Below are 72,089 nucleotides of genomic sequence, written 5' to 3' on the forward strand. Positions count from 1 at the left end.
AATTCTAACTTCTTTCTTATTTTTGAAATCCCTAAAATTATGCTGATTTTTTAGGATTTGATATAATCTTTAATATGGAAATTCAATAGATTTTAAAAGACCAATGGAATATTTGGTAGTTCACTTTGAGAGTTTCTAGATCGGAAAAACTTGGAAGGAGCTAAAAGATGTCACATATGAAGAAAAAGATGCCACATGTCAAGAAATTGACTCTTTTATTATTAGAACAGGGAATTAGAAGGATAAAGAAACCTTATAATTGGATACATTTGATGATTTGATTGTCTTTCTTTACAAGTCAAAAACTAGGAAAACCAAACTCTATTTTAGCGGTCGTTCGGAGCAAATTTCACATAATCTTTGTTAAGGATAATCGTGACGTTTCACTTTCGTTGTTCACTTGATTCTTTTCCATCAAAATTGCAACACCTATGAAAACTCTTTGTCATTATTATACACAGTTGCATAAGAATTTCAACTTCATGCTATACTGATATTAGCTTGAGTTATTTTTGTAACATTCTTAAAAGTTTAGTTCCTTAACTTATCATAACTTGAAGGGAAGAGTATTAATAAAAATTGAGGAGGATTATTACTAGATTGGAGAATAAATATTACTTATGTCGGGATTGTTTATTATTTAGGGAACGTAAAAATTTGTGAAGGATCACGATGATGTTGATGTTTTTATAGCCAAGGAAAATAGTTTAATGCAATCTTATGTCTTAACCAAATATTAACGACCACCAATGGCCAATAGGGTTGTTTTGTTTTATTTTGATCTTTAAAGGAAATCTATATAAATTCGGGATAAGTGTACACATGATATAAAAGTTTATAAAAACAAGTTGATTTAGGAATAGCATGAAATCAGGTCATGGATAGACCTGTCAATGGAGTGAGTTTTGACCCTGATTCCCATCCAAACCCATAAGAATTTTACGGGTTTGAATTTTAATTTTCGATTCGTTTACCCGTTTACGACTCATACCCATTTACCCTTTTATTAGATGAGTTGAGTATGGATCATTGTCGATTCACTCCACTTATAATCCGTCCCATTTAATTATATATATATATATATATATATATATATATATATATATATATATATATATATATATAATAGAAAAGTATGTAACTCTATGTCTAAGTAAAATGCAATTCTTATTGTATTGGACTTTGAGTATTAAGTAATGTATATTTGTTTATGTAGACATTGTATCTTTTTTGATAAACATTACTTGGTTGCACACATAGAAATTGTGAAATTTTAATATTGTAAAAGGGTCGGGTATTTGTTGATTCGGTGGATATGGGTATGAATTTGATTATTCAAAACCCTGAGGGTTATTGGAGCGGGGCGGGTCATGTTTTTAAATTTTTTAAAGGGCTTGGATCAAGTGTGATTCGCTCCAAACCCGCCCCATTGACATGTCTAGTTATGGATCGTGAAACGGGGAAAAATATGATGATGTGTCAAACATGTCATGTCAACAAAATTCACCACAAAACCAATAAAATGAATACTTAACTATCCAAATGAAACACTTTTTTTTCGAGTGACATGCAAAATATTCTAAATATATGATTCTCATTGAAATAATATGGAATGTGTCTAAACATTTCTAAAAAATATCATGAGGTATTTTAAGTTGGAAGAAATAAAAACAAACGGCTAAGTATGAAAATTAGTGAAGTTTCGAAGATGAGTAGCCATTCCTCAACAACATGATCTCCGTTTATATGAGAATGAGCAGTTGATGTACTAATGATGAACAACGTTCCTCAATGCGCTTCAAAAATAAGCAACGAACCAAGTCTATGATAAGTCTATGATGATTGTTGATATAAGGATAAGCAGCCGTTGGCCCGAGCATAAGCAGCATTGCTTGATGAGATACGACAATGAGCAGTCTTGTTCCATATGTATTAAGCATGTGCAGCCATAATGAGAAACCTTATACATGAGCAGTATTGACAAGCAACCTCAAACACAAGAATGAGCGGTCAACGACACTCAACCCTATAAGCAACCTCAACTTATATATCATATGAACAATCAACGAAAGTCAAGCATAGTAAGCAAGCCCTTCTTAACAGTTAACTTAATGGCACCGACAATAACCTAACGAATAGGGTTGTAAACGATCCAAACGAACACGAACGGGGCTTGTTCATGTTCGTTCGTTTAAGTTAGACGAACAAATAAACGAACACGAACGGATAAACGAACAAGTTTTCTTGTTCATGTTCGTTCGTTTAACAAATTACATTGTTCGTGTTCGTTCGTTTATGTTCATGAACATGCTAAACAAACATAAACAAACGAGCATAAATGACCAAAGATAAAAAAACATAATTGAAGATATATGATAATATTATATATTAATATAATCAAACACAATTAAGCATATATGAACATAAAAGGAAGTTAGGTGAACGAACATAAACGAACGTAAACAAAAAACATAAATAAACGTTCACGAACATAATTGAACGAATGAGACCATTGTTCATGTTCGTTCGTTTAACTAAACGAACGAGAATTTGTGTTCATGTTCGTTCATTTATTAAATAAACAAACATAAACGAACTTCCCGCCGAACGGTTCACGAACAGTTCTTTGAACGTTCAGTTCGTTTACAGCCCTACTAACAGAGATAAACACACATGGAGTTTCACATCATGTGGTTATTTTAAGGAAAATGATACCTATGGATTTTAGCAATGTAAAGGCTACTGTAAGATCAAATGCTCATATAAAAGATTCATTTTGCACATATAACTCTTCTAATGATTTTCCAATACACCTAATCTTATCCACTCCATCATAAAAGGAAATGATGTGTCATACCTTTAGGCAACCACTTCCTTATAAAATTTCATACATATTATCTCTCACCATTATCCTGTAACATCACCGTTGTGAAAGAATAATGCTTATCTTTTCTCTTATTTGTTCATTCTTAATCGGCAAACATTTATATTTATACAACAAAACGATCCTTATTGCTACCCTATAAAAATTTCCCTTCAATTTTGGTGGCACATTCTTGTTGCACAAAGCTCTTGTTGCTACATTCCTTTTTAACCGTCACACATTTATGTTATGTGTAATGACATTCCCATCACCCCCTTCTTTATGGATCATATACCCCAGTTACCTCAAACTCTCATTTGGGTGTAAAACATGTTCATCGACACATACTTATATAGGTCCTTATTTTTCTTGATATTTCTATATTAGACGTATGAATAGGTGAATCGCCTCAATAGTAGACCTCCCAAATATGTTATTAAGTACATTACATTAACTATTCTTATAATTACTCTAAGTACATCATAAAAAACTAAAATATATTAACTATTCTTGTACCATAAACCATTCCTTAAATATGCAACATAAAACATTCCAAAAATACATCTTAAAAAACTAAAACCGTGCCAAATATGTTATTAAGTAAATGATATAAACCATCCTTATAATTTACTCTAAATATTACATTAGTATAAGAATATGTTAGAGAATTTAAGTGAATTTAAATACATCAGTATAAGAATATGTTAGAGGATTTAAGTGAATTTAAGTAAATGAGATAAACTATTCCTATAATTTATTCTAAGTTTCTAATTATTATTTCCACTAGTTATGAGACTCATGTATTAAAAGGATTAATTTTAAAAAAAAAGTTAAGTATAAATGTCAAAATATTTGACAACTTTGAATTTATAAGAAAATAAGAAAAATAATGAATTATTATAATCGAAATGTTTTTTATTTTTTAAATCTAAACAAATAATTTAAATAAATAAAATAAACTAATGAGCTTTAATTTTGGGAATTTTGAAATTAAAAGGTAAGTTCATTAATGAAATTGATATCCATTTATTACTACATTTATTGCAATTATTACATTAAAATATTATGTGAAATTTAATAAAATAGAAAAACTCATAAAATGACACGTGCAAAAAAAAAAAATTCAAAATAACCACAAAATGACATTTGACAAATTAAATGAGAATGTGACAAGTGACAAAAAAAAGCATTCATTTATTAGAGAGGATCTATGATTTTTATTTTTTTATTCGGATAGTAAATAGGAACCATATAAGTAATCTATATTGGTCCGAATGGCTTCAAAATGATGTAAAAGCTATAAATCTGATGTAATTTTAATTGGATCAAGTAGCCGAGACTTATGAAAACAAGATGAGTTATTTTCTTGAGTTATATGTTTATAGATCGAGAAAAAGGAAAGGGGAAATAGATACAAATGTATTTTCGGGAAATGAGTTCTTAGTTTGTATCATTAATTTTCTTTTCACAATGATCACGGCAGATCCGGTCGAAGAAGATGGAAGAGGATGAGATTGGTGGTGGTTGGTAGTTTATGGGTGGGTCCTGTCCGTTTACTACTTAAATTGAATATAATAGAAAAAAAAAATAGAAAAAAAAAAAAAAACAAAGATATTTTATCCGGTAAATAGGGTATCGATTATATCAAAATATTTGCTGAAGATCAATAGTTTCAAAATATTAAAACTAAGACTAAACATGTAGAAATATGTATACCAAAAGAAGCAAAACTACAATTTACTCGTTAAATATACAAGTGGCATAAGTCCACTTGTTCAAGTTGTTCTCATGTGCTGCCGTTAAGAGAACGTTATTGTGACAGTGTAACTAGATACCTCAATAATTATACAAATCGATCCTAAAATCCAATGGTGAGAATTCGTTTTGATTAAATTGAGGGATATCAGTCGAGTTGTTGAACGTGATATTGCCTTCACCTAAAAAGAATTTATAATCTATAGGATTTTGGTTTTCTGGCATGAACAAGAAATGTGCATGTTGCAATCACTTGACCATATTAACGGCAATTGGCAAATACATTATAAAACTAGAGATAAAAAAATAGTCATGCGATTTTTTATACTATCCCGTTATTTTTTTTTCAAATAAAAAAATTATCTGCCGCAAGCTTATGAAAATATAAATATATGGTTAATAAATATTTGTGCTCATTTATGTAAACTAAGGGGAGACCCACCGCGCCATTGGCGCGGGTTTATGTAAATAGATTTTCAAGATATGGGTCTGAACTGGATTTATGTAAATAGATTTTCAAGATAAAATGATAGTAGATCTTTTATAGGTTCATTAAGGAGCATATGAACGTTTACAAAGCAGGTTTTTTGTTACGAAGTGTGTGAGATGTTTTTTTTTGTTGAATGGAAAAGGGTTGTATTTATGATCTCTTATGTATTCTCTTTTTGAGTATAGTCCTTTTAGAAAGTCCAAAATCCATGAACTTAATTAGCTTTATCATCGGTTAACACTCATTGGATATTTCTTTTTCTGAATGACAAATACTTTTAATATTAAAACAACAACAGGGAGCTAGAAAGAGAGTACATCATACAAAAATAGCAAAGTTTAATAATACAAAGAAATAGCGCCCGCAAAACTGTAAAACTTAATAAAATTAATCTACATATGTCAGGGGTAAAATGGTCAATGGAATCAAATATTAACCATATGAGCAAATATAAATTAAAAGTAACTTGAATTAGCCTAAGGATGAGCTGAAGCCTTCCTCATTTAACATCTAATAACATCAAAAGAAAACCATACTTTCATATTCAACCGAACCAATAGAACTGTACCATGTTTATGTTACAAAGCCATTATCCAAAACAGTTTGAACATCTCTCGAATCATGAGGTGGTAAAACTTTAGGTACTTTGATGAATACGAATGTACTTTGATGAATCATCAACAATTTAATAGACTCCCTTTGTAAATGATATTAATAAAAGGACCATTTTACCCTTACAATACAACAACTATTCTTTTACACAACATTCATAAATTTTAACATAAGTAATTTCGAGGAAAATATATGAATGAAAATGATATCTATAATCGTAATGAACTTGAACCCATATAGACACAAGAACTCCATTCCATTTCCCCCGAGGCACAAAGAAGCAAAAATTACATGTCATCAGACTCAATTAGATTTGACAAAACAATCTTTTTTCTCGTTTCATGTGTCTAGTAGTAAAAAAAAAAAGGGTTTCTAAAAAAATTGAGGGCTTTTTGTAAAAAAAAAGATAAAAAAATACAAGATCTTTTTCAAAATAAAAATAAAAATAAAAAGTTCAATATATAAACGAAAAGCAAGGACTTTTTGGTTGTAAAATTTAAATATAATGGTTTTTCGATTGGATTTTCTTGTATATAAAGTAACATAAACATACCACGGGTTTCACTTTTAACCCAATAATTACATGATTTATGGCTTTACCATATCCACTGGTCACACTTTCAGTTTCCGCTAGGAGATAGTGTAGTCACCTTAAACCATTTGTTCCCAAAAATATTACAAAAATTAAACATAATAACTACATAAAGAAGCTATTAAGGTGAATATAGTTTGTTCTTACTTCTCCCTTATAAAGCTCCTTGTTTTCCTTGATACGTAAACCATTAGCATTTCTGAAGTTTTCCATCAACACTTCAGTTTTCTTTACTTATGACGAGTAGACTTCTGATCCAACCATTGGACAAAATGAGACCTGTAGAAATAGATATGTGTAGATTCTTAGTCTTTTCTGTACAATAAGGGTATATATAATTACGTATATGATAGTAGATGATAGGGTGTAGATGTATCCACAAACCATCTTAAAATCTCATAAGAATTAGTTTTTAATAAGTACGCTGCTATAAATGAGCATAAAAGCAAACATTTTTCCAGAAACCATCTTAAAGTGTCATAAAAAATATTTTTTTAAAAGTACACTGCTATAAACGATCATAAATCAAATACTTTTCAAAAAAAAACATCTTGAAATATCATAAAAACTAATTTATAAAGCATGTTGCTATAAATTAGTATAAAATCAATCATTTTTCCAGAATCCATCTTTAAACGTCATAAAAACTAATTTTTATAAAGTACACTGCTATAAATGAGCATAAAATAAAACATTTTTCGAGAAACATCTTAAAATTTCATAAAAAAACTAATTTTTATAACGTACGCTACTATAAATGAGCATAAAATAAAACATTTTTCTAGAAACTATCTTAAAATGTCATAAAAATTTATTTTTATAAAGTACATTATTCTAAATGAGCATAAAATCAAACATTTTTCCAGAAACCATCTTAAAATGTCATAAAAACTAATTTATAAAGTATGCTGCTATAAATGAGCATAAAATCAAACATTTTCCCGATTCCATCTTTAAATGTCATAAAAACTTATTTTTATAAAGTACGTTGCTATAAATGAGCATAAAATAAAACATTCTCCAGAAAACCATCTTAAAATGTCATAAAAACTTATTTTTATAAAGTACACTGCTATAAATGAGCATAAAATCAAACATTTTTCTAGAATTAAGTAAAGGAGCACACATTACTTTAAAAAGGATTTAAACGCCCGGTGGAATTCATATAGTCAACTTATTGTTGGGAGGTGAAATTGCTATGGTCAAGTTATCATTTGTGAGGATCTCCGTGGGAAAGTCAAAATCAATCATCACAAAGTCTAAACGAACACCCTTGAGCACATAGGTGACCACATAGTAATAAAAAAGAGAGTATATCAATTAAATAATAATAAATAAAGATATATTGAAAAGAAGTTTAGAGAATATGCATGTTATATGAACAGTGTTGCATATAATTGCTTTATAAACTCCTTTTTTTATGTGTTCACAGTGGGAAATGAAAGTTTTTCATATATCAAAAATTTTCTTGTATACTTGTCATATATCAAAACTTTTGCATTATGCTTTTCGTTTATTTTTTTTTACTGTCATGGTTTCGGATTTATAGGATTTTTAGTGTATTATGATACCTATAAAGATCTTGTGTACTTTATCATAATATCATGATTGTGACATTCCCATTTTTCGGAACCAATTTAAAATTTTTCCCATTTTTCAGAACCAATTTAAAATTTTTCCTTACGCTTTTAAGTATTGAATTGCGGAAGTTCCCAGTTAAATAAACATTTTTGAAATAACGAAAGTTATTTTATTAAAACCTTCGAGATGCCATTCATTTATACATGAACATACATTACAACGTAAATAAAAAGGTCCTTAAATAACTAGTGCAAGCCTATCCTTTATTCCACTCAGCATCCTATCTAGGAAATTTCAACTTTGGCTCCACTATCTGTGATGCAATAATAAACTGAGTGAGTCAGATTTGGGAACCCTGGTGAGATACGTAGGGTTTTCAAGCCCATAAAATTTTAATGATAACATATATCATTCCTGCAAGACATATATCAGGTGTAAATATATAACTTATCCTAAGACCATCTACCCAATCCTCACAGGTCCTAATTTGACAATCATCTATAAGAATCGCCTTATTGGATGAACTATCTAAGCAACTGTTTGACTACACCTGCTAGGGGAGTACTTGACTAGTGTAAGTCATATATTGCCAACAATGTTTAGAGATTTTGATGAATATGGATTTCCATTTCATCTACGTCCATGGGTTATAAAGTCATGCTAGCAATGTAATTTACAAGACTGCCTAGAATAACCAAGTGTTGGTCATCTACTTTGGTGGATGACCCAGACATACTGTCCGATTGTCTAATCAGGACCCATCATTTCTGGTTATCCCATGACGGGGATGATTACACTCTGATCCGGTCCCACACTCTAACCCAACTATGATACCTAATTGATGTCAAGCCTATTCGACACTAAGCAATCTTTTATAAGTCTTATTCCTAATCTAAGGCAAGACCTATATCTAAAGGCAATTGATTTCTACAATAATTCCTAATCTAAATGTTACTATCTTATCTTTACAAATAACACATAACACATATAATACAAGCAACATTTATTATATAAATATTTTTAAGTTAAGATTATGTTCTTGATAATAACTACGCACTCACTTGACAAAGTGTCTGGTGATTGGTGAATCGAGCAGAGCTTCGCCTTACACCTTTTTCGAAAGATCTAGATGTACATAACACTACATCTTAGTCTAGTTTCATAATACGTGGAACTATTATCTTAAGATTTTAGATTACTCAATAATTCGAAAGTCTATTTCAAGATCAAACAAGTAAGGATCAGCTAGGAAGGACAGTCGGGAGGCAGGATCATTTTGACAAGTAGTCTTTCTGAAATCCAACAACCAAGACGACGTGACCATTCTAGACACCTCTCCCATAGTAGATCAATCAACATAACAACTTGGAATCATTGATTAAATCTTAATTATAAGATCCTAGTAACGAATTACAATTATAATTATAAATTACACAGGGGTAGAGTAAGTGTAGCTCACTTACAAAGTACAATAGACGAGAATCGGGATCTAAACGGGCATAGTACTAACTTAGGTCCTTCCTACACGAAGATTATGGCAAGATGGGCACTCGAGGGTGTCGCATGCTAGAATGAAGAAAAATGGGCTAAATATCGAATTTTTCAGAGAGATATCAACTGGAGGTTGTGGGGAGGAGTGAAAGAATCAGCTGGTATATATATATGTGAGTTTGGAGTCTTGTGTTCCGTGCAACAGGAGGCGTGTCGCGCATAAGGGTGATGTCGATCCACTAGGCTGCTGACACGTGGCACGCTCTGGGTGGGGCTACGCGGCTAACTTTGCGCGCAAGATACGCGCGACACGCGTACGCGTGTGACGTTTTTTAGATTTTCAAAATTGCTTAACTCCTTCATACGAGCTCCGTTTTTTACTTTCTTTATATCCACTGAAAGCTCTTGACGAGATCTACAACTTTCCTTTAGACTATGTCGGCTAATTTGAATTTATTTTATTTACACAGGCTTAGCCTATTAAAGCCCGTATAAAATGCATAACTCTCACATCTGGCGTCCGTTTTCGATGGTTTTTATATTTTTGGAATCTTAACAACGAGATCTTCAACTCTTGTTTATATTGTTTTGGCTAAAAATCTATCAATCTAAAATTCGATATCGTTGCGCACACTATTGTGCCAAATTTTAGAAAAATCATAACTTCCTCTAGTGAAGTCAGATTTAGGCAATACCTATACACAAGAATTTGCTTTTACGACATCTATGAATTCCGTTTAGACTTCCTAAGCTACAAAGAAATCTAACCCAGATTCACTTTCTACGTTATCTGTAGCCGTGTCGGTTTTATCACAAGACTTTGGCGCTTCCTAACTTCTTCGTTCTAAGTCGGATTGAGGCGTTCTAGATATGTACGGGATCCTAATTACAAATACTATAACTAGGTTGAGATTATTTTTCCTAAGTGATCTTTTTATTTTTGATGTGTGTTTTAAATCTTATTTATGTTATAATATATCTTAATAACACATAAGCACAAAATATATGAATAATCCTGTCTTGTTCATTCACAAAATGTCTACATGACTTGACCACAAAGGTTACATGTTAGATTACTAAGCCTAGCTGGAAACGCGGGCGTTACAATGATTCCTCTCAATCATTTAACCAAACAACTGCATAGTCAAATATTACTCATGAATTGTAACTATTTACATCTGATACTCGAGAAACACTACTGACCATATTTTTCGTTGAGGATTTTTGTCGAGCAGTTGGTGTTAAAAAAAGCACAAAGAGCGTAAAGTTATATTCCATAATTGAATTCGTATTTTAATAACAAAGGTCAAATCCAAATAAACAGTAAGTTACCACTTTATAGGAATTTCACATCTTTAAAATCAATAAGATTCAAAAACACTAAAAAAATTGTGGAATTGAGAAAGAAATAGTGGAATCAAGTATGAAAAACTCACATGTCTCTTAATCATGCCAGAATGAAAGGAATTACATCGATAGGTGTTGCTCTGATTAGTCAAAGAAGTATTCTTCATGCTTCATCTCCGTCTTAAAGCCCCGTCAATGGCTGAGTCAGCGTTCGGTGGCCACCTGTTTTCTTCTACATGCTTACAGTTAAATAAAACGATGAAATTTCTATTTAAATTGAGGAGAAATTAGAATCAGAGATAAAGGTACATGATTTGATTATAGAGAATGGGAGTGAAAGCGTATAGACGATGGTGGTCGTGGTTAATAGGGAAGGCAGAGAGGGGGTGGGGGTGGGGGTTCTTTGTCTGTCCCCTCCGATTGCTTCCCTATTCTCCATCTGCCACCGCCTTAGATTCACCAATCGAATGAAGTGCTTTCTTCTCCCTCTGATGAAAGCAGTCTATAGCTGAGGTAAGAAAACTGGTGACTGATGTGCAAATTTGGGTGGAACGAAATCGATGGAACCCTGCAAATATAGTGGAATTGTGGAAGTACTAACCCAACTTGAAGGAGAATCTGTTTTGCGATGGATGGGGGAGGCAGATTATAGCAGTGGCTAAAGGAGTGTTGATCGATGGCAGATTGTAGTGCTATACTGGTAGTCTGCGACCGAGTATTGGAAATTGGTGGTATGTTGCTCATCGACCGAGAACAATTATGGATTTGACAACATTTGAGAACAAATTTAGATACAGTGAAAAAAACACTATTCACGTAAGTTTTAATCGATAGAAAGGCATATGATTTAGTGATGACACCCTAAGCGCTTGGCCAAGCCTAAGAGGGATAAAAGCGATATATGTGGGCCCCTCGATGATTTAGTGATGACACCCTAAGCGCTTGGCCAAGCCTGGACTATGTTGATGTGTTCAATTGTAGTTTGAAGTCAGTCAACATAAATCGGAAATCGGGAAACAACACATGGACAGAGATAATGATTATAAATCCATGTCTCATGTCCATACGATATCTTGTAGAATGGAGGAATATTTGATCCCTTATCTAAAGGACGCGTTACTGATATGATCAGAGCTTGACAAAGGCTTTTGAAAGCTACAATTACTAATCAAATTCTGAACTCGTACTTACAATAATAGTTATTAGACTTATCCAAGTGGGAGACTGTTGGATTAGGTGTCTAAGCCCATAACTATTTTTGGTATGTACTTGATTTGATTATGAGCATGACCCTTTTGGGTTGCCTTCACTCATCCAACTTGATAGGATGACTGTAACACCCGAAAACTAGAAGGCTAATTAAGGAAAGATATTATGCAAATTGAAGGTCTACTCGTCGAGTCCTAGGGGGACAACTCGACGAGTAAAAATAAGCTTTTGGGACGCGGGTTGAGAAACCAACTCGACGAGTTGGGGAGGTCGAGTTGGTCTGGGTTTGGGAAACCCTAGATTCGGGGTTTTGCACCCTATTTAAGCATCTTAATCCCCACCTTATGGCCTCATTTCCAGCCTCCAAGTCCCAAACCCTAATCCACAAAACCCTAGAGCTTTGGGTGAGTTTGTGAGCCATTTTTGAGTGAACTTTGGGTATTTGAAGCTTGTGAGGAAGAGGAGAAGCTTGGAGATTCAAAAGGGAGTAGTAGATCCAGAAGCAACATCTTATCCTCTCCATTTTCTGGTATGCAAGTCTCAAACTTTCTTAATAGATCGATAGATCTCTCTATTTTCACTTTATGAGGGTTTTGATCTAATAAGCTTAGTCCTTGGGTAATAGACGTCCTAAGTGACTTATCTTTCAGATCTGGGATCTAGAAGGGGTTTCATGACATAAAGGTGCAAACTTTATGGCCATGGAAGCCCCATGCAAGCTTTAAAGTGTTGTTATGGACTTTTAAGCCCCAAAAGGCCATGCATGGAAGGAAAGCCTGAGACTTTACGTGTCCAAATGAGGTTTAAGGTATAGATCTATGTTAGTATGCTTTAGCTCGGAGTATTATGGATTTTTGGACAAGATCTAAGTCCTAAAGAACTAGGGTTTTAGCTAAACCCATTAATAAGGACTAGTAGCGGGTAAAGTTGGAAACTTTATCCTTGAGAAGGCATTTTCTGTATGTAGAAGAAGTATGGAGTCTTGATCTGGAGAATAGGGGCTTAATCTGTTATGATGGCCCAAACAGACTGGGGGACTCGTCGATTCCATAGAGGAACTCGACGAGTTGAATCGTGTTGTCCCGATTTCAGTTTAGGGTAGAACTCGATGAGTCTGTGAAGGGACTCGACGAGTTGAGTCGAAAAATCGCGACTATGAGTAGCCAGGGAACTCGGCGAGTCAGGAGGGTGACTCGACGAGTTGGATCGCGAGATCATGGTTCTGATTTATAGAACGTGGCGAGTTGATGGAGCAACTAGGCGAGTTGAGTCAACTCGGAGTGTTGACTTTGACTTTGACAAAGCGTTGACTTTGACTTTGACAAAGCGTTGACTTTGACTTTGACCAGGGGTAAAATGGTCATTTTACCCTAAGAAGGATTATCAGTTATTGACTAAGTATTATGTTGGTAATGATAGCTCGGGGAGTCGAGTGATCAGCAGTTCGAGGATTTATCAGCTAGCTGCAAGAGGTTTATTCGCGGGATTCTGCACTCAGCTTGCGAGGTGAGTTTTCTCCAGTAGGATCGGGTCGAAGGCACCAATGCCGGCCCGTTTATGTATGTTAGTATATGTCGGGTTAGATCCGTTGCCGGGGATAGCCCGATGTACTTTATATGTTTCTGGATTTCGGTCTGATACTGGGCGAGGCCCGAGGAAGGTTATTATGTATGTTTTCGAACTACGGTTCGATGTCGGGTGGTACCCGAGGAAGGAATGCATGTTTAGTTATACTTGTTGTCTTTGTGATACTTGTATGTGCCTGGTAGGGAGGTGAGTGTGGGCGGGGGCCTGTATCTCATCACTAGTTGAGTGTGGACGGGGTTCTATATCTCATTATTAGCAGAGTATGGGGCCCAAGATAGGAGGGGCCTTGAGACTAGCAGTTATAGTGTTGTGTTTGTATGTTATGTACTAGCATGATTATGATTATATGTTTGTATGGGTATAGCGGGCGGGGCCCAGAGACAGGCGGGGCCTGGTAGAAAGAGATCTGTATACCGAGCGGGGCTCGATGCCAGGCGGGGCCTGATGTCGGATTCGTCCGATGTCGGGCGGGGCCCGAGGTAGCGGGCTAGGCCCAATGTATGTTCTTATGTGCTTGTGTATGGTATGTGGTAGCTTGGGGAAACTCACTAAGCTTCGTGCTTACAGTTTTCAGTTTTGGTTTCAGGTACTTCCACTAGCAAGGGAAGAGCTCGGGATGACTGCATGGCACACACCATAGCTTTTAGCCTGGGATAATTTACTCTGATATTTTTATGATGATTTGAGATACCTGAATCATGATCTTTATTTTGATGTTAGATGAATTATGGTTTTCTTAAATGGTTTTAAAACGAAATTTTTGGATCGTATTTTTGGGATGTTTCAATGACAAGTGCAGAGAGAGATAGAGAGAGAGAAAGAAAGAGAGAGAGAGAGAGAGAGTAGGATTTATTATATGAATAATAAATTTGTACTCAGAATGATTTTATTAATATATTACAAGATTAATATATTATTTGGAAATCATAGTATTAGTTAGTGATTAATCAGAAATTAATCTAGTATTAATTTTGGGATTAAAGGAACTGATTAATAATAGAGGGACTGGTTTTGCAAATCTTTGATAGTTGTAAAACTGGGCTTAGGACTACTTGATGGGAGTGGACGAAATCTATGAGCTTGGGCTCATAAGATTTCGTCCAAGGCATCTTATGGAGGTCCATGGGTTGCTTTGGGCTTAAGTTAGGAACTAGGGTTTCCTTATTCAAGTCCAACTTAAAGGTTAAGCAACCCAGCCCTATATAAACCCTCTAAACCCTAAGGATTTCTCCCCCTATGAGTTTCTTAGAGACACTAGCCGAAAATCCTTACTCTCCATCTTCATCCTTTGCATTGGGTGTTTGTGACTCCATTAGAGGTGCAACACTTGGGGCACTAAGCTTTCAAGAGTCAAGGAGTACTTGTTATTACAATATAACAAGTGAGGTAATGTTCCAAACCCTAATTTACATATGAATTTCGAAATTGTGTATGCTAGACTTACGGTTTATGCTTTGGATGATTACTTGCATGTATAACTTGAGAAAAACCTAGATCCAAAGCATTAGGGTTACATGTACACCATAGGAATGTTGTAGTGCTCAAAACCCATCAGTGGTATCAGAGACTAGGGTGTTTTTCTGTTGTATTTGATGCTAATATGAATTGTTCAAAGCTGGAAGAAAATCGTTTTTTGCATCTGCCTGATGACCACGACGTGGTCAAAGTCACCACGACGTGGTGCCTCGTCAGTTGGCAGATTTTCTTATTTTTGGCCTAAATTAGATTTGGATAATTACCATAAGTAGTTTTACTAATCAAAATTTGAATTTTATGATATGGTAATTGATATCCTAATCTGATTGAAAGATAATTGTCAAGTTTTAAGATAATTACAAGATTATTTGATAAATTAATTATTTGTAGAATTTGATTTGAATTATCCTACCATATAAAATAGATTAGGTCAATTTTTTGATAAAGATAAAGTTATATGATTAATTTAATTATTTTAAATTTGATCTAGAAGTTTTGAAAAGTTTCAAAATTTGCCCTCAAGTTTTGGAATTTAAAATTTGATTAAAAAAGTTTAATTTTGAAATATTAAATTCTAAAACCCTAGTGTTTTTAAAAGTTTAAAAATACACCCTCATGGATTTTATTAATTAATTAATTAAGTGTTTTAGTTAAAGGAAAATTAATAAGTCCATAGATAGGTTTAGGTTTAATTAAATTAAAAGTATAATTTATTAAAAGATTAAACCTTAGTATTTTAAATGTATAAAATACACCCTTACACTATATAAAATTAAAAGTCTAATATATTATATATGTATAAGTAAAAAGTCAGTCTTACCGTTAATAGGCCTCATTCACGAAGCTGGTCTATAAGGGTGTTTAAGGAAGTGACCTGTAAAATGATTGTCATTGAGTATCCACTCTTACCCACCGCACCCTTGACCAGTGGAGGGTCGTTAGCCGAACGGGTTTGATAGGACACTTAAATCCTCATTAAAAGTATAATGAAATATAAAGTAACTAAATGTTTTATAAATTCTCAATCTTAGTTACTTTAGGAAAAATGTGAATTTGATGCTAACCCATGAAATTGCACATTGCACCTTATTGGTCATTAGCGGAGCGTGTATGGTTAAGCGACACACTAATATGGGACTAATATAGGATGGCGATGGGTAGCTCGTAGGTTATCATAGATCAATAGAGCGTGTGTGGTTAACCGACACATTGATTAGGTGATAAATGAATTCGAGAGTACCAAGCTAATTTGCATGTTTATTCACAACTTGTTTGTGATCCTCGGTATCCCAGTCACAAACTTGAAGGGCATAATCGAGATTAAACATGCCATTGAAAAGTTCAATGAATCTCAAAAGATCTAGGAGTTTCATCTAAAACCTAATTCGTTAAAATTTTGTTTTCGTGGTGGAATTGGTAAATCGTCATTTACCTACCTTCAAATAATTTGCAATTAGATTACGGCATCCCTCTTCTGAATTATAAATTATTGTGTTGGGTTCTAGCCTTGATATTTCATTTGGGTGTTATATTAAGGATTAAATCAACTAACTTGAATTTCTCCCTTTGTAGATGTCTAGTTCTGACAACTATGGTCTTCCTTATCCTTTTGGAAAAAGCTTTCCTCAAGAAGATGATTTTCCACGTGTCGATCGAGGTGAAAGATTAATCCCTTCTTCGTGAAATGGTGGAACTGTAAATCATTCTTCACTTCCTCCACATCCTCCAGTGATTCTCCCTGACCCACGTTCTCAAAGACTTGAAAAGTTCAAGGTCACTCAAGCCCTATTGGCATGCAAACATCGAGATGGAAGTTCTGTGTGTGCACATGTTCTGAACATGAAGCTACACATTGACAAACTGGGGATGTTGGGTGTCGTTTTCCCAGAGGAGCTGGCTGTTGACTTGGTTCTTCAGTCACTTCCCGATTCATATGGTCAGTTTGTTAAGGACTACTACATGATAGATCACGACGTGACCCTTACTGATCTAACATAATTGCTTATTGTTGCTGAAGCAGAAATGCTGAAGGGCACTGGTCAAGCAAAAGAGTTTGAAGGATCAATCTTCAAAATTTCCATGGATATTGGTGATGGCAAAGGTGATAGTCCAGATATGGTTTCCCCTCCTAAGGGAGAGAAATCGGCCATGGTCGAAAAGTTTGATCATAAGAGAAAGGCAAATTCTGAGATTGTCCCATGTGTCATTCCCAAAGAGTCCACATGTTTCTATTACTAAGAGAAGGGCATTGGATGCGAAGCTTCCATGTCTACCAGAAGGATCGCAAGGATGGTAAAATCAAAATGTATGACTCTACTTCAAGTAAGTACACTATCTAACTTTATTAAGTTCCTATTTATAGATTCTTAATACATGATGTGATAAGATTGCATTTTGATGTTTTTGTAGGCTCGAAGAAAAGAAAGGAAGCTTAAAGGAAGAGTAAGTTGAGTCTGGTCGCGAAGAGATGGATTTCGATCACATGGTTCGATGATCAGATTTTTGAGCTGCTGCTTAGGAGTTATGATAGTTTGCTTAAGAATATTTAGTAACATAGTTTTCATATGTATTTGAGTTGTAAGGACAAGTTTTTCCACATTTTTATAAATAAAGAAAATTTTGATTTTATCTTATTTTATGATTCCTTGCAATGGCATTTGTGAAAATTGTTGTTTATATGTTTCTATTAATAGCAATGTTGAAAATGTTTGATTCTTAGTTATATCGATTGTGGTAGTGTCGTAATTTTCTAAGTAAGGAAAGATTCTCATCGCCCAAGTTTCAATTTGATAGAAACTTGGAATCATATGATTTGAATTATGTGATGTATGAAAATCTTGGTACTTGGGGAAATTGGGACTAATTCCTTGTTCACATATGTATGTGAGTCAAGTGAAGGACTAAAGGATCTAGTACACATTGATGTGAACTGGTCAGATCCACCACAAAGGACGGTAAAGTTTATTCGTCAAGATTTACTAAAAGTTTAGTAAATATGGTTATGCTTACAAGATTAAGTGTAATTCTAAATCATTGAAAAAGTTTCAATGTATAGCAGAACGAATAAGAATAATCAAATTAGGTAGAAAGATAAAAGTTTCTCAAATCTGAAAGGAAAGGAGAGTGCTTTAGTATCATATTTTATGATCATCCTATTGATTATGGAACCATGTCACAATTGATCCTCTAAGGACACCTTAGTGCACTTATATGGCTAAGAAGAGGAATCGGGAATTGTTGAAATTGTTAAATCAAGAAGATGAATCATACTTTGTTCAAATCGAGTCTTAGAGTCATACTCCAAGATTGTGTCTTGAGTGACACATCTAAGTTGGTTTATAACGCCTCATAAAATGTGGAGTAGAAATTTCTTCTTACTTTTGCACATTTGAAATTGGTAGTTGTGATGTTTTAACAAATACTAACTAAGACCAATTAGATGAAGTGTTATATTGATAAGATCCCACATTAACTCTTGAATATTTGTTTGTCGAGGAATGCTCCTAGACAGAGAATCTTATATGTCAAGAATACAGTGGGAGTCTAAATGCTCTTGAATAATTTCAGGAACTAATCAAGAATAAACCTTTTAGTTATCACTAGCACACGACTTGAGGTTTGCAATCTATCGTGTTGACATATTCTTGTTTCTGTGCCTATTCCAGTTAAGATGGCTATGTGTGTAAGTTCTATGAGTTCTCAATTGATTGTGTAAGGCAAAGCACCTTGATCAGTGATAGTTCATTGATCAGTAATGGTGAGCTGCTCGATAACTTGGAAGCAATGGTAGGCCCTTGTGCTACTACATGACAATAAATTAAGATTGAACAAGTTCAGTCCATATGAGTTTGAATTTGTCATAGACCTTATCTTATGATAGTGGTTGGAAATGACAAATTCGCATGGATAGGAACACATACACCATAAAATCTAAGTGGCAAGAGGTTTCCCTCTACTTCATGAAAATAATTGTGAGGAAACACTTTCACTAGTAGATTTTAAGGGATATCATTAGAGTTAGCAGTTGTAGTAATTGCGTTCTCAAATTCGAGTATGATTACAACATCCCTCTTCATAGTTTGAATTGTGAGAAAATGGCAATTAGTTTGAACATTCGAGACTTATTGCTATAAGTTCTGAAAAAGGTTTAAACACACACTTGTGATATATAATGAAAGGTGTATGAGCTTGAGAAGTCTAGATAAGGACTTATCGAAGCACTACGTATCAAAAATCTAAACTTTGGAAAGAAACTCAATAAATATTGATTTCTAGAAGTCCAGCTGATTTCTGGGTACATGTCAAAGCAAGTGGGAGCATAAGTGTTATGCTAGTAAGAGTATAATTGTTATGCTAGTGGGAGCATAATTATACTTAGTGTTGCAAGTAGGAAATGCTATTTATAGAAAACAAAAGTTGCAAAATTGCAAAGTTGCAAAATTGCAAAGTTGCAAATTTAAATGTTGTTTCTCTATAGAAAGTAATAGGGAGAAGGTACTCATACTTCATTTCAAATCTAAAAGCTTAGATTGAAATTTTAATTTAGTCATGGGCATATATGAATGTTATGTTGAAATGATTCAACATAAAGAAATTCTATATATGGAAACATTATAGCAAGAGACTGGTCAAGTATCATGTCTTTATGAAAGACATTATGAAATCGTATCCCATATGCTTCGGGTATAGGATCGATTGCATATGCTATAATGTTCACGTGTTCTGATTTTTCCAAATGCTTAAGGCATTAAGAGGGAAAAAAGGACCAGAACCGGATATGACTAAAGTAGTTAAACAACTGTCAAGGACGATCTAAGGTTCGCCAAAGATTGGTTGCTTAAGGACAATTGGAAGTATAGTAATGGATGGACCATATTGACATTATTATGAATAGATAGGATTCTATTAAGAATGAATTGTAATATGGCAAATATGGAAACGTTTCCATAATGGGAGTTGGATATTGAGAATCTATATGTAGGTTAGAAACTTTTATGCAAGAAGGATGTTCAAAGGAATGTGCTTTAAATTTGAGACTTCGCTTCCATGAAATTGTTTTTTATCAATCTCCAGTGGAACGCTTTGTAATATCATTGACAAAGTCTTTGTGACTTTGGGGCCTTGACATTACAAAAGGATCACTGCATGAAGGGTTAGAATCTAACACATTCTAATAGTGGCATGAATTTGGTATTCTTACACTTATGATAAGGATTTGGAATTGTGAAATGAGCATCATTGGAAATGTGTTCAAATTGATCTATTTCACAAAGAAAGGACCATAAGTAAACATAGTGTGCATGATTGGAGCATGGGATAACTATTGTTTTGATTCAAGTATTAAGTTCATTAGTCGAAACATTATACAATCAATAATATGTAATCAATATGGTGATTAAATACTAAGTGTTTTACTTATATTCAAAAGTTTTGAGACCATATTGGATTGGATTATTCTTGTGTTTCACTTCGCATGTTTTACTTTCCAAATAATAAGATTATTCGAACATCCACAATCAATCATACTTTGGAAGTAAGTAATGAGGTAAGACTGTCATGGATCTGACTATAGATTGTCTAAGTGTTTAGACATAGCACAAGTTTGCTGCAGTATTCATGAGTACTCCTGAAATAGGATTTGAGTATTGGATTAAACCCACGCTCACGTGAATCACTTCATGGATTTTATCACGAGTGATTGTGAGACGATAATGTCTTATATTCTTGAAACGGAGACATATGAGTTGTAGTTTACAAGTCGGTTGCACATTGATGATGCGTAAACGCACCAATAACTTGGTGTTCTAAAACGTATTGTTGTGTGTGATTGTATGACTAAATTGAGCAAGCATATAAGTCAAAGTTTATCCTTTCCTTTTACCCTAAGAGGTATAAAAGCGATATATGTGGGCCCCTCGATGATTTAGTGATGACACCCTAAGCGCTTGGCCAAGCCTGGACTAAGTTGATGTGTTCAATTGTAGTTTAAAGTTAGTTGCCATAAATCGGAAATCGGGAAACAACACATGGACAGAGAGAATGATTATAAATCCATGTCTCATTTCCATACGATATCTTGTAGAATGGAGGAATATTTGATCCCTTATCTAAAAGACACGTTACTGATATGATCAGAGTTTAACAACGACTTTTGAAAGCTACAATTGCTAATCAAATTCTGAAGTCGTACTTGCAATAATAGTTATTAGACTTATCCAAGTGAGAGACTGTTGGATTAGGTGTCTAAGCCCATAACTATTTTTGGTATGTACTAGATTTGATTATGAGCATGGTCCTTTTGGGTTGCCTTCACTCATGCAACTTGATAGGATGATAAGTGGAGAGAGAGAGAGTAGGATTTATTATATGAATAATAAATTGGTACTCAGAATGATTTTATTAATATATTACAAGATTAATATATTATTTGGAAATCTTATTATTAATCAGTGATTAATCAGAAATTAATCTAGTATTAATTCTGGGATTAACGGAACTGATTAATAATGAAGGGACTGGTTTTGCAAATCTTTGATAGTTGTAAAACTGGGCTTAGGACTCCTTGATGAGAGTGGTCGAAATTTATGAGCTTGGGCTCATAAGATTTCGTCCAAGGCATCTTATAGAGGTCCATGGGTTGCTTTGGGCTTAAGTTAGGAACTAGGGTTTGCTTATTCAAGTCCAGCTTAAAGGTTAAGCAACCTAGCCCTATATAAACCCTCTAAACCCTATGGATTTCTCCCCCTATGAGTTTCCTAGAGACACTAGCCGAAAATCCTTACTCTCCATCTTCATCATTTTCATTGGGTGTTTGTGACTCCGTTAGAGGTGCAACACTTGGGGCACTAAGCTTTCAAGAGTCAAGGAGTACTTGTTATTACAATATAACAAGTGAGGTAATGTTCCAAACCCTAATTTACATATGAATTTCGAAATTGTGTTTGCTAGTCTTAGGGTTTATGCTTTGGATGATTACTTGCATGTATAACTTGAGAAAAACCTAGATCCAAAGCATTAGGGTTGCATGTACACCATAGGAATGTTGTAGTGCTCAAAACCCATCACACTGCATCCTCACGCTAATCACATCAACACCATCAATCACTATTGGAGATTACCACCGCTAGGAAGGCATTTTCAGATCACATTCAAATCATAAGTTGATCTTTTGTACAAAAACTCAACTTCTTCCACTTCATAAGTGGATCCTACAGGACTGGTAGGAGTTGCGTTAGGGGACGTAATAAAGAAAACCTTACAGTTTAAACCCAATATCATTCAATTAAAAAACACCATAGCGAGCAACAAACCTATCTTCAATGAAATCGAGAAGCTAATTGAAGTATTTGATCGACTGAAAAAGCAAAAAGGAGAGGTTCTTCGCTCAGATGGAAGGTGTTAATGCCCTCGTTCTCAAATACGAGCGTATCAAATGGAATTTCTACACGAAATACACTCACCTGTTGAAGCTAGACAACCTAAATGAATCGTGGCTTAGATTTTATCGGATTGATCTTTAGTTGCTGAATACTATGGGTATATTGGATATGTTGGTGACGAAATATGTGCAAATGAGAATGATGAAATGTAACGCCCGTAGATCTGCGATAGTCAATTTATAGACAATAAGTGTCGAAAACGACTTTTTGATAGAATATTATTTATAAGGATTAATCTTAACCAAGTTATAGTATATGTTACAAGGGTTCCGTACATATAAAGAACGCCGAAATCCGAGTTATAACGAAGGAGTTATGACCTGTCGAAGTTTCGCGACAGAACCGCCACGACACCGGGAGACGTAAATAGTGAATTTACGATAGAGGACTTTTTAGCCTTATTGATCTAAACAAAATTTGTAGTATATGTTAAACCGAGAACATCCATAAAAAGAACGCCCAAATCTGACTTCGTATGAGGAAGTTAAGATTTTTCTAAGATTCGGCTTAGTAGTGCACGACCCGAAACTCGAATTTAAGTTCGAGCGGTTTTTGGCTTACGCAACCTAGATGAGAGTTGAATATCTCATTAATAGGAACTCAACGGTAAAAAGACAGACGAAAACGGAGTCCGTATGAAGGAGTTACGAATTCTTCGCGGTCATTTAACAGTCTAATCTCCTCCTACTATTAAATTTAAGATCGGTCGAGAATTAGCCGACGGAGTCTAAATGAAAGTTGTAGATCTTGTTTTTACCTACACATGAAAAAAACGAACATCGAAAACAGAGCTCGTATGCGAAAGTTACGGGGTTTAGAAGTCGGCAGGGTGCTGCTGCAAAAGGGGTGACGTGGCACAATACAGGCCACACACGTTTGGCCACCAGAAAGTTGACATGTGGCATGGACTCGGCGAGTCGGTACTTTGACTCGGCGAGTCGATCAGGAATTCAGCCTATAAATAGAGGTGTCGGGTTCCCTCATTCTTCACACCATCCAAACTCTTCTCTCCCTCTCTACTTTCTCTCTCTAAATCCCAAAAACCCCCCTAAAGTCTAGGTAAACCCCCTAGCACCAGAAGGAAGCCCCGAGAAAAGAGCCTTTCGGCTAGGGAACGCTGCTCCAGCGAAGCCCAGTTTTCGAGAAAACCCGTTGTAAGTGAGTTATGCCTACCCTATCTTTAGTATAGCTTATGTTTTAATATAGTAACATTATTAGGACCTTAAAATAATTATTTGGGCTATTATTACGAGTTATATAAGAGTGTTTCTTAATGCTTATATAATAATAATAATAGCTAGACTATTAATTAGTCGCGGTTAACGTTAGACTAAACCCTAGTGGTATTGATACTAGGTTTTGTCAAGGGAAAATTGTTTTGAGATAACGAAGTGCTGTCCGAGTACCGAGTCACCACCTTACCAGGTGAGTGCATAGTTACTTTCATCTTACACATAGATATGAAGTATTTTATATAAACTACGTGCTATGTGTGCATAATATCTGTATACTTGCTATCTATGCTGGATGAATGATTTTATACATGTTTTAACTGATTTAAACTGTATATGTATTTTATATCTACAAAATATGTTGGGTAAACATGGGTAGATGAAATATGAGTTGGATAATGAGATGAAAGGTGGTATAGACCATGAGATAAGGGTGAGAGGTGAACAATGAGAGAAGCCTTTTACCCAAAGTGTTGGCCCCGTCATTCAGCAGAGTATGGATGACAACCACGGACTATTCTAGACAGTCCAGTGGAACACTAGCAGACTCGCAACCTGTAGGTGTTGTGAACGATGTGTTCACCCGGTGCACTCTAAACCCTGACGATCATGTGGACTTGGTGCCTAAACCTCGGCGATCATGCGGACTTGGTGCCTAAACCCTGACGACCATGCAGACTTGGTGCCTAAACCTTGGCGATCATGCAGACTTGGTGCCTTAACCCTGGCGACCATGCAAACTTGGTGCCTTAACCCTGGCGACTATGCAGACTTAGTGCTCGTTGTGTAAACCGTGGCAACGATGGACTTCGTGCCGATTCCTTAGGATGATCCTTAGGAATGAATGTGTAACGCCCGTAGATCCGGGCTACTCAATTTAGAGACGATAAGCATCAAAAACGACTTTTTGATGGAAGATTATTTAGAAGGAGCAATCTTAACTAAGTTGTAGTATATGTTACAAGGTTTCCGTACATATAAAGAACGCCAAAATCCGAGTTATAACGAAGAAGTTATGATCTGTCGAAGTTTCGCGACAGAACCGGCACGACACAGCGCGACGTAAATAGTGAATTTACGTTAGAGCGATATTTGGCCTTAGCGATCTAAATGAAAGTCGTAGAATTAGTTAAACCGAGAGCGTGCATAAAAAGAACGCCCAAATCTGACTTCGTATGAGGAAGTTATGATTTTTCCGAAGTTTCGACTTAGCAGTGTGCAGCCCGAATACTCGATTTGAGATCGAGCGCTTTTTAGCCGAAACAATCTAAATGAGAATCGAAGATCTCGTCAATGGTAGTGCAACGGTAAAAAGACAGACGAAAACGGACGTCGGATGAAGAAGTTATGAATTTATAACGGAGTTTTCCTGTCCCGGCCTACTAAAAATAATATAATAAAAATAAAGTCAAAGTTAGCCAACGGAGTCTAAACGAGAGTTGTAGAGCATAATCTCACCTACGCGTGGATATAAAGAACGTCAAAAACGGAGCTCGTATGCAAAAGTTATGAATTTCTAAAGTTCGGGGCGTGAACCCCAAGGCTGTGTCAGAGCTCACGAGGTGAGCCAGTTCACGAGGTGAGCATTAGTGACTCACGAGGTGAACAGATGATGGACGTCTTCCAGGGCAAGTGGCCGTGACAAACGCAATGACGTATCGAGCTCACGAGGTGAATATTAGAAACTCACGAGGTGAGCCAGTTCACGAGGTGAGCCAGTTCACGAGGTGAATATTAGAAACTCACGAGGTGAACTCAGAAAATTCACCCTATAAATAGAAATCGAGGGTCAGCCGAGTTTGGTTGCTCATCTCTTACTCTCCCACTCCCGATACTCTCTCTCTAAGCCCTATTTTAACCCCCCGAAGCCTCAGTATCATCCCGAGACCCGAAGCAAGTCCCGAAGCCCGAAGATCCCGAGAAGAAAAGAGTTTCCGAGCCGAAGCTCTGCCTGCGAGAAGCCCGGTGTGTGAAGATCTTCTAGTTTCACCGAAGAAATACTACTCTTAGAGCCGTAGTGCTGTCCGATCATCTTCTGATCAAGTGAGTGTATAGTTACTTTCTTCTAACGCATAAATATTAAGTATTTGCTATGAAATACGTGTTATGTGTTTATATATATATATATATATATATATATATATATATATTGTTGTTTATATGTGTGAGTGTATAGTCCCTTTCATAAACACGATTTTAATACAAGTATTGTTTGAATGTATTAAGTATATGTTTTGGATGAGTGTGTAGTCACTTTCTTCTAACACATAAATATGAAGTATTTGCTATGAAATACGTGCTATGTGTTTATATATTGTTGATTATTTGAGATGGGTGTGGAATGGATGTTTTATATAGGTTTTAAATGAGTTAAACTGTATATTATTTTATATCTACAAATATGTTGAGTAGAACATGGGTAGACGAAATAGTTGGTGTATGATGAAGGATGAGTTTGAGGATGAGACGAAAGATAAACCTCGGTAGCTATGGATTTAGTACTGTAAAGATAAACCTCGGTAGCTATGGATTTAGTACTGTATAGATGAACCTTGGTAGCTATGGATTTAGTACCGTATAGACTAATGCTGGTAGCTATGGATTTAGTACTGTTAGATAGACGATGATAGCTATGGACTTAGTACCTACACTGGTAGCTATGGATTTAGTACCCGATGAATGAACCATAGCAGCTATGGAATTAGTGCCTAATAAAGAATCCTGGCAGCTATTGTCTTAGTGCCTAATAAAGAATCCTGGCAGCTATTGTCTTAGTGCCAAATAAAGAATCCTGGCAGCTATTGTCTTAGTGCCTAATAAAGAATCCTGGCAACTATTGTCTTAGTGCATAATAAAGAATCCTGGCAGCTATTGTCTTAGTGCCAAATAAAGAATCCTGACAGCTATTGTCTTAGTGCCTAATAAAGAATCCGGGCAGCTATTGTCTTAGTGCCTAATACGGAGTGAACGAATAGATGACTCTTAGGGTAGACCCTTAAGAGTAAGGAAGATAATGGGGATGGGTAATTGGGTTGATTGTTTGATGATTGAATATAATAATTATATTATTGTGGGTTGAAAACCCTATATGCTCACCAGGCTCCCAAGCCTGACCCACTCAGTTTTCTTTGCATTACAGGTAATGGTACAAGAGTATAAGTTGGTGGACTTGACGAGAGATTTTGGATTATAGATCAGCAGTTATAAATGACTGTTGTAAGGTCTATTTTATACTGTTTATGCTTTTGGTCTGTATCGGAACATGACATCTCGAGATTTTGTTATTTAATGAAAATACATTTCTTTAAAGAAATGTTTTGATAAATTCTAATCACATTTTGTTTTGGGAACAAATTCTGCAACTGATTTCTTTAAAAGATTACTCTGATTTAAAAAAAAAAGCATAAACAAATCGGTCTTTTCTGGCCGTGAAATTGGGGATGTCACAGAATGAACGAGGAATAGCTGATTCTTAGGGTAGATCCTTAAGAGTAAAGAAGATAATTGGGATGGGTAATTGGGTTGATTGTTTGATGTTTAAACATAATAATTATATTATTGTGGGTTGAAAAACCTATGTACTCACCAGGTTTCCCAACCTGACCCACTCAGTTTATTTGAATCACAGGTGTCAATATGAAGTTACATTACATCGAGAGATTAAGGAGATATAAATCACTAGTGATAATGAATGTAAGTTCTGTTTATGCTTATGTTTCTGTATTGACGATGACATCCCAATGTTTTAAAATGAATAAAATACATTTCTTCGGAAATTATTTGATAACGTCTTTATCATGTTTTTTTTGGGAACAAATTCCGCAACATTTTTATTAAAAAGGGTACTCTGATTTTTATAAAGCGTAAACAAAAAAATCGGTCTTATCTGGCAGTGAAAATGGGGATGTCACATGAAATGCGATGTAGTTCGTTGGTGGTCTGGTGCTCCATTGCTGAAAGACATTGTTATTTGATTTGACTATGGAGTTAGGGATTTAAAGGAAGACGATGGTCCTCAAAGATTCGACTGGTGATGATGAATGTTCAGTTGTAGTTGTTTCGACTTTTGGAGGTTCAGAGAAGGCTACTTTGGTAATAATGCACTATCATGATCTCACTATTCAAACTATTCAAATATATTCCATTCTTTTAATCAAATGTATCCATTATTTACGAATGTATTCTCAATTAAACAGAAAACTTTGGTAGAAACATCTACTGTGCTACTCAACAGTGTACGTTAGGTAAAGGTTTCTTTTCAACACTTTCAACCCCGTTTTTCACTTTGCATTGTGTTCCATCATAACAACAGTATAAACCTCCCACATAATTTGGTTTTAAAGGTCGACAATATTCATCCACTTTCACAATTTACAAGTTACATATGCATCAACAAATCCATCACAAAAAAACTCATCAAAACCTTTTAAAGATAACTAAGGGGTGGCTTTTTTTAACTTCTATGATTGTTTCTTTTAGTACATGATATATACATGCATTCAATACATCTAATTTCATCTGTTGCACCTTGAATATCAATTGGATGAACATTAAACAACCATTTCTCTTCATATCCGATAGGACCTTCAAGTAGATTACCCACTTCAATTCCATAAGGATCGGGAACATGTGTATTTGTATTTCGTTTTTCAGATCCCAAACCAAGATTGATTTGGGATTTACTTCAAAGTTAACTTTACCGGTCATACCTTTTGATGTCTTTAGAGTTTTAAATTCTTTTTCCTCCGAAAGCTAAATCAATGTCACTTTCAAAGCTTTAAAGCAACTCTTTTTTGACATCCAAAGTCAAAACGTAGCTTTTTGGTAAAGATGGGGAGTAATCTTGTATCGATATCATCTGGATTACACATGTTATTTGAAATTGTTTTGGTGATAGCATTAGTTGTTTAGTAATTGAAGTCAGGGATGATATAAAAAAGTTATCTCTGCAATCTAGGGTTTGCATAATATCACATTTTACTTTCTGCTACTTGATTTACATTAAAGTGAATAAATGATGGAACCTAACCTGCATTGATATATTTGTATATGGACAGATGACAACTGTAATGCCAATTGTTCAAGACCAGTTTTCTGGAGCACGATGTCAGAAGAGGACCTCTACAGGTCAACTAGTCAACTGTCTAGTCATTGTAGTCAAGAAACATTTGTCGACCATGATAGGGCCTCTGTACCAGAGGCTAAACAATCCTAAAGAAATTCTAGGAAATCATTTAGATGCAATGGAAGTAGTTTTATAAGGTCACCAGCACCACATATGGAAGCTTCCATCACTACTAGAAAAATACCCTTTAATGACGCGCAAACCATGACACGCGCTGTTTTACGATACACAAAAGTGTGTGCCCTAAAAGTAATGTCAGTTCTTCCAAAATGTGAAGGATTTAGGACGCGCATTTTTGCGTGCCCTAAAATTTGTGTTAAAAAAACAAAAAAAAAACGCGGAGGGCACCTATCTTAAAAAGCGTATCGTGAAATCATGTCGCTTTATATATTTTTTAATGAAACGCGCATCTTCATCTTTAGTAGCAGAGGGAAAAGGAATTCCCAAAAAAAATTAGAAAAGTTGAAAACCCCGCCATGGTGATTTAGGGTTGGTTCCGTCTCCATCTCTCGTTCACTTCCATCTCAACTTTCTCTTCCATCTACAATCTCTCTTTCCAGTGATGAAGGTTTCTCATGATTTTTTGTTGTACTTACAAGCCCTAGGTCCTGATACGTGATGCGTGCGTATCTTGAAATAAGCTGAATCATTAATTGAAATTTTGCAGCGAAGTATGGATCTAAATCAGAAGCGAACCAAAACGGTTGACCGAGTCGATCCGGTTGATCCTGCTGAGGTGTCGCCGGAATCAACTCCGGTGTATCCGTTTCCTGACGAGGTTCTAGAACCGATGCTCTCGCAGATAAACTCTCACAAGGACCGCAGTTCCGTGTCTCTAGTATGTAAAAACTGGTACAACATTGAGCGGTGGAGTAGACGTCATGTGTTTATCGGAAATTGCTACTCGGTGTCGCCAAGGATTGTAGCCGGGAGGTTTCCTCATATTCGGAGCATGAACTTGAAGGGGAAACCGAGGTTTTCAGATTTCAATTTAGTACCGGAGGATTGGGGAGCTGATGTTCATCCATGATTGAGTGTTCTCACCAAAGCGTATCCATTCCTGGAGGAGCTGAGACTGAAGAGAATGACAGTTAGCGACGAGAGTTTGGAGTTTATGGCGACGAACTTTCCAGAGTTTAAAGCTCTGTCTCTATTGAATTGTGTGGATTTAGTCCTGATGGGTTGAAATCTATTGCTACTCATTGCAGGGAAAATTTCTACTTTTCTTCTCAATGTTAGAGCTAAATATGTTCTCCAAGGTGCATCAATCACTTTATTTGTTCAACATTTGTCGTCCCAATTCATATGAATTTGTTAAATTAGGTTTCGTTTGGTGTAAGAGACATAAATCTGATCACTTTACTCTTGTGTTTGATCTTGATGTTATCAGATCACACTAATTTTTTTGTTATTGTTTGAAAATTTTGAAGATCTGTAAGCTTTAAACATCATATCCATTTTGTTGAAGATCTGATACCCTCTTATCTACAGAGCAGTTCCCAGCTGGTACCCTATTTTTCCTTATCTCCTGTGCAAGTTTAAACTGTTCTTTCATTGTGTCTGCTAAAACTTACTGAAGATCACTTCTCTTAAAATATGAATATATTTCCTATATTATATAACAAGTTTGAGGTAGTATAGGTGGCTTTCCTCAAGATCAGGTAGCTCTACAAAGTCACCAATTGAAGAAAAATTTCTGTCACAACAACCTCAAGCTCCAACTGGATGGCCAAATTTTCTGTATGTATGTTCTTTTTTCTCATATGGATCTATTCAGCTCCACTGGTATGAATGGCCACTAAATCAAAGTGGCACATCTGAATGGTTTTGCACAAGCTACTCCAAAGACTAGCACCACCAATCAGATTCATAAAGCTTATGGAAGCTCTGACCGTTTTCCTTCTGCTCATACATGGTAAGATAATCATGTTTCTCTGTCAAATTACCTTTTTGCCCCTAAGTGAGACCGATTTTTCACTTCTATTCACAAATTTAGTATTTTTTGTTGGCTTGAATCAGCTATCTGATATAGAAATAGACAATGTATGTTTAAAAAAAATCAAAAAATGTATAGTCTTTGATGGATTTTTGGTTCATGGCCTTTATTTTACTATTCTACCCCTCAAAGTTTTACTCTTTGATGGATTGAATCAGCTATAAATAAAATCAAAAAACTAGACAAGGCTTGAATCAACTATATTCTTATATTTGTAATCCATAATTTTTCAGCAAATTTGCTTTATTATTTGTTATAAGTAAAATCTTTCTTTTTTAAGGAGTTAAACTATATGTTAACCATTCTATTCTTCCTTCATATAAAATATTTTAATTTTGTAGGTTATATTGTCTCCAGAGGCAGATCCTCCTGTTGTCAAGTTGATGGATTACAAGTAAATTGCATCTCATATTCTAATTTGTAATTTTACTTATCTGTCTTTTAAAATTCCAAATCCTGTTTGATATTTATTACCATTTTCAACAAATTTCGCAGCAAAGTATGAGCAACAAAAGAAGAAATGAGATCAGCAGAAGAAAAGTTCTGGTGAATTTCCAAATTTTCTTAACATTAGTTCATTAATACAAGAAAAATAAAATAAAAAAAATATTGACAGAAATAGATGTAATTTGATGCCAGCTCATCGTGTGGATCAAAAGGAGCTTACATTGTAATTGAAAACAATATAAACTTTTATCTTCATTTTTATTACTAGTTACAACATCGATGTGCATGATTACATTGTGCATTTGAAAGCTGCTCAGAAGTTTCTAAAAGATGGTGACAAGGTTTTTTTAATAATTCATTTGATCTCTCTATTTGTTATTGTGTGTGTGTGTGTTTTTTAATTGAAATGTGATGATTTTTATCATGTACTTTTTGGTAATTTGACAGGTGAAACTAATAGTGAACTTGACGGGACGTGAAAACGAGTTCAAAAATAATGCGATTGATCTTATTAGACGTTTCTGTGATGATGTAGGGGAGGTATGTGTATATGATATGACAAGGGCGTTTACGTCTTTTTGCACAACGTTGTATTTTGAAAAATATAAAAAAAATTTAATGTGCAACTAGAGATTGAGGAGATCAAGAATTTTAGGGACAGGAACATGACATTGGTGTTGGTTCCAAACAAAGTTGTTCTACAACAAAAAGAAACACCAAAGAAGAAAGAAAAGTCAACTGGGACTGAAGTATCTGTAACTGCTTCTGTATCACCATGATTCTAGGATTTGATTTTGATTTTATTCCTCAAATTTTAACAGATTCATGAATTGTGGCTCACCCCTGCAGCTTTCTGAATGCAAGCTTATTTTAGTGCTGGATTAAGTGGAGGTTTCTTGATTCTATCTTTAGCTTCTTTAATGATTCCTGATTTAATGACACTTATGTGTTGTATGGATAAAACAGTAAGTGATGTTTGGATATGAGTAAATGACCGTTTTACCCTTGTATATATACTCATACTATCATTTTCGTGTCAGAGTATTTGGACCAAAATTGGCCTTTACAACACCATGATGTTGTTAATATTTGGTTGGGCATGTTGCTTTTGTGTTTCCCTTTTCTATTATTTCCAATTACATGTACAGAAGTAGGGGTGAGTCATCTCAACACAACACCAGATGAACACACACACAAATTAATCAATCTATTTCTTTTCTATTTTAAATTTTCATTTATCTAACCACAATTTAATAATTTAATTAGTTGGTAATTTGGTGGGCTGGTCTAACCATGAGTTGTCTCTGTTGCATTTGCATTCAAGCAAGTCTTTTTATTTAAACCATTTATTTTAAATTTGTCATTTTTAATCAATTAATTAAAAATCAAGGTCTTTTAATTGTTTTTTTGGTCTAAATGAAGAAGATATAGAGAATTGGAGTTGATTTGATGCTATTTAAAGATGATTAGGTCATTCAAATAGTTTTTGGACATATTTGCCCATGTTGCTGGTGGAAACTAGCTTGTTGTGCAGATAGCCAAGGATTTTAAGGCTCATGTATGCAAATTCGGGGACTTCAATACTCCCACTTTCTTATAAGGTACTTCTAAAGTTTGTTGATTGTTTGATTAATAAAACTTATTTTGTTTCATCTAATGCTTCAAGCCCTTACTTGCCATCCATGCCCGGTGGACAGCCGCCCATGACACCAAGTTTAACATTTTTACCTGGTACACCAGGTGGCAAGCCAATGACACGAAGGATCGGGTTATATAGTTAGGGATGTAGTATCATGTTATATAGTTAGGGAAAACCCCTTAATAACAATGTACAATTAGATCCCCTTAATATCAATGTATTACAATTTTTTGATAACTTGTTTGACATGATGTTATTGGATGAAATTGATTGTTTTGGTATATATTTGCTTATATATTTTTGTATTATGCGTAAATGAGTACCGTAAAGACGCGTCGTAAATGCATATCGGAAATGGTTACTGAAGTTTATGACACGCAAATGCATGTCATCCTCATTTATGACAGGGGCTTCCTTGATACGCATTGTGTGTCATAAACACGCACGTCGTAAGGTTACGACACGCAAATGAGTGTCGTCTTCCTTTATTACAGGGCCTTCCTTGATACGCATTGCGTATCATAATTGCGCGTCGTAAATGCGTGTCATAAATGCGCGTCGTAGATAGACGACGCGCAAAAGCGTGTCGTCTCTCGTTATGACAGGGCCTTCCTTGACACGCATTTGCGCATCGTCTGAGCGTTTTACGACACGCATTGCTCGTCGTAAAATGATGTTTTTTAGTAGTGCATGATTCTAGTTGTAGTAACTGATGCAAATGTTCTACAAAAGGACCAAGGATCTTCTTATCCTGGAAAATACAACATTTCAGGTAAAATAAAATACTACCTTACTAATACTTTAACATTATTTCTATATTTTTTCTCACTTTTTACACTTGAGGCTAAACAGAAAACAACTGTATCTGGGAAACGAACTGATAAGAGAAATGGAAAAGTTCCTAAAAGCAAATGTGATTCTTTTTAGTTCATATGATGATGGAAATAACATACTTGTTATGTATTTTTTGGAAATAAATTATTCTTTGGTAATACACTTTATAAAATGTTATTTGATTTTTGGTCGAGGGTATATAGTTCGAAACATGATATTTTGAATTTGGAAAACATGTAGATGAAGTGTCACTAAATGAGCTTTTTGATGGTAGTTACAAGTGTCCTGATTCCATTAAAGACAAGGAAAAGAGAACATAAGTTCTAAATGGAAGTATTTTACTATCAGTCAAAGAAGCTTGCTCAATTCTTCAACTTTAGAAGTCTGGTCAAACTAGTCAAACCCCAAATATGGCACATGTAGATGGTAATCATAACCATAATGTTTCCTCTTGCTTACCAAATGTTGTAAGCTCTTTAGCGATCATGAATGATGACAATAAAGGAGATGTAGGAGATTCATCTGCTTGTAACAAGGTTAGTTCAAGTTTAATGTTTTTGTTCTAGTGTTGTCTGGTTGAAGTGTAAATTACAAATTTGGTCCCTGTAGTATACTCATTTGTTTTTTTCTGAATAAAAAACGTAAAAATGAATATTGTCTAAATAAATCATATGTGATTGGATACATATAATCACATGTGATTAAACACAAGAGCATAACTATTGAATCGAGAACGCAAAAATGAAATTTGTCAACATAAATCATATGTGATTAGATAATATAATCACATGTGATTATATGTATATAATCACATTTGAATTAAATAGACAACATTCGTTATCACCTTCTCGATTCAATACTTGTTCTTGTGTATTTAATTACATGTGATTTTTGTGCACAAGATTCATTTTCACGTTCTCAAATAAATAGTTGTTCTTTGTCCATATTAATCATACTTTATTAAATACATATAATCTCATGTTATTAAATACATAAGAAAAATTATTGAATTGAAAGCGCGAGAACGAATCTTGTCCATATAAATCATATGTGATTATAAAAGTATAATCACATGTGATTATATACATGGGAACAACTATTGAATCAAGAACGCAGAAATAAATCTTTTTAACATAAATCATATGTGATTAAATACACATAATCATGTGTGATTAAATTAATGAGACCCCCTACTAAATAAAAAACGTGACAAATATAGTCTACATCAATCATATGTGATTGGATACATATAATCACATGTGATTATATGTATCTAATCACATATGATTTATATGGAAAAGATTCATCTTTGCGTTCTCAATTCAATAGTTGTTCTTTATCCACTTTAATCAAATGTGATTAAATACATTTAATCATATGTGATTATATGTATCTAATCACATATGATTTTATGAAAAAAAACAAATCTTTTCCATATAAATTATATGTGATTAAATACGGATAGTCACATGTGATTATATCATTGTTGCAAAAACAGCCTAAGCGGCCTATTAATCACATACGAGAACAGCTATAGAGTCAAACACATAAAAACATTTTTTTCCATATAAATCATATTTGTTTAAAAATATAATTACATGTGATTAAATACACGAGACCAACTATTGAATCATAAATGCAAAAGTAAATATTTTCAAATTAAATCATATGTATGACTCGATGTTTAAAATGATAAATTTTACTGGTATTTGTGGGACGTTACATATAAGGTATACTAGGATGCTCAAGATTGTTCAAGGATGCTCGGATGTTGAAGATGCTTAAGGTGGATGCCCCAAATGACATGATGCACCATTTTGAGGGAGAATGTGCCATCATGATGGAGGATACTCCATCATGATGCGCCATGAGCATTCCTAATGATCCATCTTGGTTCATGATGCTCCATCATGTGTTTTGTTGATACTCATGCAATGTATCTCAATGATGAAGGTTCTAGAAGCGATTATGTGGCAGATTGTAATTGTTTGGCACCTTTCATGAGCCTATGGATTAATAGGCTTGGGTTATTAGGATTTTAGGTTTGATCCCTAGTCTATAAAAAATGATGTGTGCTAGTCATTTGTTCGTGTCTTGACTTCTAGTGAGTAGGCAAATATCTGTTGAATTGTACATGTAACCTCTATTTGAGAACTCATAAATAAAGAATACTCACCTCCTGTCGTAGACGAGCTTGTGGACTTGTGGTTTCGTGTTTTATCCGCGTTACTTCCTAACATAATGGATTTGGAATTTGCATTTTGTAGGATTTGGATTAAAAAAGATTTAAGGTTGATAAAAAAATTGAAATTGTTTGGTATGAAAGAGATTTGAAGTGTATTTAAGATAAATGACAAAAACATTTAATAAAAATCTTATGTTTATTATTTTTGTAACAAACCAATATTAAAACTTTTTTTGATTATGTTGTTTTAGTGATTTAAATATGTTATTATTCCATTAGTTTGTTTTTAAACACCCCCTTTCCAGAAAGAGGGGGGGGGGGGGGAGGGTTGAACATTTAGTAGTTGAGATGCGAAATTCCACATAGAAGATCCAATGTTCAACCTTTGCATGCCCAAATTACTATTATTGATATGTGATTGACCTCGCACATGAGAGTTTATAAGGGTATATATGAGTCGTTCAAATAGTATTGTTTACCATTTTTAACCCCCATCCCTTTACAACTTAACTCATTCGTCAAGGACGGTAATTGGCATTTACAATATTAGAGTTAAATTTCTAGATTTATATTTGTCTGTGTCTTTCGGATTCTATTTGTATTTTCTTCTATTTATACCATTTCTACCGAATCTATTTGGAATGTCAAATTTATTTGGTTCATCCCATGAAAACACATTGGAGTATTATCCATTTGATGATAAGAACTTCTTAATGTATAAGAGCAAAACAATGCTCCATGCAAAAACATAGATTTCAAGATGATGCAAATCATAAATGGGGATCCATATGAGCCCATTGGTTAATTCCACTAAAAATAAAATGACATTTAGTGGCATAAAAAATGTGCCACTAAAATACTTGTAGGTTTTAGTGGCACTATTTTTATGACACTATTTAACTGCTAAATTAAATATTATTTTCATGCTTTTAGTAACACATTTTTAACACAACAATATTATATTAATAAATACGTTCCATTTTTTTAATTTTAAATGGAATATAAAACAATAATAAGACAATTAAGATAATAAATAGAAACATAATATCATTGCTTCAATGGTTCAATTCAAACTTGTCTAACAATAATATTCTTAATATTTAAAACACAAATGTCTTAAAAAAATCAATAAGTCTAAATGTTGTGCTAGTATTGTTAACCAAAAAACAAAAATGATATAAAAAAAACGATCCATGAAGCTTCCTTTGAAACACAAATCTCCATGGACTTCCATTTCATTCTCCCTTTCTTGTTTACTTCCTTTGAAACCTGGAATTAGAAAGAATAAAAAATGTTAACAAAAAAAGTTGATCCATGAAGCTATTACTATTTAATTGAGTAAAGTTAAAGAGAGCATTAGAAGAAGACATAAAAATTATGCATACATGAGAGGATTGGGGCAACCGTTACACCGCACATACCATATTGAAACTATACATATCTCAATCAACCAAATTAAACTTTCTAATAAAACATGAATTTTTTTTCTAATTAATAGAATTTTAAGGGTCACATTACTCACATACATGTCTGATTAACTTTCAACCAATTTATAGGAATGACCACCACCATAACCATTTGATTTCTTATGTTTTTTCCTATTGTGAAATGTTGAATCATCAGCCAAAATTACGTTTCTACCCCTGCTAAAGCTAGACATTCTTTCAAATGCCTTGTTTACAAGATCACTCCCTTCTGAAGCCGAAGTTGGAGTTGTTGGTATAGAATCCACAAACGACCATAAAGCTGATGAAAACCACGAACCCGTGTCATTGCCATTGTCCAAGTCATTTTCAGGACATTGATTTACATAAAATTTGGAATTCACTTCGATTATTACACCTAGGAAAATCACGCAAAATAGAAAAAGAAAAAAAATTGTGTAATCAACTATTGACTACATATTATATATGTAATATGTCGGATGAGGAGCTCTTAAAAAGCATGGTCTTGAACTCCCCGAGAAAAGCTCAGAGTTCTCATGTCATTGGCATCTAGACACAAGCTCTTAAAATGTTAGAGCATATCATCCATAAATGCAAGAAATAGCAACCTACTTTCATTTATTTCTTCATTATTTAATTATAGCATCCTACTTTCAACCTTCTTTCTTTTAGAAAGCTCTTCCCAACATTTTACCACATTACCCTTTACTCTAAATAATCACTTAAAGATTAATGAAATTTATTTTTATGTGTGAGGTAAGAACAAATGTATCTTTATTTGAGAAGGGTAAAGTGATCATTTACTCAAACTTAGACATTCATTCGATCTAAAAACAGAAACAGTCTCACTTACTCAATGGGTGTTTCGTTTGGACTTGATGCAAAAAGAATCACTTAGAAGGTAAAGTGTGGCAAAAGATCTTTTTCCCATAAAGTTTCAACTTTTTTACAAAAATTTCAAACATTATTTATCATGTTTAATGGGAATAAAAAAAAGAAAAAGGCCCTGAGTACCTGATGATGGATGAGAAATAGCTTGTTGAGTTGTTTGAGTAGTTGTGATGCTGTTATCTCCATGATTGTTGTAATCCCACAAATCACAACTTATTTGAAATTCATCATTACCATGATTCAAAACTTCACTCCCAAGACCCGAGTTTTCAGGTCCATACTCCACAAACCCTGAAATCAATTCATGGTAGAAATCGAATTCCGCCAAAGACCCAAACTCCGGAATGGAATCGGTAATTCCGGTTTGTGGACCAACCAAATCATCCATTTCAAGAAAATCTTTCAAATCACAACTATTCCCAGTCTCTTCCACTTCCGGGACCTGAGGAAGAATCTCTGGTTCATCAATAATTTTGTTCAAAAACTCAACAATATCATTTGTAAACACATTCTCCTCTTCTTGTCGCAAAATTTTCACATCATTCACCGGAACCGGAATCAGATTCCGTTTTTGTACCAAAAAAGCATCAACATCCACACAATCTTCATCATTCCATTCCTCCTCGACAAATGGAGCCCCGTATTGCTCCCCGTTTTTGGGTCAGGGCACGCTTTTCTTAAAGATTTTGTAAAGGACATAGTGTTCTTGGGTAAACGAGCATCTTTTGAGCTCCAATCGGTTCGTCTGCCTGAAGGTGCCCGACCTTGGTAATAGAAATTGGCTTAAAAAATAGTGTTTTCGAAGCGACTTGCAGCAAATTACAAGAAATTGGATTAAAAAGAAACTCAAAAAACTTCTGACCAACAACAATTGACTTTGAAAATATGGAAATTCTAGAACGGTGTAGATACAAACCTTAAAGTGTATCAAGGGTGAGCTTTCAGTAGGATAGAGAAGGCGAATGGAGATATCGATGGGAAGAGCTGGTATATATTACCTGATAAACTTATAAAAGACATTTAAAATACAATTCATTCGTATATTACATTTAAAATAAAATTCATTCGTATATTTTGTATATTTTGTATATTTTGCATCAAATATTATGTATCAAAAATAAAAATATTTAAGGTCAAAGTTGAAGAATAAAGATTTCAAAAGTCAAATGTGGACAATTAATTTGGGACAGAGGTAGTAATAAAATTTCTATAGGTATTTTGGGTGAGCGGGAATTAAAATTTAGGGAAAGCGGGAATGAACTTTTAGCAAGCAACGGGAATGAAAATTTATATGCGACTAAAAGTCAGAATACAGTGTCACAAAAATTTTGTGTCAGAGTGGCACAAAAATTTTATGCCACTAAAAAATTGTGTCATTATATGTAAATTTATTTGTAGTGTTCTTTGATTGGTTTGCGTATAAGAAACTTGATCACATAAGAGAGAGTGGTCTTTTCTCACTAAGCATTAAGCTTTCCGGTCATTTATGTTGGGATAAAAGCGAATAAAAAACCTACTCTCAGAGATAGTATGATTTTTTACATTGCATTCAATGTTAAGTGTTTGACGGGTCAAATACAATGATTGGTTTATGTTTAATTAATGACATTACAGTAATATATTTACATCCCGGTAAGGGGCCACCACACTTAGGAAATCATCAATCTCTCTTGTCAAAGCCTCTTTCTTGTCCAAATCCAATCTATGGGGTTTATTGGTTTAAGACATTACAAAAAAGGGGTAAAAGAAGAAGATAATTAAGGTTTTTCAGTATGTTTGTGTGTGTATATGAGAGAGAGAGAGAAATCGTTGTTTTATGTTTACTTTTTGAGTTGTCGGGGAAGGAATGAATCGTAAGTGGCCCATTCAAATTTATAAAACTCAAATGATAATTAAAACAAAAATATATATGTTTTAGGGTAAAATAGTCACATAAAAATGTATGATGGGGACTAAAATTGAAACAAAATGAAATTACTATGCGTGTCATTTTATATTTGAAAAAGGTGCAGTGGATTTGATTAAAAAAACTACATAATCATGTGGACCAAAAAGGTAATTTTCTCTAAAATGAAATTGGTATGATCGATAAATTAGCTTTGTGAAAAGATATGTTAAGGTTTTTATATGTTGATGTGTGAAAAAACTCAAAAAGTGGATTTGATTACAAAAAAACTTTAAAAGTGTACGAGTCTTATTGCTATAAGATACATTGACTTTCAGAAATTAATTGGACGTGTTTTAAAACTTCAAGTTCGTCAACCATGACATATACAAAAGGAATAAATACGTATATAATAAAAGGGAATTGTTTTCATCCATTGACAGAATACGAAACCGACAAACAACTCAGACACAAAAAGTGGATTGATCGTATCAGATGGTCCAACCATAATAATATTATAAATATAAGGATTGAATTATGCATGCGCAACTTGTAATATAAGAAACCCATTGAGCTACTTACATTTGACTTCAAAAGATTGTAAACATCAAATGATGATGAGAGAAATAATCCTTCTCCTCCTCTTCTGTTCCTTGATCGAATCATCAGCTTCAAAGAACACCATTAAAGATCATCTTCAGAGGGGTTCCTCTCTATCTGTTAATGATGATTCCAACGTGATAAGGTCCCCAGACAACACTTACACCTGTGGCTTCTATGGCTTCCAAAGCAATGCTTATTGGTTCGCAATTTGGTTCACAAACTCCAAAGAGCGCACAGTGGTCTGGACTGCCAACCGCAACACACCTGTGAATGGCCGTGGATCAAAGCTGACATTTAGGAAAAACGGAGCCATGGTTTTGACAGATGTGGATGGCATGGTCGTGTGGGAAACAAACACAACCTCCACAGATGTAAATAGAGCAGTGCTGCTGAATACAGGTAATCTGGTATTGAAGAACCAAAAAGGTCAGATTCTTTGGCAAAGTTTTGATTATCCAACTGATACTCTTTTGCCTTCTCAAACACTAACAAAGAGCAAAAGCTTGATATCTACCTCCAAAAAAGGAAGTTTTGAATCTGGGTATTTTGGTTTAAGCTTTAATAGTATTAACGTTTTAATATTGACTTATGATGGCCCAGAAATATCAAGTGTCTACTGGCCTAGTCCTGATCCTGGTTTTAATGTTTGGAAGTTTGGAAGAACCTCGTATAACAGCAGCAGAATGGCCGTTTTTAACGATGTGGGTGCATTTAACTCGAGCGATTGGTGGCACTTTAGTGCTTCAGATATGGGTTTGGGGATTAAAAGGAGGCTAGTAATGGACTACGATGGTAATCTCAGAATTTATAGCTTGAACGAGTCAACTGGTTTATGGTCGATTTCATGGCAAGCTATTGCACAGCCTTGTAATATCCATGGAATCTGTGGGAGAAACGGGATTTGTGTTCATGGAGTACCACCGGAATGTTCATGTCCACCTGGTCATAAATGGACTGACCCTAATGATTTTAGTCAGGGTTGTAAGCCTACTTTCGATCGAACATGTGTAAGTGTAAACTCAACAAAGTTTGGATTTTTGGAACTGCGGAATACAGATTACTATGGGTTTGATCTAAATTTTTCTACACCCATTTCGTTCGAAGCTTGTAGGGACATCTGTTTGGGAGATTGTAGATGTGAAGCATTTAATTACAGGCTAACAGGTGAAGCTTTTTGCTTTACAAAAAGTGCTCTTTTCAATGGCTATAGATATCCTACTTTCCCAGGAACCATTTATTTGAAAGTACCAATTGGCATGGAAACAACAGATTCTGCCTTACTCCTTGCTACTTCTATGGCCACATGTCCCGAGGTAACAGTTATGGTGGGTTCTCCATCTATGTATCAATCATCTGGCAAAAAGGTGAAATGGGTTTATCCTTTCTCCTTCGTTATAGGTATTGGTGTGGTTGAAGCTTTGGTTATCTTTTTAGGGTGGTGGATTTTCTTTAAGAAAAATGCCATCCTAACCAACTTAGAAGAGGGGTATCGTATGGTATCAAGTCAGTTTAGGGGGTTTACTTATCAAGAACTGGTGAAGGCGACACAAAACTTTAAGGTGGAGATAGGGAGAGGAGGCTCAGGGACTGTGTATAAAGGGGTTCTGGAAGATGAAAGGGTGGTGGCTGTGAAAAGGTTAAGAGATGTGAGCGAAGGTGGAGAGTTTTGGGCAGAAGTGAGCACAATCAGTAAAATCAACCACATGAACTTGGTGCGAATGTGGGGTTTATGTTCACAGAAACAACACAGACTTATAGTTTATGAGTACGTGGAAAATCTTTCTCTTGACCAGAGATTGTTCTCCTCGAGTTTTCTTCAATGGAAAGAAAGGTTCAAAGTTGCCATAGGAGTAGCAAAAGGTTTAGCTTATTTACACCATGAGTGCCTAGAATGGGTGATTCATTGTGATGTTAAGCCAGAAAACATTCTTTTAGATGACTCATTCGAACCAAAGATTGCAGATTTTGGTCTGGCAAAGTTGACTCAGAGAGGTGGTCAAAGCTCGGAGTTTACCAGGATCAGAGGGACAAAAGGATATATGGCTCCAGAATGGGCTAGCAACCTTCCTATCACAGCAAAAGTTGATGTCTACAGCTATGGGGTTTTGGTTTTAGAAATGGCAAGGGGAATTCGACTTTCTAATATGATTATGCAGGAAGGAGAAAAGGAGGAATCGGAGCTTATGAGGTTTGTAAGGATAACGAAAACGAAGCTTCAAGGAGAAGAAATGGAGTCATGGATTGAAGAGATAATTGATTCGAGGTTGGGAGGATTGTTTAGTAGGAAGCAAGCTGTAAAACTTGTTGAGTTTGGTGTAAGTTGTGTGGAGGAAGACAGAAATAAAAGGCCTACAATGGGTTCAGTTGTACAAGTTCTAATTGATTGTGATCAGTCAGAGTAGATGTGCTATGAGGCATAGGACTTCGTTGTCAGAGTAGATGTGCTATGAGGCATAGGACTTCGTTGTTTTCGAAAAAAAAAAGTTCAATAATAGAGCAAGTGGATATGAGGAATTGAAAAAAGAGACGTGTAGCATGATTTTATGGTTGTAACTTGTATATTTGTAGCATGATTTTATGGTTGTAACTTGTATATTTGTAGCATGATCACAAAAGATACTTCACTACTTAATCGTAAATAAATTGGCAATTGTTAATTAATTAGTTCATACAATCATACTAAAGATCAAATTCTCTAATTAAGTTAGTTATGTTGTGGCATTGATATTATTTTACATAAAATTTAATGCACGGAGAGAGCTTGAAAATGAAGTGGTCCATTGACTTACAACATGTATGGTTGGGTCTTGGGGAAGGCATGTTACATGCTTATTATTACTTTTTTTAAACATTTAATTTGTTTATTGTTCCGTTTTTTTATCAAACACAAAAATTGTAAAGCACTCAAATCTAATAGAAAACGTTCAAATTTCATACAAAGATATTCAACTCTAATATAAATTATCAATCAATGTTACATTACCAAAACATTCAAAGTTCAATAGAAAATTAGTCAAAGTTAACAAAATCCAAACTAATTATCTTAGCTAAAACTTTGCTCATCATTATTCTCGTCATTTGCTTGATGGATGGATTGAATTGGACTCACGAGGGATGAAAGTGGAATTGTGTTGGTGGTGTCGTAGTTGGGATTCCCAACCATGACCATCGACCCTTAATCAAATTGTTAGTGCAAATATTCTGTAAATTATTGAATCTATTGATGAATCATTGCAAGTAATTATGTATTTTTGTTGCTTCTGTGTGTGCATGTGAAGTGGTTGTACTCGGAATGTAACAGGTGATTACACTTTTAAAATTCAACCCTAACTTCACCTTTAGTCTCTTTATATTTTCAAAAATCTAAGCCATATACTTGGCCTCAAATCATGTTCAACTCCCTCTCATGTAGATTATAAGACTTTCCAAAGATAGAAGATGGTTGTCAAATCATCCCAAGTTGTCTTGGTCAGCCCATGCTAACTATGTCCTTAACGCAAAACTTATTTAGCTCACAAAACCACGTATAATACTATCAATATAAAAAGATTAAAAGGAATGTTAAAATATATAATGTTGTTGGGTATCATGCAGTTTTTACTGTCGGCATACTGATTTGGCAGTCTTTACCAACGGTAAACACCACCCCTCACCCAAATATTTTGCTAGCGGTAATCTTCAATGGTACATTTCCACCATGCTCTCTCTCTCTCTCTCTCTCTCTCTCTTTTCATTTTATACAAACACCACACCTTAACTATTTTTAAAATTGACAAATATATCTCCATCAGCCTAGATGACACATATTACCAGTGGTATGACATTGTTTAGTTTAAAAAGGGTAATACTATCATTTCACATCCATGTAACGGCAGATTGGTAACAACATCTAGCGTCGGGACCATGGATAAAATAAATAGAAACTCAAAGGACAGTCCAAGTAAGGGGTTGTTTGATAGTTGCTGATTGGGTTAGAGCTGACTGAGTTAGAAGCTGACTGAGTTAGAAATGTTGACTGAGTCCACATCTGACTAAATTTATGTTGTTTGATTATTTATCTGAGTGATTGTGCTGAATGATAAAAATGACCATATTATCCTTATGTTGTCCTTTTGTGCTGGATAAAATAATTATAAAAATAAAAATTATCACATAAAATCCAAAACAAACATACATAATTTAAAATCCAAATACAAAGTGTAATGCAAAACCCAAATAAACACTGTCAAACATAATAAAAAGTATATTATTTAACGTGAACCATTTGAAAGTAACTGATTAGCAATCTGGTCACGCAAAGTAGTCATATACTCAATGGCTTCTGAACCCCATTCTATGTCTTGTATGTTTTGGCCCTCACTTCCTCCACCTCCCACATTAGGAGTAACCATAGTGTTTTGTTCAAAGTTCGTAAATAGGTCATCTTGAATATCGTATTTCTTTATAAAATTATGGACCGCGACACAGGCAATAACTATGTCTCTTTGCACTGGAAAAGGATACGGAGCCATACGTTTTAAAATTAGAAATCTCGCCTTCAGTACACCATAAGCACGTTCAATGATATTTCTAAGTTGTGCATGAGCATGATTGAACCTTTCTTCCTTAGTTAAAGCTCTGTTTCTTCGAAAATCGGCTAACCAATACCTAGTATTGCGGTAAGGAGCCATAAATCCACGGGTGTTGGTGTATGCGACATCACAAAGGTAATATTTATATGTAGATGGGTGACAAATTAATCATATAAATAATATAGATAATAAAACTTATAGAATAAATCCAGAAGTCGGATTAAATGCAACTTCTTTCAAAATCTTAGAATCGTGTGCTACGCCCTCCCATCCAGCCAGGTTTGTCATTATTCTATAAGTTTTATTATCTATATTATTTATATGATTAATTTGTCACCCATCTACAGATAAATATTACCTTTGTGATGCCGATTACACCAACACCCGTGGATTTATGGCTCCTTACCGCAATATTAGGTATTGGTTAGCCGATTTTCGAAGAAACAAAGCTTTAACTAAGGAAGAAAGGTTCAATCATGCTCATGCACAACTTAGAAATATCATTGAACGTGCTTATGGTGTACTGAATGCGAGATTTCCAATTTTAAAACGTATGGCTCCGTATCCTTTTCCAGTGCAAAGAGACATAGTTATTGTCTGTGTCGCGGTCCATAATTTTATAAAGAAATACGATATTCAAGATGACCTATTTACGAACTTTGAACAAAACACTATGGTTACTCCTAATGTGGGAGGTGGAGGAAGTGAGGGCCAAAACATACAAGGCATATATGACTACTTTGCGTGACCAGATTGCTAATCAGTTACTTTCAAATGGTTCACGTTAAATGATATACTTTTTTATTATGTTTGACAGTGTGTATTTGGGTTTTGCATTACACTTTGTATTTGGATTTTAAATTATGTATGTTTATTTTGGATTTTATGTGATAATTTTTATTTTTATAATTATTTTATCCAGCACAAAAGGACAACATAAGGATAATATGATCATTTTTATCATTCAGCACAATCACTCAGATAAATAATCAAACAACATAAATTTAGTCAGATGTGGACTCAGTCAGCATTTCTTACTCAGTCAGCTTCTAACTCAGTCAGCTCTAACCCAATCAGCAACTATCAAACGACCCCTAAGGAATAAATAAATGTTTAACATGTTATGCAAATATATACACATATTTGCACACATAAACACAAATATATATATATATATATATATATATATATATATATATATATATATATATATACACACAAATTTGCCCACATATACACAACTATATATATATATATACATATACACATGTACACAAATACTCAGAAATAGGTCATATTTATAAATATAAAAAATTATTAAAAGATAAAATAAAATTGTTATTAAGATGAAAAGAAACAAAATGATAAAAAAAATAATAATTCATCAAAAATAATAAATTGTTAATTTATAGTAAAAAAAAAATACCACACTCTAGTGTCTTGAATGTTTCAAGAAATATTTAGAATAAAAATAAAAATCATATATTTATAAAAGTAACATCACCAACATAAACCTGCTGCCTTAGATTCACACTACTATTGTACGAATTGCATGTTTCCAACATTCACTTTCTGCATATTATTTTCAAAACAACAAAGATATATGGTTACACAACCACTTGAGTTATATATCATTTTCAAAGTCACTCTACTAATTAATGTATGGGTGTTAAAGTTTAGAATTCATGACAACTTGTGTTTTTCAAGAGCTTGCTTATGCACCAATTAATGTATGGGTGTTAAAGTCACTCTACTAATTAATTATTCTGACACCACCATAATTTCATATGCACCAATTTTGCTTTTTGAAGATATACAGTAATTAATCAAAAAAAAATTCACTTTTTGTTTTCAAGAATTAGGAAATAACATGCATGCTCCCATGGAAATTTTAAGAATCAACAATATGAAAAACAAGGACAAAAAATAGATTTTGGACATGAAAATCAAGAACATGAAAAACATGGAAATTTTAAGAATCAATATATTGTGGACAGTTTTGCCCCTGATTATGAATGCAGAAAAAATAAGGACAAAACAAGATAAACAAACCCGTTGATCAAGAACATGAAAAACATTGAAATTTTAACAATCAATAAATTATGGACAGTTTTGCCCCTGCTTATGAATGCAGAAAAAAAAGGATAAAAAATGAAAAAGAAACCTGTTGTTGGTTGATGCTGTTGCTGCTGATCGAAGTTGCTGCTATTGATTGCTGCTTTCCTGCTGTTGGTCGCTGCTTTGCTTCTTTGGATCGCTAATTCGTCACAGGGAGGTTAACAGGGAAGGGAAATAGGGCATCGACAGCTTTGATTTTTTACTCGGTCCATTAAGTTTAAAGCAAGGACCGAGTCCTCTATTTTCATTGGACCGAGTCCCGTAATCTATAATCAATATCAAACGTGCTAATTGGTATTTTATGGACCCAGTCCCGCTTTGGACCCGGTTAGATAGCATATCAAACGACCCCTAAAACAATAGTCTTAAGGACGAAATCCATAACCAGTAACATACCTAAGGGACGAAACATGTAATTTATTCTAAATTAGTACAATTTTTTTCTATGAAAGGAAAAAGGAAAATAGTGCATACGAATGAGCAGCTGTAAGCGGCTACAGTTACTCAACTCTCACATTTCCGGTGCTCCCCAACAGTCTTCTGCGATGGCGTCTGAGAAAGACGCAGCTCTTGCTGCCGTTGCCTCCGACTCTCCCACCATGTACACTCTTCCTCTGCCACTATTTACTCATCTGTTAGTGCTGGATGATTATCCACATAAAGTTTTGATCTATATCGTTTCGTTGTTGTCGTTGGCTTATCTATGGCTTTCCGTTGTAATCGTGTTCCTGATTGTATGATTAATGTTTTGTACCACTGATTCGTTAACTAAACCAGTGTCTGGCGTTTTATACTCCCCAAGTCCCAAAACAGGGATAGCTTTAGGGTTTTGCAAGTCGATTAACGATGTTATTCAAATGCAAAAAATTGCCATGGCTTTTGGTCATAGTTCATCACAAATATATCTACTTGATAGGTCCCAAATGTAGAGACTAGCGAGCAAGGAACTTGAATTGATTATCTTCTCGTCGTGTACAAACATTTCTTGAGTGACCAAACTGGAGCATTTGTTAACATTGGTTGCTAACTTGCTATTTAATGTATTTTACCCTCTATAAAGTGGTGTATTTCTCTTATCTATTCATTGATCAGAATGTTGTATATCAATAAATCTTCTAAAATGGCATTATGCCTGTTTGTTCATTAAATCCCTTTATCCTTCTTAGGTTGTAGGCTCCAGTGAAGCTTCTGAAATCTGAACATGTATTGTACTTAATATCCGTATACTCTCACTACCTCTGACTCTTCTTACTTTAGCGCAAATCTTGTATAGATTCAATGTTCTCTTTTCTTTAAAATGGAAGACTTAATGCTTAGCAGTTTCTACCATTCAGATTGGATTCTTTTAAAATTTTCTAGTTGATTAGCTGGTGATTGCTATAACAGTAACTACACATTTTGATATCGTAGGGGCTTACAGTTTTTCTTATAAATTTATACTGCATGAAAAGACTTTTCAGTTTTCATTAATTATGTCTTGTTTTGAAATCTTCTAAGCTTAAAATATGCTTATGTTGGCCTCCTTTTCTCAATTTACAGTTTTGACAAGATCATTAACAAGCAAATACCAGCAAATGTGGTTTATGAGGATGATAAGGTAGCAGCACATTACTGTTTTGACTTCTAGTTTTTGAGATATTTTATACTTTGAAGTTTGAACTTCCTACCAACATTTGTTTAATGATCAAATTTGTATGTACTTTTGGAAGAGGTAACATTTTGAATTAACCATCTAAATGCCAATGCAATATGAGACTCTTTTTGACTTAATCTGGTCAGAATGACTTAATGGGTTAAGCCAAAAAAATCTGGCTTAATGTATAAAGACACCACCCTTTATTGGGTTAAGCACTTTAGGGGCTGTTATTTTTCTTAAATTTCACACTCCTCTTCTTTGGCAGGTTCTTGCATTCAGGGACATTGCTCCTCAAGCACCAACACACATTTTGCTTATTCCAAAAGTTAGGGATGGTTTGACTGGTCTGTCTAAGGTAATTAAGTATATTCACATTTTACACCATCATATATTAATTTAATTTATAAAAAGTATGTATATATTTTTGTAAATTTGTATGGTTTGATTGCATTTTCATGTGATGTTGTATTTGTAGGCTGAGGAGAGGCATTGTGAAATTCTTGGTCATCTTCTGTACACTGCAAAGGTTGTAGCAAAGCAAGAAGGTCTTGAAGAAGGTTTCAGAATTGTCATCAATGATGGACCAAATGGGTGTACGTATACTTTTATACTTTTATATTAATATCATTATTATTATTATTTATTTTGTTTTTGATGCATTTTTATTTTTTATTACAGGCCAATCTGTTTACCATCTTCATGTTCACCTCCTTGGGGGACGACAAATGAACTGGCCACCTGGCTAATCTAATATGGCATTGCCCTTGCTACTCAAAGCATAGTTTGATATTGTTGACTGAATTGTAATGAACATTTATGGGCTGTGTTTGCCTTGGAATTTAAACCAATTAGCAGGACCCCCTACTATTAATGGCAATGTTCATAATAATAATAATAATGCTAGGCTTTGAGTATGTATTGTATGTTGTCCAAGACTTAAAAAGACCCTCTTTTATTGTGTTTGATGTTTATTGGACTATGGCTGATGTGAATGGGACAAAATTTGTATTTTTTTTTTTTTGCCTAATCTTGTCTGAACAAAAGACATGAACGTCTTGATCATTAAAGATAGCGCTAAAAGATTGTCAAATCGTTCAGTCATTTCGGCATATTATAAATATAGTATAAATTACCCGCACAGATGACATTTAAAGTTGTTTGTAGCTTAACCATAACATTACTACTAATGCAAGTATCATACAAAGAAATAATAGTAATTTTATTACTTAAATTAAAATTATTTAAAATTCTCATTAAAATATAAAATGTTCACGGTCTTTCGTGTAAAATGGACTACTCCATATGTCACTTTTTATTGCACCTTTTTTGGAAAACCTGCTACAAAAGTCATGAAAATATTTATGTATCAATTCAGATTTAATGCATGAAGTTGTAATACGACTTACATGGAATTATGGGGGCTGAAAATCTACAGATGTTATTGTTCATAACACATTAGGGCTGCTAGACTTTTAGAGTAAGCCTATTTATGGATCATTTTTTTTATAATAGAATAGGCCTCATAAAATTTAGGTTCAGGTTATTGGATTAAGAGTGTTGGGGGATTGGGTTAAAACATTTACTTAGCCCACTTCTTGGCTTTCTTGGCCAGCGTTACATCAGCAAACAAAACACCATCGTTGAGAACATAAACAAACAAAAGAAAAAAAAAAAGAACCCTTTTGATATGGAACATACCGAAGATCTAGCAGAAACATTTATGGACAAATGGGAACATAACAAACAGGATCAAAAGAAGCCCGTAACTTTTGATCCATACGTAATTGGAGATGTGCGATATATCAACGGAAAGATCTTTACAAGCCGGATGTCACGGGATGACTCTATTATACTAGTCAATACCGTGTGCCACTTAGTGCTTCTTCAACTAAGTCAGGCGTGGAACGCTTCCTCACGATGTACTAACAACTAGGATAGCAAGAGATGTGATAAGGAATGCTACGAAGTAAGAAATAAAGCTTCTATATAAGACTCGACTACTTTACAAGGCAACTTCCCAATGATTTCTACAAATGAGACATCCTTCCTGTTTATAGGCACCTTACACCTCCTCAAATGGAAGTTTCTAGGTCCTGATCATTCTTGACTAATCTAGACTCTTCTTATTATTTACATGGCCTTGACAAGACTCTAGAAAATGGTATACTTGTCTACGATGCTCTAGAAGGTTCTAGGTTGTCCCGACATTATCCAAATTGCTCTTGTATGATCTAGCATGTTCTAGATCATTCCAAAGTCTTCCGAGTCGTTCTAGCTTCATCTAGCGTCCTCTTGATTATTCTGGATCGTTCTCATTTGTTCCACGGACATCTACAATATTCTAGCATCTTCCAGGGTCTCGTAGAGCATTCCTGATCTCTCCGGAGACTTCTTGAGTATACTTGATCGTTCCGGAGCTCTCTAGACGATTGTAGAATTTTCCAGAAACTTGGTCCGTAACACCCTCCCCCACTTAAACCCTTGACGTCCTCGTCAAGTCTTCTATACATATGTCTCGATCTTGTCACGGGGCTACTTCGTGTCTTTTCGTTTTCTCCAAAGCATCTCTTCGAGTAAGGCATGCATTTATTTCTCAATGTACTTTGAATCCTACTTCTTCTCTCAGCCTCGTAAAACCTTGAGTAACTCTTCAAGTGGGATATGGATCCCTGTTCTTTCAAACGTGCCTCGTTTATTCGAACTTCCCTTTTTGGCTTCATATTCTTCTTGATTATTGCTCTGGCCATAACACATCTTCATAGTTGAAAGGGATCGAGCTTTTGTCTTTCTTTTTTCCAAGGGAATTATATGGATAGTTGATCCTTTGGTTATACGCATTGTGTTGTCTCTTTCGAACGACCAAGAACATACCATATCCAGGAAATCCATTCCTAGTACCATGCGATAGTCGTCCATCGGAACCACTATCAAGTCGATGGTCCCTTCCCATTCTGCAATCTTCATGGGTATTCCACGAGAAACTCCGAGGATCGGATTAGATGGAGAGTTGACAACCTTCAACCGACCTAACTCCTTTGTATAATGAATACCCAACTTCCTTGCTTCTTCCTCTGCGATGAAACTATGTGTTGCTCCGGAATCTACTAGCGCCTTAGTGTTCCTTGCATTCACTTTGGCTTCTACGAACATAAGACTCCCTCCTTTATTTTCTTCCCTCTTAGACGATTTTATCTCATCTTTCGATATTGAGTTCAGAAAACGCATTGAGCTTATTTGTACTTTGTCTTCTTCTTCTTGCAACACCATCGCATAGAAGGTCTTTTTCTTCGGACAGTCTCGGATCAAGTGAGGACCATCACACAAGTAGCACTTGATCTCCTTCCGTTCTTCTCTTCGATATCTTCCTTCGATTGCTTTTCCTTTCGTATTCAAAGGTTGGGGTGTGTCTTGTTTTGGGTCCGATTCTGACATAGTTTGTTCTCCCCCACCATTCTTCTTAATTGTGCTTTCTCTCCGAAATTCCATTAGATCTTCTGCCATGGCGATAGCTTTGTCGATGTCTCTAACATTTCTCCTCTTGAGCTCATTATAAGCCCAAGATTGTAGTCCATCCATGAAATAAAATAGTCTGTCTTTCTCTTGCATGTCGGGTAACTCTAGCATCAAGCTCGTGAACTCGACTATGTAGTCTCGGATGGATCCACTATGCTTTAACCCACGAAGTTTCTTCATCGCTATGTCTTCAGCATTATGAGGGCAAAATTGTCTCTTAAGTTGCCTCTTGAACTCTTCCCAGGTGTCTATAGTGTATAAGCCCTTTTCAATGTCTCCGTGCTTCCTTCTCCACCATAGAGCTGCACTTTCACATAGGTAAAGGATTGTCGTGTTGACCTTCTTCTTATCTTCCTTTACTTGACAAGCATTGAAGTAACATTCCATCGACCAAAAGATTTCATCAAGTTCTTTAGGGTCGCGTTTTCCTCCATACTTCAATGGTTTGGGTGCGTCCGTGTGTGGCAACTTACTCACAACGGCTCCTCCGACGATTGCTGCCTTGCACAAGTTTACTTCGGCTTCCAGCGTAGCTACCTTCTCACGGAACTCATTCTGCAAGGTGTTGATAAGTCCAAGGACTTCTTCCTTGATGACACCGATGGTCTCCTTCAATCCATCGCTCATGTCACTTATCTCTGCAACGAACTGATCGACGATATCCTTCCATTCAAGGATCTGACCGACGCTAATCTCCACCTTTGTAAGCTTGTTTTCTAAGCTTGCCAAAGGGTCAACGGATTGGTCCCTCCTCTTGGACTTCCTTCCTTTCTCTTCGACGACAGGGGGAATGTTAGCTACATCACTTCCTCCTTCCATTGCTACAATCTCTTGCTCGTATGAACTCTGGCTCTGATACCACGTGTCACGGGATGACTCTTTTATACTAGTCAATACCGTGTGCTACTTAGTGCTTCTTCGACTAAGTCAGGCGTGGAAAGCTTCCTCACGATGTACTAACGACTAGGTGTAACGACAAGAAATTTCAAACCAAATTTTTAATTTTTAATACTCATAAAACATATGTCTCATCATTAATTCTCAAAATAAATCAACAAGTTTTCAAAACAAATATTCAAATCCAGGATCCACAAACATAGCTCCATAACAAGGGTGTGTGTGTACAATCACGCCGGTGCCTTCCCGCGATCCTCTGAGGTACCTGAAACACATAACACATAACATAGTAAGCACGAATGCTTAGTGAGTTCCCCAAAATACCACATACAACAATTTAGCCACTCGAGGCTATACTCTGTAAGACCCTCCGATCTATGTGTCTCAGCGGGACCCTCCAGTCCCGTAGCTCGTTGGACCCTATGGTCCGGGATAGCTCGTTGGACCCTCCGGTCCGGTCTGATTGAGAACCCTCTGGCCTCATAGTTCGTTGGACCCTCCGGTCCGGTCTAAGCAACGAATAATATAGCATACAATACATATCACACAACCATGCATAACTCAAGCAAGCACATAAGACCCTCTGGTCACACATAGTTTCCACTCTAGGTAAAGTATAGTGAGAAAACTCACCTCGTAAGCTAGTAAGTAAAAGCCTCGTGCTCAGGAATCCTCAATCTAGCCTCCGCCTAATCACAAGGATAATATCTCTAATTAACACCCTCCTCATACTCGACTACACCACTCATTTGACCAACCCTAAAGTCGACAGAAGTCAATTCCAGTCAATAGTCCAATTTGACCAGACTCGCCGAGTGCACTGGTGCGACTCGTCGAGTCCCATCGATTCTCAGTAATCTCATGAAGGTCCAGTTCGTCGAGTTAACCCCTAACTCGCCGAGCTATCGCATGATCGAGTTCATCGGGACAAACCCTAACCGGCTCGTCGATTCGGCTCGTCACTCGGCGAGCCCGTTCGGTCTCAACTTGTATTCGGGTGATTTCAAGGCAGAAAACTCTCTCACATTCTAGATCTAAGCTCTCCAGGCCTGAATATCACGTAAAGCCTCGAGCTTTACGTTCATGCATGGCACTGAAGGGCTAAAAATGCCAAGAACAAGCTTGAGAAGAAGTCTCTCATTCAAGGGGCTATCATGGTTGAATAAAGCAGGGGACTTTCGACTCTAGGGACCTCACAAGGTCCAGATCTAATGTATATTTCTAAGAAGGTGCTCAAAACCTTCAAGGTCCCCAAAATAAGATGGAAATGAAGCCATAACTCTAAAACCATGAGATCTATCCATACAAGAGAAAAAGGTACGAACTTTATACCTTGAATAGAAGCTCCTGGATGTCTAAGCAACAGATCTAGCAACCTCTTCACAATCCTTGCTTGGAATCCTTATTCCCTCTACAAAAATGCACCAAAGATCTCAAACAATGGCTCAAAACTCTCTCAAAAGCTCAAGGGGGCGATTAGGGTTTCTCTCAGTGAAAGGAAACACATGGAGAGCCGCAAATGAGGCTAACTTATCCTTATATAGGCCCCAAACCTGGGGATTTAGGGTTTCAACTCACAGCGCCTACTCGACGAGTCTACTCCCGGACTCGTCGAGAAGATCATTAAACCCACGTGGCCATCTCGACTCTACTCGGCGAGTTGTAGCGCCAACTCGTCGAGTAGGTCAAGGAATCCTCAAAAAGAAATACTTAAAATAACATACCTGGGAATCCGGATGTTACACTAGGATAGCAAGAGATGTGATAAGGAATGCTACAAAGTAAGAAATAAAGCTTCTATATAAGACTCGACTACTTTACAAGACAACTTCCCAATAATTTCTACAAATGAGACATCCTTCCTATTTATAGGCACTTTACACCTCCTCAAATGGAAGTTTCTAGGTCCCGATCATTCTTGACTAATCTAGACTCTTCTGATTATTTACATGGCCTTTACAAGACTCTAGAAAATGGTATACTTGTCTACGATGCTCTAGAAGGTTCTAGGTTGTCCCGACATTATCCAAATTGCTCTTGTAACGCCCGTAGATCCGGGCTAGTCATTATATAGACAATAAGGGTCGAAAACGACTTTTTGATAGAATGCAATTTAGAATGAATAGTCTTAATAAAAGTTGTAGCATATGTTACAAGGATTCCGTACATATAAAGAACGCCGAAATCCGAGTTATAACGAAGAAGTTATGACTCGTCGAAGTTTCGCGACGGAACTGGCACGGCACCGGGTAGCGTAAATAGTAAATTTATGATAGAGCGATATTCGGCCTTAGCGATCTAAACGAAAGTCGTATAATACGTTAAACCGAGAGCGCGTATAAAAAGAACGCCTAAATCTGACTTCGTATGAGGAAGTTATGGTTTTTCGAAGTTTCGGCTTAGCAGTGTACAGCCCGAAGTTCGAATATTAGATCGAGCGGTTTTTAGCCGACACAACCTAAACGAGAATCGAATATCTCGTTAATAGTAGAGTGACGATAAAAAGTCAGACGAAAACGGATGTCGGATAAAGAAGTTATGAATTTTAAACGGACCAATCCTGTCCCGGCCTGTTAAAAATATAACTTTTAAAATAAAGTCAAAATTAGTCGACGAATTCTAAACGAAAGTTGTAGAGTACGGTCCCCCCTACGCATGGATATAAACAACGTCGAAAACAGAACTCGTATGTGAAAGTTACGAATTTTAGAAGTCGGGTATGTAAACTGCGAACCTTATGCGAGATTGATGACGTGGCATGATCTAGGCCGTCGCTTGCTGATCACGGTGCTCGCTTCGGATGATGACACGTCGCACTTCGGACGCCCAGCGTAAGCTTCAGATGCCCCGCATACCGTGTACGCCTTGCGTACGAGCCTCGCACGCCCAACGTTCTACCCTTCCTTGGTCCACAAGCCTCCACATCGCCCCAGCAGCCTTGTGACGCGTGTTGTACGATGCGATCCTTTACGCCCAGCGTACCTCGGCTACGCCCAGCGTAGTGCGAGGCCTCGTAGGCTATAAAAAGGGTGCGAGAGTTCCGAGTTTTTCACACCTTTCTCACTTCTCTCTCACTACTTTCTCTCTCTAACCCATTCCTACCCCCCTAAAGTCTAGGTAAACCCCCTAGCACCCGAAGGAAGCCCCGAGGCTCCCGGAGCCCCGAGAAAAAGGGTCTTTCGCTTCGAAAACGCTGCTCCAAGCGAAGCCCAGTTTTCGAGAAAAACCCGGTGTAAGTGAGCTACGCATACGCTATTTTTAATATAGCTTCTAATTAATTATAGTAACATTATTAGGACCTTAAAATAATTATATGGGCTATTATTATGAGTTATATAAGAGTGTTACTTAACGCTTATATAATAGTAATAATAGCTAGACTATTAATTAGTCGCGGTTAACGTTAGACTAAACCCTAGTGGTATTGATACTAGGTTTTGTCAAGGGAAAATTGTTTTGAAATAACGAAGTGCTGTCCGAGTACCGAGTCACCACCTTACCAGGTGAGTGCATAGTTACTTTCATCTTACAGATAGATATGAAGTATTTTATATAAATTACGTTCTATGTGTGCATATTGTCTGAATACTTGCTGTCTATGCTGGATGAAATATTTTTATACATGTTTTAAATGATTTAAACTGTATATGTATTTTATATCTACAAAATGTGTCGGGTAAAACATGGGTAGATGTAATAGTTGATGTGTGACAAAATAAAATAATGAGAGGCCTCGTTATAGATGTTATTGATGATCCAGTCATCTAGCGGAGTATAGATGACGACCACAGACTATTCTAGACAGTCCAGTGGAACGCTAGTAGGCTTGCAACATGTTGGTGTTTATTTGAACTGTGTGCTCACCAGTAGTACTCCATTCCCCCACATGGTTGCCTTATTTGACATGAATTGCCGAGGAACCCCCGAAGCATGTGTTGTCACCCCGATGAAAGTCCTTAGACTAGGTCCCGTGTGTTAGATGTTTTAGGGACGTAAAGTGAGGATAACGGGAATGGGTAATTGGGTTTGATTGGTTTGATAAAGTTAATACACTTATTTATTGTGGGTTGAAAACCCTATGTAGTCACCAGGTTTCCCAAACCGACCCACTCAGTTTAGTTGAATCACAAGCGTCGATATGAAGTTACATTACACTGAGAGATTAAGGAGATATAAATCACTAGTGATTATGAATGTAAGTTTTGTTTATGCTTATGTTTTTGTATTGACGATGACATCCCAAATGTTTTAAAATGGATAAAAACACTTTTCTTCGGAAATGCTTTGATAATATATTTATCATGTTTTTCTGGGAACAAATTCCGCAACATTTTTATTAAAAGAAGTACTCTGATTTTTATAAAGCATAAACAAAATCGGTCATTTCTGGCCGTGAAAATGGGGATGTCACAGTTGGTATCAGAGCATTAGTTTAAGCGAACTAGGAATTTGTAGGATTTCTAGACTTAAACTTAGAATGCTAAGCGATGATTGTGAGGTGTGAGCACTAGCTTATTTTAGGAATTATGCCTAAAATGCTTTTATGTGCTAAGTGCTTTGTGCCTGATATGCTGTTATTTGTTCGGATCTATGGTCTGTTGCCGACTGGATCTGGAAACCTTATGTGTCTAGGATTCTAAACGTACGACTATGATATTAGAACTAACATGTAAACGTTTCGGAGTGATAAGGACAGTTTGAACGACTATCCTAAATAAAGATCTAAATTCACCTTATCCAGTGTATAGATCAAAATGGCAAGAACCCGCAGTGGAGCCGGGAATGCAAATGGAAACCAAAACAAACCTCCAGTGATTGAGCAAATACCGGTTGTGGTAGCCGCTCCTAAGCCAATAACGATGGCCGGAGTGCAAGTGATGATCCAAATGATGTTGGATCGTCAAATGGAGGAAACCAGACGTTTGCTCCAACAGAATCGAGAGGAACTACAGTGAGACCGTTGGTCAAGCCAACCCACCAATAGTTCGACAAAACAGCCAGGATGACGGAGTCGAGAGGAATAGATGCAAGTACAAGGATTTTCTGACTTGCAAGCCATCGACTTTCACTAGAAAGGAAGATCCAATCGGAGTCATGGATTGGATCTCGGAGATGGAGTTAGCTTTCATGACGTGTGGTTATAGAGGCAAGTTACAGACCACCTTTGCAGTACGTCAGTTCCGAGGAAGCATTGTGCGTTGGTCGAATACCCTGGGGAAGACTCTAAGCCCCAATGAGCCCTTGCAACTGACATGGGCAGAGTTTTTGGTGAAGTTCAAACGCAAGTACTGCTCGGCCCAAAACCTGCTCGAGCTAGAGAACCAATTCCTGACCTTGAAGAAAGGAAGCATGTCAATTGATGAATACACCAACAACTTCACAGAGAAGATGGAGTTCGCCTTGCGTCTTGTTCCGGATGAGCTGACGAAAATCGACAAGTACGCAAAGGGACTTCCATGGGAGTACGCGGTGCCAGTGCGTCAGGCACCTACTCTGGAGGCAGCTATTTGGGCTGCCAAGTCTGTGGAGGATATGATTAAGGGAAGAGCTGGCAGCAAGGTTGAGGTTGGCGAGAAGAAGAAGTTTGAAGGGTCTGCAAAGCCCAACAATAAGAAGATCAAGTCTGGTTCAAAAGAGTTTAGTGGAGGAAAAAACGAGGCGAAATGGTGCGAGAAGTGCACGAAGAAGCACTTCGGGAAATGTAGCGAGGAAGTGACCTGCTACAAGTGTGGGAAGACCGGGCATTACGCCAACGAGTGCACCACCAACAAAAGGGTGTGTTATGAATGCCGTGAAGAAGGGAACATTGCTAAGGATTGCCCGAAGAAGAAAGAGGCGGCAAGACTAAACATTCCACCGAAAACCGAAGGCAAGAGCGTTCCATATGATCCTTGACGAAACAGATGGTAATGAAAGGGATCAGGAATGAGGATCTATGAAATAGTCGTGTGGATAGTACCACGTAGTGTAGCCTATTAGAGGCATAGTATAGGTTGAACTTGAACACCTATGTAATCGTTTCAAGGAATAATACAAAACCTTCGTTTTGTTATCTGATGTGTCAAGTTGCAATGTGATTTTCTTGTATGGTGACTTGGGTGAACTGCGAGACAATACTTGGGACGAGTATGAGTAGGAGTGAAAGGTAGTAGAGGCCTATACTACCGGAAGCACAGGACTCACACTTGGATCAGGAAAAGTCACAAGGTTACCAAGAAGCTAGTAACTGATTTCGTTTTATTCAAGTATATCGTTACCATTGTTTCGGTAATGATTAAGAAGATGATTGTTATTCCGATCCTAGTGGTCATATCAAATTGAGTTCGACTACGATGAGTATGTTACGTGGTCCAGAGAACCAAGTTCGATGTAGCATCTGACTTAAGCCAGAAGACTGAAGTGAAATATAATCGAAGCGAAGTATCGCGCTCGTTGTTAAAGGAGTTGATAGCAAGAAATGCTACATGTTGGAATGTGATTATAATCACATTAGGACATGAAGGAAGGTATAATCTGTTCTGGAATTTGTTAAGAAGAAGAAGGAGTCTCCAGTAAGGATCGAGATTGTGACTTCAAGGTCATAATTTGGAGTCTAATGCGAGATAGGGAACAGGTGTAAGATCGAGCACCGCCTGTAGTCAAGGAGTCTAAGAGTTAAATACCCGTTCGAAGCAACATGGAAGTTACGATTATTGCCTAGGATGAAGAGATAACTTATGGAGTCATTATACATGCCCTATTTCGTTGATGATTCCGGGACGTAATCATCCTAAGGGGGAGATAATTGTAACGCCCGTAGATCCGGGCTAGTCATTATAGAGACAATAAGTGTCGAAAACGACTTTTTGATAGAAGGCTATTTAGAATGAATAATCTTAATAAAATTTGTAGCATATGCTACAAGGATTCCGTACATATAAACAACGCCAAAATCCGAGTTATAACGAAGAAGTTATGACCCGTCGAAGTTTCGCGACGGAACCGACACGGCACCGGGAAGCGTAAATAGTAAATTTACGATAGAGCGATATTCGGCCTTAGCGATCTAAACAAAAGTCGTAGAATACGTTAAACCGAGAGCGTGCATAAAAAGAACGCCCAAATCTGACTTCGTATGAGGAAGTTATTATTTTTCGAAGTTTCGGCTTACCAATGTACATCCCGAAGTTTGAATATTAGATCGAGCGGTTTTTAGCCAACACAACCTAAACGAGAATCGAAGATCTCGTTAATAGTAGTGTGACGATAAAAAGACAGACGAAAACGGATGTTGGATAAAGAAGTTATGAATTTTTAACGGACCAATCTTGTCCCGGCCTGTTAAAAATATAACTTTTAAAAAAAAGTCAAAATTAGCCGACGAAGTCTAAACAAAAGTTGTAGAGTACGGTCCCCCCTACACGTGGATATAAACAACGTCGAAAACGGAACTCGTATGTGAAAGTTACGAATTTTAGAAGTCGAGTATGCAAACTGCGAAACTTATGCGAGATTGATGACGTGGCATGATCTAGGCCGTCGCTTGCTGATCACGGTGCTCGCTTCGGATGATGACACGTCGCACTTCGGACGCCCAGCATAAGCTTCAGATGCCCCGCGTACGAGCCTCGCACACCCAACGTTCTACCCTTCCTCGGTCCACAAGCCTCCACGTCGCCCCAGCAGCCTTGTGACGCGTGTTGTACGATGCGACCCTTTACGCCCAGCGTACCTCGGCTACGCCCAACGTAGTGCGAGGCCTCGTAGGCTATAAAAAGGGTGCGAGAGTTCCGAGTTTTTCACACCTTTCTCATTTCTCTCTCTCACTACTTTCTCTCTCTAACCCATTCCTACCCCCTAAAGTCTAGGTAAACCCCTAGCACCCGAAGGAAGCCCCGAGGCTCCCGGAGCCCCAAGAAAAAAAGGTCTTTCGGTTCGGAAACGCTGCTCCAAGCGAAGCCCGGTTTTTGAGAAAAACCCGCTGTAAGTGAGCTACGCCTACGCTATTTTTAATATAGCTTCTAATTAATTATAGTAACATTATTAGGACCTTAAAATAATTATATGGGCTATTATTATGAGTTATATAAGAGTGTTACTTAACGCTTATATAATAGTAATAATAGCTAGACTATTAATTAGCCGCGGTTAACGTTAGACTAAACCCTAGTGGTATTGATACTAGGTTTTGTCAAGGGAAAATTGTTTTGAAATAACGAAGTGTTGTCCGAGTACCGAGTCACCACCTTACCAGGTGAGTGCATAGTTACTTTCATCTTACAAATAGATATGAAGTATTTTATATAAATTACGTTCTATGTGTGCATATTGTCTGAATATTTGCTGTCTATGCTGGATGAAATATTTTTATACATGTTTTAAATGATTTAAACTGTATATGTATTTTATATCTACAAAATGTGTCGGGTAAAACATGGGTAGATGTAATAGTTGATGTGTGACAAAATAAAATAATGAGAGGCCTCGTTATAGATGTTATTGATGATCCAGTCATCTAGCGGAGTATAGATGACGACCACAGACTATTCTAGACAGTCCAATGGAACGCTAGTAGGCTCGCAACATGTTGGTGTTTATTTGAACTGTGTGCTCACCAGCAGTACTCCATCCCCCCACATGGTTGCCTTATTTGACATGAATTACCGAGGAACCCCCGAAGCATGTGTTGTCACCCCGATGAAAGTCCTTAGACTAGGTCCCTTGTGTTAGATGTTTTAGGGACGTAAAGTGAGGATAACGGGAAGGGGTAATCGGGTTTGATTGGTTTGATAAAGTTAATAAACTTATTTATTGTGGGTTGAAAACCCTATGTACTCACCAGGTTTCCCAAACTGACCCACTCAGTTTATTTGAATCACAAGCGTCGATATGAAGTTACATTACACTGAGTGATTAAGGAGATATAAATCACTAGTGATTATGAATGTAAGTTCTGTTTATGCTTATGTTTTTGTATTGACGATGACATCCCAAATGTTTTAAAATGGATAAAAACACATTTATTAGGAAATGCTTTGATAATATATTTATCATGTTTTTCTGGGAAAAATTCTGCAACATTTTTATTAAAAGAAGTACTCTGATTTTTATAACGCATAAACAAAATCGGTCATTTCTGACCATGAAAATGGGGATGTCACAGTTGGTATCAGAGCATTAATTTAAGCGAACTAGGAATTTGTAGGATTTCTAGACTTAAACTTAGAATGCTAAGCGATGATTGTGATGTGTGAGCACTAGCTTATTTTAGGAATTATGTCTAAAATGCTTTTATGTGCTAAGTGCTTTGTGCCTGATATGCTGTTATTTGTTCGGATCTATGGTCTGTTGCCGACTGGATCTGGAAACCTTATGTGTCTAGGATTCTAAACGTACGACTACGATATTAGAACTAACATGTAAACGTTTCGGAGTGATAAGGACAGTTTAAACGATTACAAGAAAGGTACCTGAAGCGACATCTGCTGCCTCCTTTGCAGCCTCGAGCATCATCTGGAAGGCTCTTGCCTTCGGCTCTGGTGGAATGTTGGGTCTTCCTGCCTCCTTCTTCTTTGGGCAGTCCCTCGAAATGTGCCCTTCCTCGTTGCACTCATAGCAGACCTTCTTAGTGAACGTGTCGTTGGCATAGTGCCCTAGATTTCCACACTTGAAACAGGTGACCCCTCCGTCACATTTTCCTTGGTGCTTCTTCTTGCATTTTCGCACCATTTTGCTTCGGCTCCTCCTCCTCTCGAACCAGACTTCGAGAATTTACTCTTCTTGCTGGACCTCGAGGATCCATCAAATTTCAATTTCTCACCAACCTCCGCTCTCTCCAGACCCTTCTCTCGAATCTGGGTCTCCACATTCTTAGCAGCCCAGATGGCGGCTTTCAGAGTGGTTGTTTGCTTGACCATCGGACCAAAATCCGATGGTAATCCGTTGGCAAACTTGTTAACCTTGGAGAGTTCGGTTGGAACTAGGTACGAAACAAGCTTCATTTTCTATGTAAAACTTGCAGCGTATTCAGCGACGCTCATTCTTCCCTTCTTCAGATTCTGGAACTCATTGTTGATTTCCAGAAGATCCTGCTCCGAGCAGTATTGCATCTTCAGTTGCACCAAAAAATCCTCCCAATACATCTTGCTTGCTTCACCCTTGGGCATTGAATCAGCTAGTAGCTTCCACCAGCTTAGTACTCCATATTTTAATAGAGGAATCGCGAGAGCGGTCTTCTGTCTGTTGCTACACTCGCTACTCTCAAACATTGTCTCCATCTCGGAGATCCAGTTCACGACTTCCACCAGTGTCGGGTTTCCAGATAGACACAGTGGTTTGGATGCCATGCAATCCTTGTATTTGCATCCACGCCCGTCATTTCCTCCATCCTGGTTGTTTCGTATAACTATTGGTGGGTTGGCTTGACCAACATTCCCACTGTAGTTCCCTCCTTCTGAATGCCCATCATTCAGCTCAGGCTGTTCAACCAATATTGTAGCTTCTTCTCAATTCTGTTGAAGCAAACGTCTGGTTTCCTCCATTTAATGATCCAACATCATTTGGATCATCGCCTGTACTCCGGCCATCGTGTTTGGCTCAGGAGCATCTGCTACAACAGGTATTTGCTGAATCACAGGGGGTTGATTCCTATTCCCATTTGCATTCCCAGCTCCACTGCGGGTTCTTGCCATTTTGATCTATACACCGAATAAGGTGAATTTAGATCTTTATTTAGGATAGACGTTTAAATCATCCTTATCGCTCTGAAACGTTTACATGCTAGTTCTAATATCGTAGTCATACGTTTAGAATCCTGAACACATAAGGTTAACAGATCCGGTTGGCAATAGACCATAGATCTGAACAAATAATAGTATATAGCACATAAAAGCATTTTAGGCATCTTTCCTAAAATAAACTAGTGCTTGTGTCTAAAATATACTAGACACTCCTCTCACAATCATCGCTTAGCATTCTAAGTTTAAGTCTAGAAATCCTACAAATTCCTAGTTCGCTTAAACTAATGCTTTGATACCAACTGATACCAACAGTCTTCTGCGATGGCGTCTGAGAAAGACGCAGCTCTTGCTGTCGTTGCCTCCGACTCTCCCACCATGTACACTCTTCCTCTGCCACTATTTACTCATCTGTTAGTGCTGGATGATTATCCACATAAAGTTTTGATCTACATCGTTTCGTTGTTGTCGTTGGCTTATCTATGGCTTTCCGTTGTAATCGTGTTCCTGATTGTATGATTAATGTTTTGTACCACTGATTCGTTAACTAAACCAGTGTCTAGCGTTTTATACTCCCTAAGTCCCAAAACAGGGATAGCTTTAGGGTTTTGCAAGTCGATTAACGATGTTATTCAAATGCAAAAAATTGCCATGGCTTTTGGTCATAGTTCATCACAAATATATCTACTTGATAGGTCCCAAATGTAGAGACTAGCGAGCAAGGAACTTGAATTGATTATCTTCTCGTCGTGTACAAACATTTCTTGAGTGACCAAACTGGAGCATTTGTTAACATTGGTTGCTAACTTGCTATTTAATGTATTTTACCCTCTATAAAGTGGTGTATTTCTCTTATCTATTCATTGATCAGAATGTTGTATATCAATAAATCTTCTAAAATGGCATTATGCCTGTTTGTTCATTAAATCCCTTTATCCTTCTTAGGTTGTAGGCTCCAGTGAAGCTTCTGAAATCTGAACATGTATTGTACTTAATATCCGTACACTCTCACTACCTCTGACTCTTCTTACTTTAGCGCAAATCTTGTATAGATTCAATGTTCTCATTTCTTTAAAATGGAAGACTTAATGCTTAGCAGTTTCTACCATTCAGATTGGATTCTTTTAAAATTTTCTAGTTGATTAGCTGGTGATTGCTATAACAGTAACTACACATTTTGATATCGTAGGGGCTTACAGTTTTTCTTATAAATTTATACTGCATGAAAAGACTTTTCAGTTTTCATTAATTATGTCTTGTTTTGAAATCTTCTAAGCTTAAAATATGCTTATGTTGGCCTCCTTTTCTCAATTTACAGTTTTGACAAGATCATTAACAAGCAAATACCAGCAAATGTGGTTTATGAGGATGATAAGGTAGCAGCACATTACTGTTTTGACTTCTAGTTTTTGAGATATTTTATACTTTGAAGTTTGAACTTCCTACCAACATTTGTTTAATGATCAAATTTGTATGTACTTGAATTCAACCTTCTTGGAAGAGGTAACATTTTGAATTAACCATCTAAATGCCAATGCAATATGAGACTCTTTTTGACTTAATCTGGTCAGAATGACTTAATGGGTTAAGCCAAAAAAATATGGCTTAATGTATAAAGACACCACCCTTTATTGGGTTAAGCACTTTAGGGGCTGTTATTTTTCTTAAATTTCACACTCCTCTTCTTTGGCAGGTTCTTGCATTCAGGGACATTGCTCCTCAAGCACCAACACACATTTTGCTTATTCCAAAAGTTAGGGATGGTTTGACTGGTCTGTCTAAGGTAATTAAGTATATTCACATTTTACACCATCATATATTAATTTAATTTATAAAAAGTATATATATATATTTGTAAATTTGTATGGTTTGATTGCATTTTCATGTGATGTTGTATTTGTAGGCTGAGGAGAGGCATTGTGAAATTCTTGGTCATCTTCTGTACACTGCAAAGGTTGTAGCAAAGCAAGAAGGTCTTGAAGAAGGTTTCAGAATTGTCATCAATGATGGACCAAATGGGTGTACGTATACTTTTATACTTTTATATTAATATCATTATTATTATTATTTATTTTGTTTTTGATGCATTTTTATTTTTTATTACAGGCCAATCTGTTTACCATCTTCATGTTCACCTCCTTGGGGGACGACAAATGAACTGGCCACCTGGCTAATCTAATATGGCATTGCCCTCGCTACTCAAAGCATAGTTTGATATTGTTGACTGAATTGTAATGAACATTTATGGGCTGTGTTTGCCTTGGAATTTAAACCAATTAGCAGGACCCCCTACTATTAATGGCAATGTTCATAATAATAATAATAATGCTAGGCTTTGAGTATGTATTGTATGTTGTCCAAGACTTAAAAAGACCCTCTTTTATTGTGTTTGATGTTTATTGGACTATGGCTGATGTGAATGGGACAAAATTTGTATTTTTTTTTGCCTAATCTTGTCTGAACAAAAGACATGAACGTCTTGATCATTAAAGATAGCGCTAAAAGATTGTCAAATCGTTCAGTCATTTCGGCATATTATAAATATAGTATAAATTACCCGCACAGATGACATTTAAAGTTGTTTGTAGCTTAACCATAACATTACTACTAATGCAAGTATCATACAAAGAAATAATAGTAATTTTATTACTTAAATTAAAATTATTTAAAATTCTCATTAAAATATAAAATGTTCACGGTCTTTCGTGTAAAATGGACTACTCCATATGTCACTTTTTATTGCACCTCTTTTGGAAAACCTACTACAAAAGTCATGAAAATATTTATGTATCAATTCAGATTTAATGCATGAAGTTGTAATACGACTTACATGGAATTATGGGGGCTGAAAATCTACAGATGTTATTGTTCATAACACCTTAGGGCTGCTAGACTTTTAGAGTAAGCCTATTTATGGATCATTTTTTTTTATAATAGAATAGGCCTCATAAAATTTAGGTTCAGGTTATTGGATTAAGAGTGTTGGGGGATTGGGTTAAAACATTTACTTAGCCCACTTCTTGGCTTTCTTGGCCAGCGTTACATCAGCAAACAAAACACCATCGTTGAGAACATAAACAAACAAAAGAAAAAAAAAGAACCCTTTTGATATGGAACATACCGAAGATCTAGCAGAAACATTTATGGACAAATGGGAACATAACAAACAGGATCAAAAGAAGCCCGTAACTTTTGATCCATACGTAATTGGAGATGTGCGATATATCAACGGAAAGATCTTTACAAGCCGGATGTCACGGGATGACTCTATTATACTAGTCAATACCGTGTGCCACTTAGTGCTTCTTCAACTAAGTCAGGCGTGGAACGCTTCCTCACGATGTACTAACAACTAGGATAGCAAGAGATGTGATAAGGAATGCTACGAAGTAAGAAATAAAGCTTCTATATAAGACTCGACTACTTTACAAGGCAACTTCCCAATGATTTCTACAAATGAGACATCCTTCCTGTTTATAGGCACCTTACACCTCCTCAAATGGAAGTTTCTAGGTCCTGATCATTCTTGACTAATCTAGACTCTTCTTATTATTTACATGGCCTTGACAAGACTCTAGAAAATGGTATACTTGTCTACGATGCTCTAGAAGGTTCTAGGTTGTCCCGACATTATCCAAATTGCTCTTGTATGATCTAGCATGTTCTAGATCATTCCAAAGTCTTCCGAGTCGTTCTAGCTTCATCTAGCGTCCTCTTGATTATTCTGGATCGTTCTCATTTGTTCCACGGACATCTACAATATTCTAGCATCTTCCAGGGTCTCGTAGAGCATTCCTGATCTCTCCGGAGACTTCTTGAGTATACTTGATCGTTCCGGAGTTCTCTAGACGATTGTAGAATTTTCCAGAAACTTGGTCCGTAACACCCTCCCCCACTTAAACCCTTGACGTCCTCGTCAAGTCTTCTATACATATGTCTCGATCTTGTCACGGGGCTACTTCGTGTCTTTTCGTTTTCTCCAAAGCATCTCTTCGAGTAAGGCATGCATTTATTTCTCAATGTACTTTGAATCCTACTTCTTCTCTCAGCCTCGTAAAACCTTGAGTAACTCTTCAAGTGGGATATGGATCCCTGTTCTTTCAAACGTGCCTCGTTTATTCGAACTTCCCTTTTTGGCTTCATATTCTTCTTGATTATTGCTCTGGCCATAACACATCTTCATAGTTGAAAGGGATCGAGCTTTTGTCTTTCTTTTTTCCAAGGGAATTATATGGATAGTTGATCCTTTGGTTATACGCATTGTGTTGTCTCTTTCGAACGACCAAGAACATACCATATCCAGGAAATCCATTCCTAGTACCATGCGATAGTCGTCCATCGGAACCACTATCAAGTCGATGGTCCCTTCCCATTCTGCAATCTTCATGGGTATTCCACGAGAAACTCCGAGGATCGGATTAGATGGAGAGTTGACAACCTTCAACCGACCTAACTCCTTTGTATAATGAATACCCAACTTCCTTGCTTCTTCCTCTGCGATGAAACTATGTGTTGCTCCGGAATCTACTAGCGCCTTAGTGTTCCTTGCATTCACTTTGGCTTCTACGAACATAAGACTCCCTCCTTTATTTTCTTCCCTCTTAGACGATTTTATCTCATCTTTCGATATTGAGTTCAGAAAACGCATTGAGCTTATTTGTACTTTGTCTTCTTCTTCTTGCAACACCATCGCATAGAAGGTCTTTTTCTTCGGACAGTCTCGGATCAAGTGAGGACCATCACACAAGTAGCACTTGATCTCCTTCCGTTCTTCTCTTCGATATCTTCCTTCGATTGCTTTTCCTTTCATATTCAAAGGTTGGGGTGTGTCTTGTTTTGGCTCCGATTCTGACATAGTTTGTTCTCCCCCACCATTCTTCTTAATTGTGCTTTCTCTCCGAAATTCCATTAGATCTTCTGCCACGGCGATAGCTTTGTCGATGTCTCTAACATTTCTCCTCTTGAGCTCATTATAAGCCCAAGATTGTAGTCCATCCATGAAATAAAATAGTCTGTCTTTCTCTTGCATGTCGGGTAACTCTAGCATCAAGCTCGTGAACTCGACTATGTAGTCTCGGATGGATCCACTATGCTTTAACCCACGAAGTTTCTTCATCGCTATGTCTTCAACATTATGAGGGCAAAATTGTCTCTTAAGTTGCCTCTTGAACTCTTCCCAGGTGTCTATAGTGTATAAGCCCTTTTCAATGTCTCCGTGCTTCCTTCTCCACCATAGAGCTGCACTTTCACATAGGTAAAGGATTGTCGTGTTGACCTTCTTCTTATCTTCCTTTACTTGACAAGCATTGAAGTAACATTCCATCGACCAAAAGATTTCATCAAGTTCTTTAGGGTCGCGTTTTCCTCCATACTTCAATGGTTTGGGTGCGTCAGTGTGTGGCAACTTACTCACAACGGCTCCTCCGACGATTGCTGCCTTGCACAAGTTTACTTCGGCTTCCAGCGTAGCTACCTTCTCACGGAACTCATTCTGAAAGGTGTTGATAAGTCCAAGGACTTCTTCCTTGATGACACCGATGGTCTCCTTCAATCCATCGCTCATGTCACTTATCTCTGCAACGAACTGATCGACGATATCCTTCCATTCAAGGATCTGACCGACGCTAATCTCCACCTTTGTAAGCTTGTTTTCTAAGCTTGCCAAAGGGTCAACGGATTGGTCCCTCCTCTTGGACTTCCTTCCTTTCTCTTCGACGACAGGGGGAATGTTAGCTACATCACTTCCTCCTTCCATTGCTACAATCTCTTGCTCGTACGAACTCTGGCTCTGATACCACGTGTCACGGGATGACTCTTTTATACTAGTCAATACCGTGTGCTACTTAGTGCTTCTTCGACTAAGTCAGGCGTGGAAAGCTTCCTCACGATGTACTAACGACTAGGTGTAACGACAAGAAATTTCAAACCAAATTTTTCATTTTTAATACTCATAAAACATATGTCTCATCGTTAATTCTCAAAATAAATCAACAAGTTTTCAAAACAAATATTCAAATCCAGGATCCACAAACATAGCTCCATAACAAGGGTGTGTGTGTACAATCACGCCGGTGCCTTCCCGCGATCCTCTGAGGTACCTGAAACACATAACACATAACATAGTAAGCACGAATGCTTAGTGAGTTCCCCAAAATACCACATACAACAATTTAGCCACTCGAGGCTATACTCTGTAAGACCCTCCGATCTATGTGTCTCAGCGGGACCCTCCAGTCCCGTAGCTCGTTGGACCCTCTGGTTCGGTCTAGCTCGTTGGACCCTCCAGTCCGGTCTGATTGAGAACCCTCTGGCCTCATAGTTCGTTGGACCCTCCGGTCCGGTCTAAGCAACGAATAATATAGCATACAATACATATCACACAACCATGCATAACTCAAGCAAGCACATAAGACCCTCTGGTCACACATAGTTTCCACTCTAGGTAAAGTATAGTGAGAAGACTCACCTCGTAAGCTAGTAAGTAAAAGCCTCGTGCTCAGGAATCCTCGATCTAGCCTCCGCCTAATCACAAGGATAATATCTCTAATTAACACCCTCCTCATACTCGACTACACCACTCATTTAACCAACCCTAAAGTCGACATAAGTCAATTCCAGTCAATAGTCCAATTTGACCAGACTCGCCAAGTGCACTCGTGCGACTCGTCGAGTCCCATCGATTCTCAGCAATCTCATGAAGGTCCAGCTCATCGAGTTAACCCCTAACTCGCCGAGTTATCACATGATCGAGTTCATCGGGACAAACCCTAACCGGCTCGTTGAGTTGGCTCATCACTCAGCGAGCCCGTTCGGTCTCAACTTGTATTCGGGTGATTTCAAGGCAGAAAACTCTCTCACACTCTAGATCTAAGCTCTCCAGGCCTGAATATCACGTAAAGCCTCGAGCTTTACGTTCATGCATGGCACTGAAGGGCTAAAAATGCCAAGAACAAGCTTGAGAAGAAGTCTCTCATTCAAGGGGCTATCATGGTTGAATAAAGCAGGGGACTTTCGACTCTAGGGACCTCACAAGGTCCAGATCTGATGTCTATTTCTAAGAAGGTGCTCAAAACCTTCAAGGTCACCAAAATAAGATGGAAATGAAGCCCTAACTCTAAAACCATGAGATCTATCCATACAAGAGAAAAAGGTACGAACTTTATACCTTGAATAGAAGCTCCTGGATGTCTAAGCAGCAGATCTAGCAACCTCTTCACAATCCTTGCTTGGAATCCTTCTTCCCTCTACCAAAATGCACCAAAGATCTCAAACAATGGCTCAAAACTCTCTCAAAAGCTCAAGGGGGCGATTAGGGTTTCTCTCAGTGAAAGGAAACAGACGGAGAGCCGCAAATGAGGATATACTTATCCTTATATAGGCCCCAAACCCGGGGATTTAGGGTTTCAACTCACAGCGCCTACTCGGCGAGTCTACTCTCGGACTCGTCGAGTAGATCATTAAACCCACGTGGCCATCCCGACTCTACTCGGCGAGTTGTAGTGCCAACTCGTCGAGTAGGTTAATGAATCCTCAAAAATAAATACTTAAAATAACATACCTGGGAATCCGGATGTTACAATTCTCCCCCACTAGAATCAGACTTCGCCCTCGAAGTCATGCTCCACAAATAACTCTGGATGCTGCTCCCGCATCTCTGACTCCGGCTCCCAAGTCAAATCGGACCCTCGCCAATGCTGCCACTGGACCTGAACCAGGGGCACTTCCTTGTTCCTCAGAACTTTCACCTTTCGATCCAAGATTGCGGTCGGCCTCTCAATATAATTCAGGCTCGCATCTACCTGAATGTCCTCCAGCGGTACCACTGCCGTTTCGTCGGCTACACACTTCCTCAACTGGGATATGTGAAAGGTGTTATGGATCTGACTCAACTCTGCAGGTATCTCCAACTGGTATG

General features: G+C 36.5%; 3 protein-coding genes and 2 pseudogenes across 4 annotated transcripts; 4 read left to right on the forward strand and 1 right to left on the reverse strand.

Moving 5' to 3' along the window:
- Positions 1 to 27,682: 27,682 nt before the first annotated feature.
- Positions 27,683 to 32,021, forward strand: LOC145139573 (translation initiation factor IF3-2, chloroplastic-like; annotated as a pseudogene).
- A 4,906-nt stretch (positions 32,022 to 36,927) lies between these two features.
- Positions 36,928 to 39,230, reverse strand: LOC145139575 (uncharacterized; annotated as a pseudogene). Its single transcript, XR_013721944.1, has 3 exons — positions 39,153 to 39,230; positions 38,360 to 39,044; positions 36,928 to 37,169 (listed from the first exon to the last, which is right to left on the reverse strand). The product of XR_013721944.1 is annotated as an uncharacterized LOC145139575 (transcript).
- A 1,469-nt stretch (positions 39,231 to 40,699) lies between these two features.
- Positions 40,700 to 43,328, forward strand: LOC145136615 (putative receptor protein kinase ZmPK1). Its single transcript, XM_079070726.1, has one exon. It carries the CDS (start codon positions 40,733 to 40,735, stop codon positions 43,124 to 43,126), a length of 2,394 nt encoding a protein of 797 aa, XP_078926852.1. The 5' UTR covers positions 40,700 to 40,732; the 3' UTR covers positions 43,127 to 43,328.
- Positions 43,329 to 47,856: 4,528 nt separating this feature from the next.
- On the forward strand, positions 47,857 to 50,007 carry LOC145141110 (14 kDa zinc-binding protein-like). Its single transcript, XM_079074444.1, has 5 exons — positions 47,857 to 48,014; positions 48,953 to 49,010; positions 49,315 to 49,404; positions 49,525 to 49,642; positions 49,728 to 50,007. The coding sequence occupies exons 1-5, from the start codon at positions 47,890 to 47,892 to the stop codon at positions 49,793 to 49,795; spliced, it is 459 nt and encodes a 152-aa protein (XP_078930570.1). The 5' UTR covers positions 47,857 to 47,889; the 3' UTR covers positions 49,796 to 50,007.
- A 14,481-nt stretch (positions 50,008 to 64,488) lies between these two features.
- Positions 64,489 to 66,560, forward strand: LOC145137647 (14 kDa zinc-binding protein). Its single transcript, XM_079071775.1, has 5 exons — positions 64,489 to 64,554; positions 65,493 to 65,550; positions 65,868 to 65,957; positions 66,078 to 66,195; positions 66,281 to 66,560. Exons 1-5 carry the CDS (start codon positions 64,499 to 64,501, stop codon positions 66,346 to 66,348), a joined length of 390 nt encoding a protein of 129 aa, XP_078927901.1. The 5' UTR covers positions 64,489 to 64,498; the 3' UTR covers positions 66,349 to 66,560.
- The last annotated feature ends 5,529 nt before the right edge of the window (positions 66,561 to 72,089 follow it).

Source organism: Lactuca virosa, chromosome 9 (genome assembly GCF_052849685.1).
Source record: "Lactuca virosa cultivar CGN04683 chromosome 9, Lactuca_virosa_CGN04683_v6, whole genome shotgun sequence".
Taxonomy (NCBI): domain Eukaryota; kingdom Viridiplantae; phylum Streptophyta; class Magnoliopsida; order Asterales; family Asteraceae; genus Lactuca; species Lactuca virosa.

What these genes read in the sequence shown, in the direction of transcription:
- LOC145141110 (XM_079074444.1), top strand. Translation starts at nt 47,890, where the DNA reads ATGAGCAGCTGTAAGCGGCTACAGTTACTCAACTCTCACATTTCCGGT. An exon ending in GCCTCCGACTCTCCCACCAT is followed by an intron (nt 48,015 to 48,952) that starts GTACACTCTTCC and finishes CTCAATTTACAG; the next exon opens with TTTTGACAAGATCATTAACA. An exon ending in GTTTGACTGGTCTGTCTAAG is followed by an intron (nt 49,405 to 49,524) that starts GTAATTAAGTAT and finishes TTGTATTTGTAG; the next exon opens with GCTGAGGAGAGGCATTGTGA.
- LOC145136615 (XM_079070726.1), top strand. Translation starts at nt 40,733, where the DNA reads ATGATGATGAGAGAAATAATCCTTCTCCTCCTCTTCTGTTCCTTGATC.
- LOC145137647 (XM_079071775.1), top strand. Translation starts at nt 64,499, where the DNA reads ATGGCGTCTGAGAAAGACGCAGCTCTTGCTGTCGTTGCCTCCGACTCT. An exon ending in GCCTCCGACTCTCCCACCAT is followed by an intron (nt 64,555 to 65,492) that starts GTACACTCTTCC and finishes CTCAATTTACAG; the next exon opens with TTTTGACAAGATCATTAACA. An exon ending in CAATGATGGACCAAATGGGT is followed by an intron (nt 66,196 to 66,280) that starts GTACGTATACTT and finishes TTTTTATTACAG; the next exon opens with GCCAATCTGTTTACCATCTT.